The sequence below is a fragment of the Xyrauchen texanus genome, chromosome 22 (genome assembly GCF_025860055.1).
Source record: "Xyrauchen texanus isolate HMW12.3.18 chromosome 22, RBS_HiC_50CHRs, whole genome shotgun sequence".
Classification (NCBI taxonomy): domain Eukaryota; kingdom Metazoa; phylum Chordata; class Actinopteri; order Cypriniformes; family Catostomidae; genus Xyrauchen; species Xyrauchen texanus.
In genome coordinates, this window is record NC_068297.1 from 27758822 (window position 1) to 27816321 (window position 57500).

Here is a 57500-nt window from a genome sequence, read left to right on the forward strand (position 1 = left end):
CACAATTTTTTTATCGATTTTAAGGGTCACGTTTTTCAGTTCCATTGTTATTTGTACGTTTAATTTTCTTGTATCTTATATAGATATTTGACTTAAGCGCAGTCATCCAGTCATATTAATAAATTATAATAATAACATCAATCATTTTAAGTACACGTGTATTTTAAATTTGGGTGTAAGAATCAATTGCTCGACGGTTCTACACACTCAGAAAAAAGGTTCCAACTGAACCTTTTCTGTCGCTGGGGTGGTACCCTCAATAAGGGGACATTTTTGCCACTTGAGTACAAAGTTGTACCTATAAGGAACAGTTGTTCATCTTTACACAATATACAAATATACCTTAAAGATACACAATAGTACTTTTAAGTTGCACAATAGTTCCTTATAGGTACAATTACAGTATTTACCCAATACCAGTTAAAAACTAACTAAAGCAACAAATTGGTTCCCTATAGGGTACCACCCCAGCTACAAAAATGTACCGTTTGGAACCTTGTTTTCAGTAGCACTTGACCAATTTAACATTTCTTAAAGTGAAAGAGTTTAAAAGCCAACAAACTTAAAAAAAAAAAAAAAAAAATTCTAATAAATAAAATAAACTTTGTAAACATTCTCAATACGCACTGGATGTTTTTTTTTTTTTTTTTTATATGTAATTTCACAATGTTTGCATTCGACCATTTCTGGATATCACCTGACAGGTTTGTGGAGCAGGTTTTCAGAAGCACGGGCCTCACGTAAACATAAACACACAGTATAAATATCTAAAAGTATAAATAAAAGTATTTAGAAAAAACACAGCGTGTGAAAGGTGCAAATAGTTAGCCTATGTAGTTTTCAGTGCTCAACACCTGGAGTCACACTATAGAAAATAGTGGTTTGAAAGATATTTTTTCTTGCGTTTTAATGGCGTCTAAATGTTTTAATAATTGATACACACACAGACGGATCCCTTTCCGTCAAAGGATAGCACATGCTTTGTGCGGGTGCAATTATTTAAAATGTGATTATTGCTGTGCTCAATAATACTATTGACACATACAACAACTGATATTACAGATATTATTTTCCACCCTAGTCAATTGCAATTAGTCAATATTGTATGAGTAATCTTGTATGATTTTCTCCTAAACCAAGGCTTTGCAGAGATTTCTTTCAGGAGCGTGTTCTTTTGTAGGTGAGAGAATGAGTCAGTGTAGGTGAGGTCTCCTCTCCTTTAGAAAAACTCACATCAAACAAACGCTCCTAAAAGCTGGCCTATCAATCACATCGCTGTACAAACAACAGTATTCTCCGACATATCTTTGCAAGACGAAATAAACGCACTTATCAGAACGCCGTCCATCAATACCGTGTTTGTGAAGATCAGAGGTAAAATCGAATGTCACCCCGATGTTTACGTATTGATAAAGTTCGTAAACATCAGAGGGCGTGAGGTTAGACTGACTGCGTAGTCTGCTGGAATATTTGAAAGTGCGCGTTGCGAATGAGAGAGAAGAAACGTAGTCCAAAAAAAAGAGACAATTTTAACAAATGTTGACAAAGAAAAAAAAACATTTTGAGAGAAAATAAAGAGCATATTGAGCAAGTCCAAACAGCTGACTAACTTTCGCTTTTTCGTTCTTTCTTTCTTTCTTTCTTTCTTTTCTTTCTTTCTTTCTTTCTTTTTATCCTTATTTCTCACTTTATTGGTTTCTGAGCTGGGCTAGACATTTGTGAGGAATATACGTGATCGAATGGCTTGTCCCCCCAAACAAGCATTGTGCAAATGGTTATTGTTTATGTGAACCATATATTTGACTTTTAATTTCAATTATAAAATTCACTAGTTTCAACTATGTTGTTGTTGTTATATTTCGGATTTTACCCACCCCTTGATTAAAAAAATGTAAACTATTGTTAATGCTTTAATGAAATAATTAAATTCTCTTTTCCAATTCCATGATAACATTGTAACTGGAAAACCAGTTCCTAAATATATTCACAAAATTGAACTCATTAGAAGAGGAATGTCCTTTGGGCTTTGGCTGTTTAAGTTCAGTCATTTTGTTGCCTCACTGCTCTAAACCGTGCGACAGTTTGGGTTTTGGGTTGACACACCAGTGCTAGGGTGTATTAATAGGTCTTTCAGTGGTTATGACCCTTGGTTACTTTAAGCAACATTTTCAAATGGTGTACTTTTTAAAGGGACATTTTACACCCTCTCTACCATTGATGTAAAGCAAATCTTGGCTGTCTGCGCAATGTTCATGAGACCGAAAACTTGGACTACCTGGCCATAAGGCTGAATGCTGGGATGCCTCTGTTGCTATTCTCGCCCTAGTTCTTGTACTTCTTTAATCGGAAATAAAGCCCTTGGCATGTAGGAAACCCTCAACTGATGGTGGTATTTATGTGAAGTTTTGCGCCAGTAAGTGGGCAGTGCGGCACGCCTTTTGTGACTAACTGATTGTAATGGCGCTCTTCTTTTGACACACTCTCAAGGCGAAATCGTCAGGATTCATACGACTTTCCTAAATTTGCCTAATTCGTATGATATCGTGCGCCACTGTTTCAAAATTGTTCCAAAACAGTTTCGACGACACATTATTTTATTTTATTGTTATTTTATTGTTATTTATTTATTTAAAAAAAATAATAATTTCACCCAACCTAGTTAAAATGTATATTGCGTGTTATAAAAAGAAGAAAACAATTATTAAATTATTTTAATAGTTAAATATTTGTTTCTCAATGTGCCACCATTTTTCAGGATATGACATAATTATTCTAAAGTTTACTTGGCATTACTCGAAATTAAGCCCTAACGTAGGCTACACCCCTATTATTTGTGCATTATTTGTGCATGTCACCGCAATAATTCTCAACTATTTTTCGTGTATATGAGGCCATTAAATCGCAAAACCTGATCAATTGATTCAACCACATACAGAAAATAAAACATGTTCATTTTAAAAGACAAGTTGGATTTTCTCTTTTATCCGTTGTGCAAATTCAATCATCTTCCTCAGCAATCTACCGGCGCCGAAAGAGTCTATTAGATTTTACTGGGATTCGTTTTGTTAGAGCTCCTGTGAAAGACTCTAGATTACATTAACATGTCTGAGGCTCGGTGTGTGGTCTTTGTATGGAGCTTGTCGCTGTTGAAAATCACTTGTTGGAAGCGTGTATGCTCTCATCACTCTCACTCAACACACGTTGGACAACTGCGGACTGTCCTCGCGGCTTTTGGGAGCAAAGGTCCCAGTCGCCTCCCTGCAATTAGACCCTAATCTCAACGCTATCATATTAGAGTTAGGCTTTCTGGGGTTCGTTCCCTGTTACACTCCACGGTACAGATCTGGGGAGAGAAGACCACATGGTTGATTAACACTAACTCATTTTATTTTCTGTCTTATATCCTAACTATTGTTGAACTATTTAAAGGCTCTACCAACAAGTAGATAAACCAGATCAAGTTTTGACTCATCTTTAACCTCAAAATATTTGGCATAATTCAATCTATTCAATTTAAATTATTTAAACGAACAGCAGAAAGAAATGTCTTTGTTCCAGTATAGCCAAAGGTAAACGACTAATAAGTGCGTTTTTACCCTAACACCATATAAAGGCTGCTTGCTTCCGAAGACATGACCACGTCAATGTCAGTGAATTATACCCAAGAGAGGATCTTTCATTCACGAAGTGTAAATAAATGTATATTCATGTATAGTTATGCAATACCATCTGTTATTATGAGTGATTTACTTGTATGTGGTTTGAAAGACAGTATACCAATTGCTCTGCTTTGGCGCTGTCCTCGGTGCTGAATCTCTTCTACCATCATTGACTGAACTCAGAATATTTGAACTGTATTCATTACTAAACCCCTCTATTTTCAAGTGAAATTACTTGTTTATAGTTTTTAGATTATAACATCCAACTGACTTAATTTTAAAATCCACACTCAGAAACAATATCCGACGATATTCCAACACGTCAAATGAGCATAGAGGGGACTGCTTACTGGTGCACTGAATCACTTGAGTCTTTAAAACAGCATTATTTAATAACTATTACAATGAAAAAAGCCTCTGATATAATTATAAAGAATAGGACATTTATCCACGAATATAAAAATTATTTAGGTGTAAACTCCTGTACTGCGTTTCATTTAAATGCAGCTATTCCCACAGAGCCTCTTTTAGGGGTTGTAAAGGCAATAAAAAGGAAGGAAGATGAACGTCTCAGCTTCATCTGAGTAAGCATTCCACAATGAGCATAACAAATGGCACAATTACACGGTAACTGCAATCACCTCCTTTAGTAAATCTTATTGTCAACTATAGCAAAAGGATCTTTAATTGTCCAGCATTTATCTGCTTCTTGAGGCCATTGTACATGTGTACGCAAACGAGGGTCATTTGCAAGGAGAAATACTTAGCATGCAGCACGGAACACAAAATGCTGTAATACTTGACCTTTCAGTGTAATTGTGTCACCAGTGAAATGCAGAGCATTCAGCCCTATCTGAATGGAGCCTTTTCCCTCCATTGAACAAAAAACATTGCATTTTCATACCTTTCCATTTCTGATTTTGTTTCTCCTCTGAGAAAATTAGTTTTTGAATGTCCACGGCTTTACACACTAGACAACACACTCTCACAGCGAAACCGTCAAGATTCGTACGACTTTTCTAAATTTGGCTAATTCGTATGATATCCTGCACTACTACAACTGCACTCATTTGATATCCTACAGCTTTCACTTCAGCAAATGACGTTGCTGGACATCGTTTCCATCTAATATGTAAGGTCATAATATTAATAAGCAGGTAGGCCTACTTAACACCTATTGTGTCAAATTTGCATTTACCTCCACATTACACATACTGGAATTTGCACGTGATGTAGTCATACCAGTTTATGCCTACAAAGTCGTCCGAGATCATAAGAAATAGCCAACTCATACATTATGTAGGATTTTCATGAGATCCGGTTACACATTACACATCTGGGAATTTTGCACATGATGAAGTCTACAAGTTTATGCGAACAAAATCGTGCGAAATCACACGAAATAGCCAACTCAGTACATTATGTACGAATTTTCATGAGAAGGTTACTCCTGAAATTAAAATGGCCAAATTTACATGAGGCAAATTATCACTGCTCAGTTTCCAGTGTGCCCATATGAAACTGCATAGTTTCGTATTAAATATAGAAAGAAATTAAAGTGATTTGCACGCATATTGCAATGATAAATCACCCTGGTAGCTCAGATTCATGATGACAAGTTTGGGGAGTCTATATTGCAACTCTTTATTCGAATTACCTTTCTAATAAAACTCACGATTGTTTACAAAATCGCCTGAAACATTGTTAGAAATATTTATTTTTGCTGGTGGAATTTCTTTTGTATATGCTAGGTGATATGAGAACCAATCTTCCACTGTAATACACCTCATTGCTTATTCATAATGATCTGGCATCATATATCAGACCTGCACTGCTGTGTATTTGATGAAGAAAGAGAGAGCTGTCCTTAGTTTTCTGAAATTAAAAGCGTCTTCGAAGATTGTATGATTTCTAGTTCTGAAATGTCGGAGTGGCTCGTGCGACAGCGCGCGGGTCATGACTCAATAAGGAAATTCCGAGCAGGCAAGAGGCGCTCTAGCGCAGTCTTGTGCACCAGCGGGAGTCCTTTGGTGATCAGCGAACCATCACTAACCGTGTTAATACTACCTCTCCTGCTAAATAACATGCAATCACCTCACCCAGTGCTATTTTTATCAACTTTTTGTCACTTAAACACTATCTGATTACTTAACCTTGTTAAAAATAAAACACACTTTTTAATCAATACTTAACATAATGGACTTAAACTGGCCTCACCAGCCGTGCTCTTATGGCTGAACAACGGATTTACCGATCTATGCAGCAGTCGAAATGGTTAACTCGATATTTGTTTTCTTAATATCATCCTAATGAGCTTACGCATCTGGATAGCAAAACCCATATAAACGCATACGTATAAGTTCAGGAAACATGGTGTCTTTGGGTTGTGGAGTCTTAAGCATAAACATTATTCTTCAGACCTATATAAAAATAAATAATGCTTTTTATTTAAATTTTGTTCTGCTCTTTCGTCTAATCTACTGCACGAAACACCATTTTCTATGAATGCGAGACTGGACAGTACACAGAAGTGCACTTTAATGCCGTTTAGCTAATAAATGAGATCAATACATTTTCTATAAATTGTTTCCATTTGGTCCCACGTCATTGCTTGTATGTTCAATCATTGCATAGAACCAATCAACACATTTGTCTCGTTACAAAAACGCCAAAATGATGTCTACAAGCAAATGCATTAAAGCACCTTGTTCTGGGAAATCCAATAAGCCAATGATCAGACTTCTGAGTGATTACACTAAAAGGAAACATTGTAATGCACGCGCTTAGTGAAATCAGTAGGTCTAAATGCGGCCCACCTTAGAGTCTGAGACACATATAATGAGTAGGCCAAAACTGTAAAGAATTGGCCTATACAGGAGTGTGGGGCCTTAAACATTAAGACCTGTTGAGATGATGATGGCTTCTTTTTGTAGAACCGGAAGGAGGGATGCTATTTGCCCCTTTATAAAAATTTGTCATTAGTAAGAATTCATGTCACACAAAAGGACGGCAGTCAAAAATTGCCCCACCACTGTTCAGTAATTATATAGTTTGCCCAGGCTGCGGGCTGTCATGCGTCGAGGCAGGTGGCAAGTCCATCATGCAAATGGTTTGGCGGTGCCGCTATAATTAGCAGCTCGAGTCGCCCAAATTAACAATTAGCTAACATGCAATTCTCTGTGTGCGCGCAGAGCTCACCGTGTGTGACCATTATACTACGCAGCCAATTGCACGTATGGCGTATCATTTATCATTTGTATGCTCCTTTTACAATTCTGTGACCATGAAAATCAGGGTAAACGTTTGTAAAGATTTGAATTTATGTGACCGGTTGTACGGCTTCCTGGCTTAGTTATGCACATTTGAAATGACATCTGTTTTACCAGTCTAAAAGACGCACAAGTCAAGTCTGATGATCCACCTCCCAGTTTAGTAGCCTAATGTTGCGCATGAACTACTAAAATGGAGATCAGGGTAGGGTTGCACCAGCTGTGCACAAGGTCACACTTAAGTTGGACGTATAAGTTCACACTAAGAGCTTAGTAACTACTAGTTAGTTTGTAACTAAGTCAGTGCTTAATTTGGTTGCACCACCTGTTCTTCATGCAACACTTAACCTGCTCTCCGTAAAGTAATGTATAGTCACATAATATGACGTTTACATGTATTGACCCAATAAACAGCCTTGACATTTGTGCACAGAAGTGTTAAACAGTGAACTTCAATTTAATCTTTTTACGATTGATGTTCAAACCTTGTTTGCTCATGTATCTGTCAGGTGTAGTAAATTATATCCCAAATAAAATACGATACATAATGCAAGTAGATTTCATTAATAATATTTAGCCTATGTAAATAACAATATTTAATAACTGTATCTAAAACGAATAAGGGATAATAAATAATTACTTATACAACAGGCTGGAATATAGACATTTATTCATTTTAATATCATATACAAGGTTGGGAGGGTTACTTTTTATTCCACTACAGATTACAGAATACATGCTGTAAAATGTAATTTGTAACGTATTTTGTTAGATTACTCAAGGTCAGTAAAGTATTCTAAATACTTTGGATTACTTCTTCAGCACTGGTAGATTTTTTCACTTGTTTTGACTATAAAAACTCAGTAAGAGTACAGTAAGACAAAATGCACATGTTAAAAATACATACCTATAAAGATAACCTAAATATCCTATGCAATGTTGATTCTTAGAACTTGTTTTAAGGATTTTTAGATATTTTTACAGGAAAAAAAAAAAATTCTTTTTTTTTAATCAAGAATATGATTTTTGCCCAAATATCAAAGGTCTTACTAGAAAAAAATTATTATGATCACATAATGATTTTACATAATGTTTTCTCCAGTAAATTTAAAGGCATGTTATGCAAAATCATCATTTCTGTCCTGTCAACCAAAGCATGAGATCATTGATGTCATTAAATGAGTCTGCTTTTTTATTCCATCCATTACTCCTGGTTGGAGGCTTCCGTAAATATTTAGTTTATATGTAGGGTTACGTCCTACCAAATATTTAGTAGTGCATAAATTGTGACTTAGTGCCCAGTTATGCGTTATGCCACAACTAGGCTGAGTTGTAACTTATGTAGGCTATAGCTGGTGCAACTGGTCCCAGTTTACTTGTAGTCTGTCAATAAGCCTATATGGATCAAATTCATAGTGGATCAATAAAATATGTGTGTGTGTGTGTGGGGTAATTACAAGGGTATTATGCTATAAATGTGTTTTATGAGGACATTTATAGTGTTTCCATTATTCAAACTTAAAAAAAAACATACTAAATGAAGTTTTATTGAAAATGTAAAAATGCTGAATTTTTTTTTGTGAGGGTTAGGTTTAGGGATAGGTTTAGAATTAAGGGATACAATCTACAGTTAGAGTATAAAAATCATTATGTCTATGGAGAGTCCTGATAATGATAGCTGCACCAATGTGTATGTGTGTGTGTGTGTGTGTGTGTGTGCGCGCGCGCGTGCTATGGGATTCAACGCTGGTATTACATTGTTAAGTGGAATCTATCACTAAGATTAGTACATGCTGTGAACATATTGTTCATTGTTAGTTCTTGTTAATGTTTACACATAGAACCTTATAGCTACCAAATATAGCTTATTATGAATAAAATCAACAGTAAAGTTAATTTTCCTTGAAAAATATGTAACAGAATAATCATCATTCAGCTGGGCCTTTTATGACCCCACATATGCATTTTATGAGGGAGAAGAAGCATTCAAGTGTTGATCTCAATTTTAGTTTAGACTCTGTATTACCAGACTGAGTGCACCAAAAGATCGTGTCAGGTTGTTGGCTAAAATGGATGACGGGTGGGCCCATGATGTGCAGCATTTAAAAGTTGCCCAGTCCTAAGAGGTGCTGCTTTTTTAACCCCTCCAGTGATCTCCTTGAACCCAGCAGACTAAACGCCAACCCAGCAGATAGCCCAAACACAGCCCACCCACCTACTAATTATCCCGGGCTGCCCTCCGACATGACACGGGAACAAAGTAGGCGTTAAGCCACATTAGAGCCGGGATGGGAGTCACCAGTAACCCGTTATCAGTTAATGAAGGGAAACGCATGCGGGGCGATACACAGTAGCCGATCAATAGCGCGCTCGGACAATGAACGACTGCTCACAAAAAAGAGAAATGCAAAGCAATTAGAAACCTTGTTTGCTTCGGATCCGCTCAGTCTATTCCCAGCAATTAGATGTTCATTAAAGCTAATTTAACCGGGATGCTGTCGCAGGGACAACAACAGTTGTTTGTTGCTCCATCGTTTTCAAAGGCAGAGAATGACAGCGTAATGCATTATATAGCTTAATGGCGACCGTCCACATGGAGATTTCCACCATTGTGTGGCTTATTCATTTTTAGGCGATTTAAGCAACAAAGCAACCGAACTGTGGACGCGAATGCATAATTTTTGGAGGGAATAAACTGCATACCAAAGAGTAAGCTAAAATGTCAAGGATCGTCTTATGAGCCTATGTTATGAGTTTAATTTTTCTTGTCAATATCTCTGATCACAAGCCTGAAATAACCTGAAAGAACCCACATTTTAGGTTCAGCTTTTATTTATCTTTCTTAATCACACTGCTGGTATGGTATATCCAGGCATGGCACCAAACCTCAGCTTGAATATGTAACCAAAACAAGACATGGAAAGGCCTCCCTGATTAGCTAATGAAGTTCTTCTGCCACCCCCCCAAGACAACAAACACTTCAGACACCTTCAGATACCAGTTTGACAATGAACATGTGTAAGTATGAATCAGCTCTTTCATATTTTAAGATCTTTGCCAAATCGGCTGCCGATTGAGTCATTTTGAGTAAGCATACTTGACATGAGCTATGTACAGTGACACTTTGAAGTTTATCTGATGAATGCAAATGAAAGGGGTTAAAGCTCAAATCATCCACATGATTGTGCGGCTTTTCTTTCTAGGGAAAAAGTCTGCATGGGGTGGATTCATGGTGGCAACAAAATGCATTTATGAATTGGATTGACATCAATCAGTCTGATACAGAAAAGAGCATATCATAGATATGAATGCATTTCTTCAGATCTATGTTATATTTCAGACCATCCCAGTTTACTAATCGAATCAGCAAATCAGATGAGAGCTAAATTCCTTACACATTTTTTGGTGGTTACATTTCACAGCACCGATTTTGATTTATTGAGTGATAGCCTATCACTCAATAAAGCTTTTAGTAAATAATGTTGTAGCATTAATGTCACACCTTTGCAATTCACTTTCAAGGGGTTATTTTCTAGAAAAAAGAAAGATAGAAAGTCTAAATAGATACGTATAATAAATAATAAGTATGACCCAATGTCTACATTATGATAGAGTGAGTGTATAGCTTTGTGAGTATAGCTCTACAGGGTGTCAAATAAATTGCATAATGTCTTACATAACTCAATATCCTCTACTTGATGTTATTTGCTCATTTGTTTATATCATTTCAGTGTTCCTTGAGAATGAAGCACAGTAAAATCTTCTGGCTGGTAGTACTGGAAATGCTGACAATGCTCAATGAAGTACAATGAATGGTCAACTGGGGCATCATGTAACTTGTTATTAGCTTCTCGTTAATGATCTGATTCACAACCACACATTTGTCGTCACTTGTCATTCATGAAATTTCATATCTACCACATGTGGAGTTGAGCAAGGTGTTTTGCCATGTGACCATGTAGCCCCCTGCCCCCATTTCTGAGTTTTTGCCCCCCTCCCGATCTAAGTTTACTTCCTAGTGTAGGACCGTGGCATGCTGTGTTTTGGCAGAAAATCAATAAAGGGGAAAATCTGCTCTAATCATCCACACATTTACCATCACAATCAACAATCAAAGCCAAGACCTGAGTCTTTATTTGTAGGCCTGAGCTGCCCAATTTTCCCACTGTGAAAGGCAGGCTAAATTAGAACCCTTGGTTCCTGTTAGCAGCTCTTAATGGCTCTGATTTGTGAACTGCTAAATGAGGTTATGTAAATTGATCCTGAGTGCAGGCAGAGGCCCCCAGGTGACAGGTGCAGCTTCCTGCGAGCGCAGGCAAAAGGGGGAGTTATGCGACAAGGAGGAAGAAAACTTAGCAAGGCTGTAGAATCAAATCCCCCTCAAGAAAAGACAGAAGATTATTGTATACAGAAGAGTATACAGTTGACTTTCATTAGTGAAGCAATAACTGTAATGTTTGCAAATCTTCCATGTTGACTTGAAGACAGTGTAGCGAGGTTGTTTTCAATTGGCTCATTCCATTGCTAACACAGAAACAGGGAACAGCATTAGATAATTTGTTTGCCAGAATCGACCATCACTTTTTTGATGTTCCTAGCTCCTGATTTAAGCCCAAAGGTCTCCATTGGTGTTAATTTCATCTTCATAATTTTTTACAATTTCTTAAGACAGTCTTTTTTCAGTAAATTAGTCTGCAGATAAGAGGATCACTAAGATGGAACCGAGAAATAATGAAATAATGCAGCACACTGACAAGTCATAAGATGATATACTGTAGCTATGAAACCTCTTTTCATGGCAAATGTGAATGAATTAACCCCTAACATGATTACAAGTCATGCCATGAGAATAAGAACAAATGACTCCAGATTTACTCCAGAATCCATTATCAGAGCTTAATTAAATGGGTTGTTTGTGATCATAGTTTTGAACTATTCACTCTTTAAAGGTATACAATATTAAAGGACAAACAATTAGAGGTTGCTTACTAAGAAGTGACTATGTATATCCGACATATACAGTATATTGCAGGTGCATTCTTTCAGGTTTAGGACAGGGTGATGTACATATATACTTTAAGGTAAAAGAAATGAAAACATGGCAGCTTCCTTTCAACAAAATCTGAACACTATATGTCAAATATAGATGAAAGCACCTCAAAATTAGATATTAGGTACGTCTTAGATATTTCTAAATTGAACGGTCCTCTTCCTCTCTCTCCTCTCTCTGCAGACTTCCCATTGACCTCTGTTTGTCATGTTCTCCTTTACTCTGTTGAATAAAAATGAGAGAGAAAGGACAAGACACTTGAATGGATCATTGAAAGGACACATTTGAATTTTTCCAAATGCAAAATGATTTTTACCAAGAGGTAGTTAAACAAGAAATAGTAACATTAGATCTTCTCTTGTACATTTGAAAAGAATTGAGAAGTGACTCATATCGCCTAGATGCTAAAAATGCTGTCAGTCAAATATTATAACACTAATAGTAAAAAACCAACAATTGCAGATGATGATCTCTAAGCTAACATCATATGCTTGTAAATGACCGATAAGAGGAGGAAACTTTACACAACAGTTTAAATGGGACACAGTGAGATCTCTTATTTCATTGAATACACAAACACAATAATCCAGATATCTAGAATAAATAAGAATTGTTTGCAGTATGCTCGTAAAGTACCTGTTGATATTTGAATATGTCAACAATGGTCATTTGTGAGTGCAATGATAGCACTGCAAACAGTATTGTTCACAGTGTAAAGTATATTTAGCAATTGTAATGTCTTCTAGATCCATGGCAATAAAGAGGAAGGAAAAAAGAGGGGAAAACTAATAGAGAAAACAAGCATTCCTGCAGCTGTAAAAAAATGTTTTCCGCAATAAGAGTGTGTATCATACCATATATAATATATATAAAGGACTGGGCTTAGTTGTCATGAGAGCTACTGTATATCTCAGTAACTATAAAGGTTTATGTCAAAAGTCCAATCACACAAATGCATGTGTTTTCTCTAGCAGTGGTTGTATGTTGTTTACTGTTCAAACTATGAGATGTTCCATGGTGGTTGACTAATCGACTAGTCGTCTAACAAATGACTAGTCGATCACTGGGGTTAACTGCTAACATTCATATTTTAAGTGGTGGTGGGATTAATGGGAGAAGCAAACCTCTTATTTATTGAAATATGTAACTTCTTGGAGTGCATATTGTATTATATTTAAAATTATAAATATTAAAGTTTGCCGTGTTAAAGAGTGAATAATAGTCAGCACAGTAACCCCTCCCCCACCCCCACCCCCTTCATCAGAAATGCTCTGTTTTGAAGCTGCTTCTCCTTTAAGACTTGACAGTAAACGTCCACTGTTATGATTGGCTCTTGGCTCTTGACTGACCTGCTCTCTCCTCTTGCCATCTAATTGCTCATGGCTTCAAAGGAAAGTGATAAGGTAAAGTAGGCGTTGATATGTTGTTGTGGAATGTCAAATGTCTACCACCGTGTGACATCACAATGTGGAGGAAGTAGGGAACGAGTCGTTTTGGCAGCTTGGTTTATGCAAATGCTCTTTTTTGCAGTGAGGAGGAAGTTTTGAGTTCTGAAACTTACTGTGGGTTTTTGTAGTAAAATGCTCTCCTATATGTCAAAACATCTAGGAAGATTTTATTCATAATGTCATGACCCCTTTAAATTTAATCCAGGTTAAGTACTGCTGCTTTTTCAGCCATCAAAGCGGCACATCAACAATACATTTCTATACGATCACTGTTGGACGTTAAATCATCTGATGTGAGTAATGTTCCCGTATTTGTGCGGTGCTTTGGAGAGATTAAAGTCTTATGTTGACTCTTATATTACACTGTTTAGATAAATAGTTGTAGAAAAAATTTTTTCAAACTGCTTGATGTCATGAACTAGATGCGTGCCTGCATCATTATGTTGCAGTTCTGTGCTTTTGAATACGCAGCGAGAATCACCCTAAGACCCCCAAGTGCTCTCGTTACATTGAAGCATGTCATTCTGCGTTCAAGATGTGCAAAAGCAGATTTTTGCCACTCCATACTGAAGTCTTTCTTGTTTCTTCTCTCACTTCGATAGTTTTCTGCAAAAAGATGCTATGTTTTGCCTATATTTTTGTTAAATATCCATAATTTCCTATTTTGAAGGTCTGCTTATCTTCCTTCTGAAAAGAGTATGATCGGGTTCACATGAAGAAAACGGAGCCTAATTATCAGGGTTGGATTGGTAATCTGGTATACCGGGCATTTTCCCAGTGGGCCGACGCACTTTGGGGCCAATCGGGGGCAGACTGGCCATTGGGAGAACCAGGACTATGCTGAAATAAGCCGCTGCTTTATGCAGAATGTGCCACAAAACGGCCACGCGATATGCCGAAGAGGGCAGCGATATGCAGAAAAGTACACCCCCCCCCACCTCTTTTGGGCCAGTTTCTATGTAAAACATGGGCCGAATTCTCTTCCCTGTCCACCCCTGCTAATTATGCATTATTATCCTTAACACCAACTAGTCGTCAACTAGTCGATAAAAAAAATGGCCAATTAGTCGATTATAAAAATGGGTAGTTTTGCACATCCCCATTCAAAATCCTCTTAAATTAGAATATTTGTATACATTTTATCCTCCAAACTAAAATTCCAATATTATATTTTTTTGCTGTAGCTGTTGGGTAAACAAGTAATGCATACATTCTAGCACACATTCAGGGAAGATTAAACTATGTTCTCTGGATAAGGGGATCTTTGATAAATCTCAGGCCAGGGCAAGTTGTCAAATTTTTTATTGTGTTTTAAACTGTATACATTTATTCACAATTCATGAATTACAATGTTTGCTGGCCAAAACAATGGTTTAATATTTTTGTATGGTAGCTTTTAAATTTTTTTCTTTTTTTCTGAATTTTGTGTCTCATATTCTATACAATTTTCCTGAAAAGCCTTTAGAAGGCTGTTCTTTGTGACAGCTTAAGCCCCGCTACAGTATCATTAACACTTTCTTGCTCAGTCTGTTGATCTAAACGTATTATTAAATGTCATTAATTAATCATCAATTTCAGAATGTCACTGCTTGTTTAAACCGCCAATATTTACAGTATGAACATGAGCAACATGTTTCTAAAATGTACAAAAATAAATATCTGGCATATCTTGATAACCACCCAGTGCTGCCTCTCTTCGTCTGTCCTGCTGTGTGGGAATATGCTCAAACAGAACACAGTGTAAGAGGATGTCAAGTGTTACAGTTCTCTTTCCACTGGAGGAATTAAAGAGCGCCACAGAAAGGACTGGAGCTGAATGGTTTGTCGCCAAAACCCTTCCTAAAATGATTAACCCTTCCAGAATACATTACAGGGTTCAGCACAGAGTACTTGGGCTTTGTCATTGATGGTAATTGTTCTATTTTTCAGTTGTTGCGTTCATCAGTCTCCTCATTATATGGATAAAATAAGAAAAAATGGATGAATAGACGAGGGAGATTTTCCCACACTTTCTCGGGACAGAAAAGAGCACCATTGTGAGCAGCTTCCCATCCCTATTGCTCTTACACCATTGTTTGGCAGTCAGTATTACTCTAAACGGGCAGCCTGCCTTTCAAAACGCTCCCTGGAAGAAAAACTGTGAGTAGTGAGCAAAATCTGACAATGTCCCCTCAAGAGTGACACGTCTGACATTGAAAACTATAGATACTGAACCAATGTCAAAACCCTTCAACTTGTCTTGAAGGTCACATTTTTAGGCACAATTTAAAAGCTCAACCAAGTTGATGCTACTTTGATTGACAAGGGAAGTGATTAACAGGAGGGGCCTCATTTGTCCTCAAAACAGACCAGATTTGTTTGGTTGACATGGTTAAGGTAGGTACATTGAATGATATTAACTGGCTTTCCAGAATCCAGTTGGGAGACAGTAATTTTGCACCGATACCTGCATGCTACATCTGTCTTTTCAAATGAATAAATGTTGATGATTTTAGCCTATAAAATATCATAGCCTAAATTTTATGTGACATATTTTTGACACTGGAGGATATGAAAAATAAAATAGATAAAAGTACTGTAGCAGTACCAAAAGTGATGTGTCAGATGGTAATACCACAGTACTTTGATGGGCATACCATGGTATTGAATTTATACTATATTCGTCAGACTACTAATTTAATGCATTTAATTGGCGTGGAATGATGTAAATGTCAAGATCATAAGGCCCAATATAACTATATTTTACACTTATTCCCCATATTAAAAAAGGTATTTAAATAAATAAACTGATAAACAGTCTATATAATCAATAGATTGAAGTGGGGCCCTGACAACTTTACACTTTCAGAGTAATTAGAATTACACCCTTAAAGCAAATGACAAAGACATATTAGTGTCCCCACGAATGCAAGGATGGAGTGGAGAGAAATAATATCATGGGAGGAAAATAAGGATGGAGTGAAATGGCATATATTAAATGGAGAGATCAAGATTAAGAACATAAAATTTGACACAGATGGGAACTGCTTAAAGAAGTAGGCTAATCATATAATATTAAATGATGACAAATCTTTCTGTTTGAATTTTTCTGTTTGACAGACATGTAATGAGCAATGATCCTGCCCTACAAAGGCAACACGCAAAATAGAGTAATGAATGAAACAGGTCTCTTATGATCTGTCCGGTGTCAGATGAGTTTGTCTCATTTGCTGAAATTCAGAGTAAGCATTATGTAAAAATGAGGGCTGTCGATTTAATGTGTTAATTCAGTGCGATTAATTTTACAAAAAATAACGCGTTAAAAATATTAACGCAATAAATCGCATGCCCACGGACCATAATAAGGAAGATTCCCGAGAATTGCAAGCTTGCAGTACCACCTATTTACTCCAGATGACAGTAAGTGAAATTTCAGCTGTATGAGCAACACGCAGTTTATACAGTGAAGAAAACATTTATACATTTCATGTTTATGACGCAACACACCCTAACGTAGGTGTATAGGTGTAAATGGACAGGCCCTTAAACAAGCCCTCAAAATAAATCTCCAACTGATTGACAAATTCACTTGTGAAATGGATTGCTGTGAACTGTATGCCAATGATTGACTTATGATCAATAATATGGTAGTAAACCATACATTGTATTCTAAAGCCACTTTTTGAATGGTCTTATCAATGATCAACTCTTCTGCTACAGGAATGTAAAGCATTTTAATTATCTGAATATTTGTATATGCGATTAATCCCGATTAATTAATCGGGACACCATGTAATTAATTTGATTACAAATTGTAATCGATTGACAGCCCTGGTAAAAATGCAGTAACTACAAAATCCACATCAAAATAATGCAAACCATTTTTCCCAGTTTCAGTGTTAGTTAATGAGTATGGCCTTTATAGGGTAGTAAATGGTATTGATATTTTTACCAGTGAAACTATATGTGAAAAGTCATTTAGGGAATACAGGAATTTGGATGGATGGATGGATGGATGGATGGATGGATGGATGGATGGATGGATGGATGGATGGATGGATTGGTGGTGATGCACGCATGCAAGGATGGATGGATGGATGGACAGTGATGCATGCATGCAAGGATGGATGGATGGACAGTGATGCATGCATGCAAGGATGGATGGATGGATGCATGGATGGATGGATGGACAGTGATGCATGCATGCAAGGATGGATGGATGGACAGTGATGCATGAATGCATGGATGGATGGATGGATGGATGGATGGACAGTGATGCATGCATGCAAGGATGGATGGATGGATGGATGGATGGATGGACAGTGATGCATGCATGCATGGATGGATGGATGGATGGATGGATGGATGGATGGATGGATGGATGGACAGTGATGCATGCATGCAAGGATGGATGGATGGATGGACAGCGATACATCTGTGCAAGGATGGATGGATGGATGGATGGATAGATAAAAAGTAATGCCATGTAAGCACCAAAGGTTATTATCATGGCTAACAGAGTAGTTAAAGTGCAATGACAAACAATAAAAAACAAACTATCACAGCACTGTAAAAATGTGTGTAAGAGATGTAAGACACGAGAACACAGACAGCATATCTCATCGACACAGAATTAACAACGGGGGAAACAGAAGCACACGTCCCGCAAAACACATCCATCTATGAATCATGATCACTAATATTGGCCCCGGAATCAATGGGACAGAGGGCAACAGAGTGCGGCACAGGATGATGTGTGGGAAGCGGGAGAGAAAAAAAATTACTCGAGGGACTCCCGCAAAATATAAATATCTAAATAAAAAGGAGATGTTACTCAAAAATATTTAATATATTTAAGGTGCAGAGTGTTATTCGTGTTATTCGTCTATTGCGCAAGACCAACAAAAAATCAGTTTACAGGCGCAGTGTTGGTGGTTAATTCGTTCAAATTCATCCTTGTGGTCCATGCGGTGGAAACTAAAGTGCCATGGATGTTAACGCTTAATTAAAGAAATGTACAAACACGACTTTGAACCCAACCAAAGGTCAATCAGATATTTGGCAAAGCTAGAGTGATAACAAAACATGCTCTCTCTCTCTCTCTAAAAAAAAATAAAAAATAAATAAAAAAGTAAAAACTTGATACCGGAGCAGGACAGAATCTTATGGGACATGGACTGAAACATTTGCGCAGACCACTACCTGCGGGCTTGCAGGCGGGAACGGGACAAAACCTTACATATTTTTTGCGGGTGTGGGACTGAAAATCCATCCTGTGCAGACCTCTACTTTATAATTCAGGTCCGCTATTACAGCAGGCTTCTTTATTGGCATTAAAAACAAATGCATTGCACAAGAATATCTCCTATTATTGTTCTCGCTCACGTGATGTCTCGGACTCTCTGGTTTGCAGCAGCCGCTACTTGAGTGTGTTGCTTTCGGCCAATGACAAAAATAGATAAACTCTACACATTCCCTGTGCTGTTTTGTGATTGATTGGGCAGTCTACAGTCCACCCTTAATGTTTGTGCAACACAGCCCGCCCCCATATATTTATACACACTTTTATTAACTTACGTGTCATTCAACTGAGCACAATGTCAGGATATTAATAGTGTGAAAAAATACTATTACAATTTTTAATAAATGTTCATAACTTCTTAAACTACTTCAAAGAGTTCTCATCAAACAAATCCTCCATGTGCAGCAATGACAGCTTTGCAGATCCTTGGCGTTCCAGCTGTCAGTTTGTCCAGATACTCAGGTGACATTTCACCCCACACTTCCTGTAGCACTTGCCATAGATGTGACTGTCTTGTCGGGCACTTCTCACACACACCTTACTAGCTGATCCCACAAAAGCCCAATGGGGTTAAGATCCATAACACTCTTTTCCAATTATCTGTTGTCCAATGTCTGTGTTTGTTTGCCCACTCTAACTGTGAAATTCTCAGTTGACTTTTAGTTTGTGTACTTTTATTCCTGTGATATTCTCAGTTGACTTTTAGTTTGTGTACTTTAATTTTGACATTTCCTGTTTCCTAGTCTTGTCATTTCCTGTTTTCCATTCTTGTTCATGTGTCCGGTTTTCATTGGTTCTTTGTTTGATTTCTAGTTTGTTATTGTCTTAGTTACTTGTCTTGTTATTTTGTTTTAAAGTTCTGTCTGTTCATTGGCCTTTATCATCCTTGTCTTGTGTATTTAAACCCTCATGTTTGCCTTAGTCATTTGTCAGGTATTGTTTGTGTAACCTTGTTGTTCTGCTATAGTTTAGTCTTGCCTGTGTACATGTTACCTTGTTGTCAAGCCATAGATTAGTCCAGTTTGTATACATGTACCTTGTAGTTTTGTTCAGTCCTGTCCAGCCTTAGCCTTTGTTATTTCATGTTGTGTCTAGTTTTGTCATTATTAGTTTGGTCCTTGGTTTCTTGTTTTGTTTTCTTTCACACTTCTAGTTAGGGATACTAGTTTCATGTTTGGAAGAAATAAACTGCACTTCATCATCATCGTCTCTGCCTGTTTTGTCAACACCATTACACTAACCTTTTCTTTTTGATTTTCTGTTTCAAAAGTGGCTTTTTCTTTGCAATTCTTCCTATAAGGCCTGCACCCCTGAGTCTTCTCTTTACTGTTGTACATGAAACTGGTGTTGAGCAGGTAGAATTCAATGAAGCTGTCAGCTGAGGACATGTGAGGTATATATTTCTCAAACTAGAGAGTATGATGTACTTATCCTCTTGTTTAGTAGTACATCTGGTCTTCCACATCTCTTTCTGTCCTTTTTAGAACCAGTTGTCCTTTGTCTTTGAAGACTGTAGTGTACACCTTTGTACAGGGCCACGCTAGATATAAGCAGACTAGGCAATTGCCTAGGGCCTCCACATTGCAGGAGGGCCTCCAAATTATATTTGAATTTGTATTAGCCAGGGCTATGCATGATAAGTTTAATTTGTAGCACTTGGAAAATTCCCAAATGACACCTATTATCAGCATTGAAACAAATAATGTCAAACGAATCTGATGTCTACTTTGCTATTGTGAACTCTGGAGCACTCAAACATCAGCGCATGGTCATGGATGAGTTTTCAGGGTCAAGGTACTGCAATGTTCCCTCTAGACTGTGTATGTTGCCGTGCTCAAGAGCCGCAGTTAGGTAGGTCCTCGTGGTGGAGTGGTAACTCACCTCAGTCCGGGTGGCGGTGGACATGTCTCAGTCGCCTCCGCTTCTGAGACCATCAATACATGCATCTTATCACGTGGCTCGTTGTACATGACACCACGGAGACTCAAAGCACTGGAGGCTCATACTCTCCCCGATCCACGCACAACTTACCACACACCCCATTGGGAGTGAGAACCCCAAATAGCGACCACGAGGAGGTTACCCCATGTAACTCTAGCAACTGGGCCAATTTTGTTTCTTAGGAGACCTGGCTGGAGTCACTCAGCACACCCTGATTCGAACTCGCAACTCCTTTTTTTTTTTTTTTAATCAACCATTCAGAAAAAAAAGAGACAAAAAGAAAGACAAATTCTACTAAAATAAAATGTCTTACCAGTATGTATTACTTTTAGTCAGGTACCGATCAGTCTGCACAGAACTGCATAAAGTCGAACACACCTATTGTCACATCAGTTAACTTTGTGAACTACTCTGTAAAACAACAAGTGACTGATGAGTTTCTAGAAACCATTTTTGACCTAATATTGACCTTAAGACATGCCAGTCTATTGCATACTGAGGCAAATCAAAAACAAACACAAAGACAATGTTAAGCTTCATTTAACGAACAAAATAGCTGTCAGCTGTGTTTGATATAATAGCAAGTGATTTCCTAGTACCAAATTAGCAATTTATCATGATTACTCAAGGATAAGGTGTTGGAGTGATGGCTGCTGGAAATGGAGCCTGTCTAGATTTGATCAAAAATGACTTTTTCAAATAGTGATTTGAAAGTGCAGTTTTTTACATCAGTAATGTCCTGACTATACTTTGTGATCAGTTGACTGCTGCTTTGGTGAATTAAAGTACCAATTTTTTTCCGAAACACCAAAATCTGTAAATTACCCCCAGTGTGTGTGTGTGTGTGTGTGTGTGTGTATATATATATATATATATATATATATATATATATATTTATACCACGGGCTGTTTATATACTCGATTCTGATTGGCTGGAAGGTGCGCAGTAAAACCGTTTAATGCACAGGTAGTACCAGTCAGTTTGATTACAGTTCGAAATTAATCCGCTACTATAATCATTGGTAACCATAGTAACACAGTTACACTTGCAAACAATGTCAGTGACAGGCCACCGATGCGAGGAGAGTTTGCGGTCATATTGGGCCCCATCTTTGTCAGAGAGGAGGGAATGGAGTGACATACTGACATCTAGAACCTCAACAAGCAAAGCGAAACATAATTTCACCTCCAAGCCTAAAACTGAAATAACCCTACCCTTTTCCATGTCTAACTTCACGATAAATGGAAATGTGGAGTTTAACATCAATTAGTATAATGCTGAGTAAAACAATCCCCTATCGAAATTTCCAACTGTTTGATTTTTTTGTTTTCATTTAATTTAATGCATTTCAATAAATTTAATGTGTCTTTATATAGCCTAATCGTGGTTAGAGACACCGGTTTTATTTCACACTCTACATAATTCATTTAAAAAATGACATGATTATTTCAAATAAAGATTGCCTTGTCACTGTCAGTTGCCTGTCATTCATAAATAATTTTAATAAATCCATTAAATAATCATTAAGTTAGCTATATGCTTAAGCAACGAGGGGACTCTTTCAGTTCTTTGTCTCTCTCTTTTAATAATGAATTTAAATAAATGTGATAATTCATTCAAATAAAAGCAATCCGATGGCTCTACTTTATTTTAAGTGGACGGAGTGCTAGAACTAACGAGCCGTAACTTAAGAAAATAACCGTCATTTTTACACGTCTGTTAAAAAATTACATTATTTTTACAAAATTAACATCAGTTACAGCTTTAACTTATTTTTAACTTGGCAAATAGGCCTAACCGTGGTATAAGCGGTTAACCTCTTCGCGTCGGGTGGTTCTTCGCCTCTACGTCGTGCATTAAAATCCTTTAATGCATGGCTAGCCGTGGATTATCCCTTACATATATATATATATATATATATTAGGTCTGTCAATTGAAAAATTTACGCAATTAATCGCACCATAATAAGGAAGATTCCTGAGAAACGCACGCTTGTAGTACCACCTGTTTACTCCAGAGGACAGTAAGTGAAACTTCAGCTGTATGAGCAACACACCGTTTATACAGTGAAGAAATCAACCCATCAGCAGACAGAACCTACAAAATGCAATTATCATGTTATGTTTTATTGTTTTTAACAAATGTACCATATTCATATACCATGTAATTTACATTGTAGGCTACTCCAAATGTATTCAAAGCATCATGGGACTACAGTGGTACATGATTTGTATTGCCATGGCATATGCCCAAATAACATGGTTTTGCCATGGTAATATTGTAAGGGGAATCCATGGATGAATTGATGCTTGATCAAAATACCGTAGATTGAAAATAAAATTTCAGTATTCAACCCATTTCATAAACGCTAAATCCATGAAATGTGCATTTTCAAACTTATAAAATCCAGTAGTATTGCAACGAGTGAGCCTGATACAGGAAGTGACGTTTTGATATACAGGAGCGCTTCTCTCCAATCAGCAGAAGCCGCTGCCGCCTGAAGAGGAAGTACAATGGCGGCGAACGGAGAGAGACTCGATACGTGTGCTGGTAGTAAACAACAGCAAATCTGCAGCCAGATATCCCATTGTACAATGCACCGGGATGCGTTCAAAGACTCATTCTTCTCTATTATCGAGTCTCTCGCTGAGTTCGGCTCAAAGGTTTGTGTAAATAACATCCACTTGCTTTACAGCAGCGTTTATAAAACTCGTATTACCACAATGTGCCGATGAAATGTTATTGAAGTCTTTTAAAACGAGTATGGGTAACAAACCTAAATATGTCTTGTTCTTATTTATCTGCAGTAAAAATAATAATTAAAAAAAAGCCTTATTTTTTCCTTTGTGGACTTCCCTTCAAAATACTGTTTCTAGAGAGAGGAAAAACAAAGCCAAATGACTAGTGAATAAATTCAGGGACATGTCTGTCATTAGAAAACAGTAATCGATAACTTGTGTATTGTTTCCCAGCTTAAAGTGTGTGATAGGTTGCTGGGCATAAGTGCCAGTGCAAGCAATGTGAACATCTCTGAGCTTCAGCCATCAAATGTGTACTCCTGTTTACAACAGCACATTTCCAAGCTACAGGTAAATTAACTTCTTACTAGTTCATTGAGAATTATAATTTAGTCCATGTAAACCAAATAAGCTAATGGAGACTGCACTGACAACCCTAATAAGTTGACTCCACTCAACTGCAGTAATGGCATCTCTAAACTTGTGTAATTAAGTTCACTTAACTTGGTGTTTGTATAGAATGAAATATAAATATTTAAAGAGGAAGTATCTAATTTCTGTGCCAACAAACAGAATTTAAAAAGAAACTTTGTTTTCACAACTGCTTTCTGAATATGCCCCCTCCCTGTCAGCCATTGGTCAGACAAACACAGTCCCACCCCAACTCATGCCATTAATTGAGGAACGTTTTTAGGGCGGGACTAAGCGGGTCATACAAAACATTTTCAAAGAACATCTGAAGGACAGTGCTTACAGTTTTTGATAAAATTATCCAATTAATGGCTTACTAGTTGTCTCTGCATATTAAGCTGGGATGGAAAGTATTTTAAAACAGAAAAATTGACATACTTCATCTTTATGTTAAGGTAAATAGATGCAAGTTGACTTAACTCAGATTTGCTGTTTAAAGGGATAGTTCACCCAAATATGAAAATTCATCACATAGATAATTTCAAGGATGTAAACAATAACAAAGTAATTAGAATGAATTGGCCTGGGAGCATTTCCGGTATCATTACTGGATCCTTTAAATAAGACTATGAGATCACATATTTTCTCAAAGAACATCAAATATTTACCTGAAGTGACTTATCCAGATTTGTTGTTGATACTGAGCATCTACACGAGAGAGGCAAATACATTTTATCGTAGTTTAGATGCTCACAATAATTTCCTCAGAGGAAAGATCGGGAATATCTGATCGCTCCTATTAAAATCAAGCTGTCCAGTGAAGCTGTCCGTGTGACTCTGCGGACAAGGTAAGGACTTCTTTTTTTTTTTCTGCTACAATGCTTTTCGTAGATTTAAACATTTTAATTTCCTTTAGTTCCAGGCGTCCAGGGAGCGTCCAGTCACCAGACAACATGGCATTCATTTTAGTCAAATATATTTGATGACAATCGTGTTAACATTATTATTATTAACGTTAATCGTGTTAAAATCACAATGAATGAAGCGCAGAGTTTGCCAACTAGTAGGAAATGTTCAAGAAACAAAGACGTCACTTCCTTAAACCGACAAATAGTCCTTGAAATGCTCCATACTCACGTGTATGCCATCCCAGATGTGTATTACTTTCTTCTGTTGAACACAAAGATTTTAGAAGAATATCGCAGATACTATGAAATTGAATGGTGGCCAGAACTCAAAAGGTCCAAAAAACACAAAGGCAGCATAAAAGTAATCAATAAGACTCCAGTGGTTAAATCCATGTCTTCTGAAGTGATATAAGTGTGGGTGAGAAGAAGAAAAAAATGTAAGTAATTTTAACTATAATTTCTCCTCCTTGCCCAGTAGGTGTCTATATGCGTAGAAAATGTAATTCAACAAAAATGAATGAAAAATAATGTGAAATTGAATGTGGAGTAAAAAAAAAAAGGACTTACATATTGATCTGTTTCTCAACCACACCTATCATATCTCTTCAGAAGACATGGATTTAACCACTGGAGTCATTTGGATTACTTTAATGCTGTCTTCATGTGCTTTTTGGACCTTTTGAGTTCTGGCTACCATTCACTTACATTGCAAGGACCAAAAGAGCAAAGACATATTCTTTTAAAAATCTTCATTTGTGTTTTGCAGAAGAAAGTGAGAGAATTGTATTTTTGGGGGAACTATCCTTTTTAGATGTTTTTTTTTTTTTCAACAAAATTTTAAATGAATGTGTTGAATTTAGGTCATACAATAACACATCTTAAATACTGAAGATTATAACTGATTCTAGGTAAATCATCAACTAATCTTATTTCTCCACAGTAATGCCTATATGCCTGTACTTAAGTTGCACATGGACAAGGAGACCTGATATATTGTGAACAGGGTCCAACTTGACCTAAAGAGACACAGTTCACCCTAATGTTGTCATCACACAAAACAATATATTGCAACAAAACAACATAAATACTACTACAAAAGAGCTAAAACCTCTATGAATTCTTAACTATTAAATGGTTCCATTTGTTCCTTTTTGCCTAGGAAGCATTATATAATTCAAGCCCAAGGCATTGTGGGTATTCCCCATAGCCTAATTTTTGTACTCAGAAGTTTGTTAACACTGGAAATAGTAAGTCTATGGATTTTTATGAAAAACTTGATCTTTCCGGTAATGACAACATTTAGGGTTTATAGTGTGGTATCATATGCATTCTTATTGGTCAGCCGTGACATTGTGTGGGTTTGAGTGTACAACTTGAATCAATGTTTGTTTTCTGTTTTTTTTATAAAGATAAGTACAGTCAGGTAATAATTATCACAAAATAAGCACCAAATCCTCCACACAGGGTTTATTTTTTTATTAATAACTGGCTGACTGTACATTATTCCATATTATTCATTTAAAAGGTCCGTTGTCATTATAGTTACAAATACACTGAAACTTGAATGACAGACCATGGGACATAAGAACCATCTGTGGTCCCTTTTGATTTATTATTACCTTTCTATTTCTTTCAGTCAATCTCTGTAACCCTAAAGCACATAGTGGAGTCTGAAGTCCACCCTAGCCCAGGCAACAGTGAAAGCAGGCTGGCCTCCAGGAGAGAAACAGCAGAAACATCTGAGCAGATTTTGGTTGACTCGCAACAAGTTCCTCCTATATCTCAACACAATATTGTCCATGAGGATCAAAACAAGACTCAGACTGATGACAATGTTCAGATCAAGGCTGGTAAATCTGAGGTAAAACACAACAAATATGGCACTACAAAAAATAGTGTACAGTGGCACGAAAAAATTATTTTGACCCTCAAACCATACTTAAAGGAATATTCCGGGTTCAGTGTGAGTTCAGCTCAATCTACAGAATTTGTCTCAAAATGTTGATTTCCACAAAAAATTATAATTTCAATTTGCACCTTGTTTGTTTGAAAAAAGAAAAACTCAAAAGTAAGGCACTTACAATGGATGTGAATGAGACCAGTCCACAAACACTGAAGTAGACACCGTTTCAAAAGTATAGCCTAAAGATGTAAACAATATACGTGTTAACATGTTTTAGTCTGATCAAATCTCTTACTAACCTTACTGTGTAAAAATGCATTGGATTGAATTAGATGAGAAAATATCAAACCAAGTGTAATTTATTTAAAAGAAAGCACAAGCACCTTTTTAAGTAAAAACTTTCACAAAAAGTTTAACAATAATTGCGCTGTTCAATATCAGGACAAAGCATTTAGACACTTTCTGGTTGTCAAATGTGAGTGGAACATGTCTGTATCCTGTAAAAATTATATTCTGACAAGTTGGTTAAATGTACTTGCATAAATGGCTCAGAAAAGGAAAGTTAGTTCAGAGAAAATGTCCAGCATCATTTGTTTGAAGATCTTACTTGGTTTGATATTTTGTTATCTGTGCTGTGAAATATATAAACCAGAATATACAATTTATACTGTAAATATCTGCGTGTATAGATACAGTTGAAGTCAGAAGTTTACATGCACCTTATTCACATACGTTTTTCACAATTCCTGACATTTAAACATTCCCTGTCTTAGTTCAGTTAGGATCACTATTTTAAAATTGTGAAATGTCAGAATAATAGTAGAGAATTATTTATTTCAGCTTTCATTTCTTTCATCACATTCCCAGTGGGTCAGAAGTTTACATACAATTTGTTAGTATTTGGTATCATTGCCTTTAAATTGTTTAGTTTTAGTCAAACTTTTTTGGGTAGCTTTCCACAAGCTTCTCACAATAAATTGCTGGAATTTTGGCCCATTCCTCTAGACAGAACTGGTGTAACTATGAATGTTTTGTTGGCCTCCTTGCTCACAAACACTTTTTCAGTTCTGCTCACAAATGTTCTATTGGATTGAGGTCAGGGCTTTGTTATGGCCACTCCAATACCTTGACTTTGTTGTCCTTAAGCAATTTTGCCACAACTTGAGGTATGCTTGGGGTCATTGTCCAATTGGAAGACCAATTGACCAAAAGACAAGCTTTAACTTCCTGGCTGATGTCTTTTGATGTTGCTTTGATGTATACAAATAATATTCCTTCATGATGCCATCTATTTTGTGAAGTGCACCAGTCCCTCCTGCTGCAAAGCACCTCCACAATATGATGCTGCCACCCTCATGCTTCACGGTTGGAATGTGTTCTTTGGCTTGCAAGCCTCACCCTTTTCCTTCCAAACATAATGATGGTCGTTATGGCCAAACAGTTAAATTTTTGTTTCATCAGACCAGAGGGCATTTCTCCAAAAAAGTATGATCTTTGTGTCCATGTGCATTTGCGAACTGTAATATGGCTTTTTTTTTATGGTGGTTTTGGAGCAGTGGCTTCTTCCTTGCTGAGCAGCCTATCAGGTTATGTCGATATAGGACTTGTTTTAGTGTAGATATAGAGACTTGTCAACCTGTTTCCTCCAGAATCTTCACATGGTCCTTTGCTGTTGTTCTGGAATGGATTTGCACTTTTCACACCAAACTACGTTCATCTCTAAGAGACAGAATGCGTCTCTTTCCTGAGCGATATGATGTCTGCATGATCCCATGGTGTTTATACTTGCATACTATAGTTTGTACAGATTAACGTGGTACCTTCACACATTTGGGAATTGCTCCCAAGGATGAACCAGACTTGTTGAAGTCCACAATTTCTTTTCTGAGGTCTTGGCTGATTTCTTTTGATTTTCCCATGATGTCAAGCAAAGATGCAATGAGTTTGAAGGTAGGCCTTAAAATACATCCACAGGTACACCTCTAATCAGAAGCTAATTGTCTAAAGGCTTGACATCGTTTTCTGGAATTTTTCAAGCTGTTTAAAGGCACAGTTAACTTATACGTAAACTTCTGACCCACTGGAATTGTGATATAGTCAGTTAAAAGTGAAACAATTGGTCTGTTAACAATTGTTTGAAAAATTACTTGTATCATGCACAAACTAGATGTCCTATACGACTTGCCAAAAATATAGTTTGTTAATATTAAATCTGTGGAGTGGTTAAATTCGTTTGAATGACTTCAACCTAGTTGTATTTGAACTTCTGACTTCAACTGTATATTTGCCTCAAGCAGTTTAGTAATTTAATTTCGTTTTATTTTTTGCTGCCACGGATAAAGGCATTAAGCTGTATAATTTATTTCCATTCAGTTATTAGTATTATTTATATTCACCAATAGTTTTTTGCAACCATCCTTCAATTTGTGCATGTGTTCAAGTACCTCTTTTCCCAAACAGAGTTACATTTAATTGTCTGGTGGTTGCTGTTTATATTTGCATGTAATCTGTCCCTGTTGGTTAGTCATAATGTTTGTGAATTACTATCTATGGACACAGATGGTTCACACACTGAATGGAAAGATCCTTCAGTGCCTGCTTTCCTTCAGAGAGAAACAAATAGCCATCCACTTTGAGAGGTCCTGGTCCTTCCAGCATTATGAAGTGGATGTTCATTACACGCTGAAATTGCATGTGGGCAAAGGACAAGGAGGCCCTCATTTTTTATTGCTTCTTTATTTACAGTCACTATAATAAAAAAACAAAACAAAGCAAATCCAACTATCTGAATTGGTTGCATGTGGAAATATGTTTTGATTTTTGGAATAATTGTGTCCACTGCCCTCGCTTGTCAGTCATGCAGCCCGTATGGCCTAGTATTCATCATTATTTCTAAACAGCAAAAAGTGGATTGATTTTTTTTTTTCAATAGCTCATCAATCCAACCCTCATTGTCCCCTCTCTGTCTCACTCATTTTCTCAGATTGAACGTAGGATATCTGCATTTATAGAGCGCAAACAGCTGGAGATCAATGAAAACAATGTGAGGGAGTTTTGCAACGTGATCGACTGCAATCAGGGTGAGAATGGGAGGCCACTGGTGGTATTTGGGGATGGGTGGGGGTATACTGCACATCAGTTGCCAATGTTTATGAGAGTGCTGATTTACACTAGCTAGAGGTCAGAATGCACCCGTCATTCTGAGACTGAATCCTCCAAATACACCCAGCTCTGGCTCGAACCGTCTGGAGGGTGGGAGATGGGCTTGAGTTTTAAAGCTACATCCACCAAACTTGACACAGACCTTCAGACTGTTCTGGAATAGTGCAGCATGTCTTTTCTAACTGTCCAGACTTACTGTTTAGCACATCAGGCGATCAAAAATAATACAAATCGCATAGACTTGCATTGTCTGAGTTTTCAAATGGGCAAACGGAATTCTCGTTATTTCAAACTCTAACTGTCAAAAATTCAAATGTAATCAAACCCACACAAGAACTTTGATCTGCTTTATATCTCTCTCTCTGAGAGGGAGTTTTTCACTGTCTGTTTTTCTTATTCTTATTATTTTATCAATGTTTTGTCCATGGAATGATCAGAAAACACTTTAATCTGCAGTATAGTCCAACAAAAAGAGACAGTAGGTCTATTCCTCACAGCCTTGTTAACATTCCCGTCAAAGATGGTGCTGCTGTGAATAAGGTCTATTGCTATATTCCACATTTTAGAATAATATTTAAGTCATCAAAGTTATTTTATATTTATTTTAGGCTGTTTAGCCGTCCTTTGTCTAAATTATAGCTCTGCAATTTCTCACCCAACCTCATCCTGGGATGCTTTTAGACCATATTGGAGTTACATTGAATGTTGGCTGCTTTTTTGTACTACTTAAAGTACTTTTATGTTTAATATTTAAAATAAAGAATAAAAAATAGTAAAAAAATTATGTGTTTGTTTTGTAAAGAAATTCATACATGGGTACAATTTACAAATGTCTACAAAACTAATTCCAAACATTTCAACAGAAGACATTAGATTATTACAAACATGCATGAGAAATCATACATAAGTCAAGTGTGTCCAAACTTTTGTCAGGTAGCGTGTACGGGTATGATTAATTCTTCAATTCTTCTTCAGCTTAAAACAGACGTTATGCTAGTCAATGATTTAAAAAAAATATATGTATGATTTATTTATTTTTTTAGAGGACAGTTGTGCAAGAACTGATGCAGTCTTCACTCCATATCCTGGTTTCAAGAGTCATGTCAAAGGTTAGGCACACATTTATTGCATTTTATCCATCTTTCCATTGTACCCCCTATTCTATCTACACATACATTTCTATATACTCTATATGTTCTGGTTAGACTTATCCTTACTTTATTAAATTTATTGTGCCTATTACATGCTAGATTTAAAAAAAATAGGTGACTGGTTCAATTGTGGACTATTAATTGGTGTTTGTTTTCTATTATAGTGACACGTGTGGTAAATACATATGGACCCCAGACCAGAGGAGTGCATGCTGAGCTGGGTGACCAGCAGCAGGGCTCCATTAGCAGAGACTGTGGGAACTCTGTCATTGAGGAGAGGCTCCAAAACATGGAAGCTCACCTTAAACTTTCAGCAGGTTGGCAGGATCAACACACAAATTGATATCTTTCTTGGATTGTTTAGACAAAAATTGAATGGTCTTTTTTTTTTCATAATCAGGCCTAAGGATGTTTTGATTGTTGTGTAATTCTACTGTACTTGACACTTTGCAGGTCCAGTTCCTCAAAGCGTTTATCAGCGGCTCAAGAAACTTGAAGATCGAATTCTGGAGCTCGAGGGTCTTTCTCCAGAGTACTTCCACTCCACAGTAAGTGGTGGCAAAAGAGGAAGAGAGAATTTGTTGTGTTCTGGTTTGTTGGAGGAGTGAATGGCCAGGTATTGAATTTGTCTGAGGTTAGAGGTATCGTTGTGCAAGCTCCACGCTGCTTCAACATCCTCAGTATCTTATAAACACAGACAAAAAGGCATTGGATGATTTTGAATGGGATCTTGAGTTTTTCTCTTTAGCGAATCAAAAACATCAAACAATTTATCACACTGTCTAATGCACAATGTGTGTATTCTAGAAAGTTATTGCAAAAAATGGCAACACTGAAGGTGGTTATGTTGTTGGAGCTCCTGGAACTATATTTAATCTGCCTAAAATCTGAGGATTTAATCTAAAGAATTAAAATACCATTCTAAATTTTTGTCCCCTAAAATGCTTTCTTGAAAGAGAATGTCCCCAAATAGTGTCTTCCACCAACTAGCAATAGAAAGTGACATGAACTAACGTCTATTTGCAATTTAACATAAAGTCAAGCCCTTCAATATGTCATGCCCTAACTTCCTCAATAGCAAATGTAGTTTATAGGGGCGGATCAGGTGGTAGAGCGGGTTGGCGGTTCGATTCCCGGCCCACATGACTCCACATGCCGAAGTGTCCTTGGGCAAGACACTGAACCCCAAGTTTCTCCCAATGGTAGGCTAGTGCCTTGCATGGCAGCTCTGCCGCCATTGGTGTATGAGTGTGAATGGGTGATTAAGACACAATGTAAAGTTCTTTGGTAACATCTAAGGTTAAAAAAAAGTCGCTATATAAGTGCAGACCATTTACCATTTATACCATTTCATATTGTCTTATGAGGGTTTGTTCAACCAAAAATCTAAATCTTACCTTTAAGCCATCCCAGATGTGTGTGACTTTCCTTCTTCAGAAGAACTGAAGTGAAGATATTTTAAAGCAGATTTCAGCTGTTTGTCCATACAATGCATGTAAATCGTGCCATCAGGCTGCTGGCTGTTTGACAGTCCAAAAGGCATATTTAAGCAGCATAAAAGTAATCCATATTACTCCAGTCGATCAGTTAATGTCTTCTGTAGCAAACCGTTAGGTTTGATTAAGAAACAAATAGATAATTAAAACGTTTAACTTAAAATTCCTTCCTGCCAGCAGTCGATGCATCATTTATATAAGCGCTGTGGTGTGTTCACGCAAGAAGTTGGAAGCGAGTTAGTTCATTTCAAACATCAATTCAGTGCTGGGTGAAAGCAACAATTTAAGGTTAAAAACATTTTAATTATTGATTTGCTTCTTACACAAACCTATCAGTTTGCTACAGAAGACATTAATTGATCGACTGGAGTCATGTGGATTACTTTTATGCTGCCTTAAGATGCGGCCTTTTGGACCAGCAAGCAGCCTGATGGCACCATTTACATGCATTGTATGGACAAAATAAGCTGAAATATGCTTATAAAAATCTTCACTTTGTGGGCGAACTAACCCTTTAAAGGGGTCATCTCATGAGGATCTGTCTTTTGAGATAAGAGCTTGATTTACTATGCCAACACACTAATTTTCAGAACTTAAAACTCAGTCCATAAAGAGCATTTGTGACCTGCTCTATCATTTTGAGTAACTGAGTTAAGCACTAAATGAAAAAGGAAAACATTTTAGGGATTTATATCAGCCAACATTTAAATTATTATATCTCAGCAGCGATTTGGAGTAGAAACATATTATTACAAAGCTGAGACTTCACTTTTGACTTCTAGTTCACACAAAAATTCTCTCATTTATTCACATTCATGCCATCCCAGATGTAGATAACCTTTCTTCTGTTGAACTGAAATTAAGATTTTTAGAAGAGTATCTCAGCTGTGTAGGTTCACACAAAACAAGTGAACAGTGTTTAAAACTTTGAAGCTCCAAAAAGCATGTAAAGACAGCATACAATAATCCAAACGACTCCAGTGTTTGAAAACAGGATGGTGACTGATGAAGACTTTTGGCTGAAACCTTTGTTTTTAAACCCCCTGCTGCTTAATAATAGACTCCTCTCTAGAGACATTTTCAGAACGCAGACCTTCGCTTATTTTTAAATCATTATCGTGCCCAGAGACTGCAATTGCAAGATGTATATTGAAAACAGAGTTATATTTTGGTCTGTTCTCACCCAAAACCAATTAGATCGCTTCAGCAGACGTGGATTAAACCACTGGAGCCTTTTGGATTACTTTTATTCTGCCTTTATGTGCTTTTTGGAGCTCAATGGTCAAACACATCTGGCATGGCATGAGGGAGCAAATGATGAGAACATTTTCATTTTGGGTGAACTATCGCTTTAGACCCCGGTCTTTGTATCCTTCAGAAGGATCCCAACGTTGGGAATGAGTTTTAAACAACGTTCTTGATCTGATTTTTGTGACTTAAACTGTTAATGCGGCACATTTTGGCATACCATGTAATGCAGGCTTTGTAAAGAGGCTGGTAAATGAAAGGGAAGTTAACAAATGTTTGGGCTGGTTTTTTGAGGCACAAAAACACAATTTAAATTTAAAGGATTAGAGAGAAGGTGGAAAATGGGCATACAAAAATGTTTCTGTTTCTGACTCGAAGAAAAAAAACCTTTACAAACACTACAAGTGGACCTCAAGGAAAAAAAAATAACCCCCCCAAAAATGTATGACCCCTTTTAGCAAGTTTACCTTTAGCATTACGCTAAGCTGTTTCTCACTTTGGGTGCACACATATCAGTGCATATTAGCTAGCGAAATGAGCGACACAAGGAGATCTAGCACTTGGGTCATGCTCGAGTATATAAATAGTTTTGTATTGTGTAAGGCAGTAAGAGTATGTCCTTGTACCCATGCTTCTGTTTATTTTTGACACCATACTGCACGTCTTCGTTACTCTGTCCTTCTCACTTATGCGTTTCCTCCTGCGCTCCCGACAGCCGACCGAAGAGTTCTTCAAAACCATTAAAAGCTGTTATGAGTGATATTTTTTTTCCCTCACTTCAGATTTTGTTAACCCTGTCAGATTGTAGCCCATCAAAGTTAGCTGAGTAAGTGCTCTTGAACCATTTCTATGCCTTCTCACACCAGCTTCACTTAGTTCAGTGCTGGACTGAAAGCTAGCTGATTTCCATGTGGGGCCGGGAATGTCTGTGTATTGCCTATAAAGTGGGACATTGAGTGCCGTCAAATGTGCTGATCTTCTTAGTTTGCGGAGCGGCTTTCAGCAAGTCAAATTAATTAATTGAACTCTGATGACCAGGGCTGGGCAGATATCATCTATCCCTGCCAAATGGGTCCATATGCACACAGAGTGATTAAAATGAATATAAATTATGGGTAACCAGGGGTGGGGGGTGGTCAGAATAAATGAAAGGGCCATTGGGGAACTAAAAGAATCCTGATGGCTCCCACTTGATACTGTTAATCAGTGCATGTCTATGGTGGCTCTGGTCTGTTGGCAGTGATTGAGTGATGCTGAAGGACATCTCTGTTTCACCTCACTTACTGACATCCTTGGTTAAATGTATTGTTTTGGCTGCCATCACATTGTTCCCTTAAATAGTTTGAAAGGCCCTTTTTCCATTCTGTGAATAGAGAGCCATAACAGAGATTTTTGGTTAATCTGATATTGACATAAATGCTTTGGCATGTTGTTGAAAGGCGACTGATGTCCATTGTTTGTATTAATTGGCATTCATTTCATGCTTTGATTTCTTTTCTACCAGAATTACTCGCTTAAGCGACCTAAAACCTCCATGTCGCAGGTAAGTTCCATTACTGATGGATTTATGTATTCATTGAGAAATATCGGAAGGTCCTGGTGTTAAATGAGAATGTCTTGGCTGATGAAAATGATCTTTTCACAGAGCTACAGCCTCGCAGAGCTCAATGGGAAGATCAGTGCCGTCAAAGCTGCCTTGCTGAAAAAAACTAGCGAGTTCCAACCCACAGACGCAGGAGAGTTTCCATATTGACATAAACGAAAAACCTTGTACTTTTTTTTATTATTATTATTTTATTTTATTTTTTTCAAAATTTGATCCCTGTTGTTGTCAATTATGTTTTTCCATGTATGGAACTGCAGTGCTAATGTATCTTTGGTTTATAATACTCTGTCACTGAATATTTATATTTGAAAAATGTGTTAAAATGTATATTATTCATGATAAACTGTTTTTTTTATTTTTTGTTTATTTACTGTAAATATACTTTGTACACCAGTTATGCATTTATATAAATGTACATTGTAATTTAGGCATTAAATTCATGTGCATTTTCTGTTAACATTCCTCTTCCCCTCACCGCAGCCTGTACATACAGTTTAATAATTTGATGAAAATGAAATGTTTAGCCTTAGAATGCATGTTTCATTGTGCTCTTGCATTGTGAATTACCTGGGGTCCTAAAATAGTCTGATAAATACTACTCTTTGAAAAATAAAATGTTATTACACAGATAATGAATGCCTGACATGAGTGCATCACACGGTTATTTCGATATAATTGAATCTAAAGATTCAATTATATTATTTTACTTTATAATTATATGTATATTATTGTTTATTTTACTTGAAATACCAAAAATATGTTCAATAAGTTAAAATACTGAGGGTTATTAGCATACTGCAAAAGGCACTGAAGGTCAAATGCTAGCTTGTTTGACTGCTACAAGTGTAAAAGACATGGAATAATTTAAGGCCACCATGTCAGTGGGGGTATGAATATGTTAAGTAAAAACCTATAATAATCTATGATTATTATACGTGATTGTGGGGAGAGATGGTCGTCTAAAGAAAGTGTGAATGTGATTGCAAAGCGGCAGGCACTGAACGGACAGCCGTAGCTGCTGTGGGTCAGCTCACATGTTATTATTCATTCATTATTGACCTCTGTATTTCTGTTAAGGTTTAAATATGAAAATGATTTCAGAGATTTCTAACAATGTAGGATTTATCATAGTTACGGAATTACCATTGAATTTGAAACGGTATCAAAAGCCATTTCTAAATGCGAACACTTTGATTTGTTTTGCCTTGAAGCTTTTGCTATTGGAAAATTAAAGGAATATTCTGGGTTCACTTCAAGTTAAGCTCCGTCGACAGCATTTGTGGCATAATGATATTCGACTTGTCCCTTTTCTTTAAAAAGAAAAGTAAATCAAGGCAAAAATCTGGGTTATATTCAGGCATTTATAATGGAAGTAAAAGGGCCTGTTATGTAAACATTAAAATGCTCACTGTTTCAAAAGTGTAGCCAGAAGACAATATGCATGTTAACCTGATTTAAATAACAAAATTGTCTACAAACCTATTCTCTGTAAAATTATAGGTCTGTCTGATTTTACAACTTCATTGCCATGATGACACAACGCTGTATACCCTAAAATGGCAGTAAAAACTATTCTTTAAACAACTACACAGCTCAAATAATACACCAGGTTTAACAGAAAAAAAAGTGCTTATATAAACTTAAATACTTCATATTTCTGCTTTTAAACCCTCCAAGAATTGGCCCCATTCACTTCCAAAGTAAGTGCCTCACTGCATTCTCAATTTTTGCTTTTTTTAAACAAACAAAAAAAGTTATATTTTGTGGTAATCAACAATTAAGCCACAAATGCTGTTGATTGAGCTTAACTTATACTAAACCTGGAATATTCCATTAAGGCCCCTGCAATGCACACCTCATTTTGCATTCACAACACTGAATAGTTTCTGATTTGGAGGACTCCTAAAAGCATAGTTCAACTAAAATTGAAAATTCTGTCATTTCCTCGCCCTCATGTTGACCCAAACCTCTATGACTTTCTTCCTTATGTGGAACACAAAAGGAGATGTTAGACAAAATGTCAGCCTCAATCACCATTCACTTCCACTGCAGCTTTTTTCCATTCAAAGAAAACGAAAGCTGACTCGTTATAGGAAAATCAAGACCAAAATGAGGCCATTGTGCAAGAGACAAGTTTGGATCTTGTATTCATTGCAAAAGCTGTACCTTGTGGTTCTGTTCCTCTCAACCTAGACCCACTTTCACAATCCAACATCTCCATCATGACCGGTAATTAAAACTGCCTGAGTGAAGGCTTGTCAAAACACGGAACATGTTGGAATGCTCTGTGTGAGGGCTGCGATCTGTTCTAACCGTTAAGTGGGAAGCCAAGCTGACTCCTCCAGGTGTTCCACCAAACCTTTTTTAATTTTTGCTTTGGCTTTCTGAGGCCGAAAAAGGCCTGCAATGCACCATGGGAGGTGTGTAGCCTACTTGAACAGTAACAAAGCAAATGGGTAGTTGTCAATTGTTACCCCCAGCCTTTGTCTCAGGCCTGGACCCACATGTAGCTTAAGGAGAACAAATTGGCCTGACAATAACAAATGGATTATACAAGTGAATTAAGGCCTTTGTTCTGAAGTATGGCTCACCAGTGTCCGTTTGTCCCTCTGGTCATTAAGCTGAGAATGCAGGCTAATAGGCAGGTGAAGTAAACTAGTCTACATCAGTGACTGTCAGTCTGTCCTTTATTGACATTTTCCACAGCAATTGGCTCTACGTATTTACATACAGGAGACTTGAGTAGTCTTTCAAAATTTTACGGTATAGTGTTGATGTTTCTCCACCATTAAGGCAAAACTGTTTGTTATTTTTCCAAGAAATAGAAGCATATCAAATTAGAATGCCCAAGGAACTCTTTTGAGCAGTCAATGGCTATATTCTCATGCTTTTAGAAGCGTACAGGGGGATGTTTTTGAGGCCCCCAGGATTAACTCTGCTCCCTACCCCCATTCACTCCACTTCACCCAGCCATTCTGTCTGCAGCAAAAGGTACTTCCGTCCCGAATTTGTTGATTGGTTTCTCTCTGTCGCATACTTTCTCGCTCATTCTTTACCTTTTACTATCTCCTCTGTTCGGCCTGTGTGTGTGATTAAGACTTCTTGACAGTCTAAAAAAAGGCCAGGTTTTTCTCTATTCCTTTGGTTCTCCTACATTGTGTGAGAGAGAGACATAGACTCATAACCATTCATAACTCACAAACTCTTAATGGGCTTCAACCCTCCAAAATGAAGGAAAGAAAGCCTTTTTTATCCTCCCCTCTCTCTGACTAGTCAGCTTCAGTCTTTCTTCGCCCATGACTCAGTGTCAAAAAATACTGTTGCTCGTTTATGCGGGGAACAATGACTAACAAGGCTGAATCTCTTGCGCTGAACAAAAGGAAGAAAACAGGTTTTTCGTTCTGCGGAACATTAGATTCTGACACATTTTAGCATGGCAGTTTTTTGTTTTTTTTTTGTCCTGAGTGCAGTGGCTGGGCTCTTTAAAAAGGACCACCTGTTGTCTAGCAGGCTGCTCTTCATTACACAAGCAACTATTATCACAGAGAGAGGAGCTCCACAGGGGAGTTCTGAAGTTAATCCTGCCAGTCTGGGCCGGCTCACTTCCTCACATCCAGCAGGAAGTCACACACTCGTTCTGGTGTAATGCAACTTCTTGAAGAGAATGAACTTGCATGTACTTTTTTTATTCTCAGACTTTTAATGAATTGTAGGTAAATTGCCATGGTATTTAAAAAAAAAAATGAGATGGACCATTGTTTGTGCAATGGTCATTTAGCTTATATATCCAGAATTTACTAAAGGCATAGATGCTTTTTAGCAGTGGTGGCCCCAGCAAATTTTGATTGCTTAAATTTATCTTGGCTGTGTGTTTAGGGTTGTTGTCCTGTTGGAAGATGAACCTTCACCCCAGTCTGAGGTCCAGAGTGCTCTGGAGTAGGTTTTCATCAAGAATGTCTCTGTACATTGCTGCATTCATCTTTCCCTCGATCCTGACTTGTCTCCCAGTTCCTGCCGCTGAAAAACATCCCAACAGCATGATGCTGCCACCACCATGCTTCACTGTAGGGATGGTATTGGCCAGGTGATGAGTGGTGCCTGGTTTCCTCCAGACATGATGTTTGTCATTCAGGCCAAAGAGTTCAATCTTTGTTTCATCAGACCACAGAATTTAGTTTCTCATGGTCTGAGAGTCCTTCAGGTGCCTTTTGGCAAACTCCAGACAGGCTGTCATGTGCCTTTTACTGAGGAGTGGCTTCTGTCTGGCCACTCTACCATACAGGCCTGATTGGTGGAGTGCTGCAGAGATGGTTGTTCTTCTGGAAGTTTCACCTCTCTCCACAGAGAAATGCTGGAGCTCTGTCAGAGTGACCATCGGGTACTTGGTCACCTCCCTAACTAAGGCCCTCTCCCCCGATCGTTCAGTTTGGCCAGGTGGCCAGCTTTAGGAAGAGTCCTGGTGGTTCCAAACTTCTTTCATTTACGGATGATGGAGGCCACTGTGCACATTGCGACCTTCAATGCTGCAGAAATTTTTCTGAAACCTTCCCCAGATCTGTGCCTTGATACAATCCTGTCTCGGAGGTCAACAGACAATTCCTTGGACTTCATGGCTTGTTTGTGCTCTGACATGCACTGTTAACGGTGGGACCTTATATAGACAAGTGTGTGTGCCTTCCAAATCATGTCCAATCAACTGAATTTACCACAGGTGGACTCCAGTCAAGTTGTAGAAACATCTCAAGGATGATCAGTGGAAACAGAATGCACCTGAGATCATTTTAGAGTGTCATGGCAAAGGCTGTGAATACTGTACTATGTACATGTGATTATTTATTTTTAATACATTTAGAAATTTTGAGGAAAATAATGAATTTAATCAATTTTGGAATAAGGTTGTAACACAACAAAATGTGGAAATAGTGAAGTGCTGTGAATACTTTCCTGATGCACTGTATGTGCAACCCGGCATGGCCATGTGAGTTTATTAATATCAGTTTGCACGTGGTGACATCAGAAGTGAAATCTCTATGCTGAAGCCTCAATAAAACAGGCAACACACTTTTAGGGGTGTTTTCAGCATTTTACAGTACTGTCTGAAGCACGGGTCCAGCAAACAGTGTACCCTTATTGGGGGTCTGGGGACATGCTCCCCCAGGATAAACCTTTTGTAAAAACGGCACTGAAGCATTTAATTCTGGTGACTTTAGGAGCAGCAATTTACCTTTTAACAAGTATATATCTTGTGGAGCAATTCATGTATACACGGACAACAAAGTATTGATAAAACACTTATTCACACAGCACATCCAGCACTACTTAAAGTTTCTCAAAATCAACTACCTTTCAAACAAAACAATAAAATTGCCTGCTGTGGCAGAACATGGTATTGTGATGGTATCAGATGGTAATATTGCATTGCATTGATGTGCACCATGATATTTACGTACATAGTACTCCAATGTACATGTAAACAAAACATGCAATAATACTTTTTGATAATTGTTTGGTTGGAAAAATGGCTTTAACTTGAGTTGTTCAAAAGCTGCACATGCAGGTGTTGAACTTAATAAAGACATTATTCATCACTGTCAAAGGAAGGATGCACTGTATGAACAGAGAGTGCCATAATTGACACCTACATGTTGCAAAATCATCTGTTACTTCTCTTGAAAAACAGCCATTTTTATCATAGTACTCTCCACACATTGTTCATTCCAATAGGATCGTTGAATGTGAAACATGTTGAATATTAGTGGACAGGTGGCCAATTCATTAAGTTATGTGCTGTTTCTTCACAAAAGCAGTTTTTTATTCTTGTTGCCTCGCCAGTGAACCTCCATAAAAATGTCTATGCAAGGGCCTAGATTTGGCTTGAACATTGGGTGGTTGAAACATTTACATGTTTCCGTTTATCATGGTATAAATATTGGGTGGGTGTTTCCAACCGGAATCTACACCCCTGTGATTATAGGACCACTGGGGACCACTGTGTTAAGCTTTTTTTGCTAACATTGCTTATATTGTTAGAAGAGCTCTGGTTGTTACAAAGCAGGGTCCGGGGTTTGTGAGGTTCTGCTTTGTAGATAAAATAATTACCTTTGTCCAATACAAGTTGAGCTCAGTCAATAGTATTTATGGTATAATATTTATCCCAAAAAAAATCTTTAGACTCGTCATTTGTTACAGTTTTTCCCAATCGATTTGACACATTTATCCAAGCTCCGGTAACTGCTCTAAACACACTCGCATGTTGGCAAAATAGTTCAATATGGAGCACTGCATTCCCCTTCTGTCGCTCTCTCCACGAAGTGTCGGAGAAGCGACACTAGGGGTCTCTCTTGAGCGCCGATATCCACCTCTGATCTATGAAAAAAGGCCAATGAGAGTTGGCAGCCGGTATTTGCATGTCCCGCCCCCGGACATACGGGTATTTAAGCGGCGCAAATACAGGAGTTCATTCAGAAAATTTCTTCGGAGCCGATGGTCTGTTTGCAGTCTGCTGCGAGAATACACACCCTGAACTCCTGTATCTCTGACGATCTGCTTGCTGTTGGATTTGACGGCGCACAACAGCGGCTTTCTCCTACTTTGCACGGCATGCATTGTTGCCCCTGAGCGCTTCAACAGCGCAGACACACACACACTGTGTATTAAAAGAGCAATTTCCTTTAAAAGAGTAAATTCCTCTAAAAGAGCAAACACAGCGGCGTTGCACATCCTTTTAAGGACGCGTCTTTTTCAAGATGCCCTTCCACCCCTGTGTCGTTCCTGGATGCGGTAGAAGCCTCTCCGCTTCAGTCGGCCACAGGCACTGTCTCGTGTGTTTGGGCCGCGATCACACCGAGGCGGCATTTGTGGATGGTTCATGTTCTCACTGCGAAAACATGACCATGACCACGTTGCGGTCGCGGCTTGCTTTCAACAGAAAGCAAGCCACCCCGCATTGCTCCTTCTTCCCACGGGATTGAGGACGATGCGGTTGGCGCTGGGGGCGATTTGGGGGCGGCAGCGGATGCAGTTTCGCCGGGTAGCCCCCACGAACCTCCCGTTCCCCGACACGCTCGCTGGTCCCCGTCCACGCTCGCGGCGATAGTGGCTCGCCTCACGGCCTGGCTGTCTATCCTCCTGAGCCCGAAGCAGATGAGCTCGCCGCTGCGTCGGAGAGTGTGATGTCTGATGCCGAGGACTCCCCTGGACTGCCGCCTTCGGGCCAGCAGGCCCAGGCTGAGGCCGACGCTCAGATGTCTGACATGCTTTCCCGGGCCGCCGTGAGCGTGGGGTTGGATTGGAACCCTCCATCCTCCCCACAGCCTTCACGGTTGGATGACTGGTTCCTGGGGGCAGCACGCCGTTCGCGGCCTCGCATCCCCCCGGTCCCGTTTTTTCCAGAGGTGCATGACGAGCTGACGCGTCCAAAATACTCATCCCTTTGGTGCCCCTAGCGCAGAGCTGGGAAGCGTGGCTTTCGCTTCCCAACGCATCACGCTGGCTGCACCAGACCATTCGACTCGGTTACGCAATTCAGTTTGCCCGGCTCCTGCCCCCCTTCAGGGGCGTCCGCTTTTCCGCAGTACACGGCGAGCATGCCAGTTCCCTGCGCACGGAAATCGCGACCCTCTTACCCAAGGGCGCGGTAGAGCCCGTCCCTCCAACCGAAATGAGGAAGGGTTTCTACAGCCCTTACTTCATTGTACCCAAGAAAGGCGGCGGCTTACGACCAATCCTGGACATGCGAGTTTTCAATCGGGCCTTGTTAAAACTCCCGTTCAAAATGCTCACGTAGAGAAATATTCTGGCTGGCGTTCAGCATCTAGATTGGTTCGCAGCGGTAGACCTGAAGGACGCGTACTTCCACGTCTCAATTCTGCCACGACACCGACCCTTCTTACGGTTCGCGTTCGACGGCCAGGCGTTTCAGTACAAAGTCCTCCCCTTCGGCCTGTCTCTGTCCCTCGCGTCTTCAGGAAGGTCGCAGAGGCGGCCCTTGCCCCGCTACGAGTAGCCGGCATCCACAGAGACCAGGTGCTCCGGCACCTCAGCTGCTTGGGGCTTCAGGTCAACTGGGAAAAGAGCAAGCTCACTCCGGTTCAGAGCATCTCTTTTCTCGGGTTGGAGTTAGACTCAGTCTCAATGACAGCACGTCTCACGAGCGAGCGTGCTCAGTCGGTGCTGGACTGCCACGCTTCCTTCAAGCCAGGCACTGTGGTCCCTCTAAAACTTTTCCAGAGGCTCCTGGGGCATATGGCGTCCTCCGCGGTGGTCGCGCCGCTGGGGTTGATGCATATGAGACCACTCCAGCACTGGCTCCAGACTCGAGTCCCGAGACAAACATGGCAACACGGCATGCATCGGGTAAGGATCACCCCCGCCTGCCTCAAAACACCCCGACCCTGGACAGACCTCTGCTTTTTACGGGCAGGAGTGCCCCTGCAGCAGGTGTCCCGACGTGTTCTGGTCACAACCGACGCCTCCCGGTCCGGGTTGGGTGCCGTGTGCAGCGGGCACGCAGCAGCGGGCCGTTGGAAAAGGGCCCCGCTGCGTTGGCACATCAATTGCCTGGAGTTGCTGACCGTCCTTCTTACTCTCAGGAAGTTCCTCCCATTAGTTCGGGACAAACATGTCCTCGTGAGATCGGACAGCACCATGGTGGTGGCGTACATAAATCGCCAAGGCGGCGTACGCTCCCGCCACATGTCACAACTCGCCCGCCATCTCCTCCTATGGAGCCAGCCGTGACTCAAGTCGCTGCGTGCCACTCACATCCCCGGCAAGCTCAACGTCGTAGCGGACACGCTATCACGACAACGCCTGCCCGGTGGGGAGTGGAGGCTTCACCCCCAGTCGGTCCAGCTGATTTGGGATTGGTTTGGCAAGGCCCAGGTAGACCTGTTTGCCTCCCAGGAAACCTCCCACTGCCCGCTCTGGTACGCCCTAACAGAGGCTCCCCTCGGGACAGACGCGCGGGCACACAGCTGGCCCTCGGGGCTGCGCAAGTACGCATTTCCCCCAGTGAGCCTTCTTGCACCGGTGCTGTGCAAGGTCAGGGAGGACGAGGAGCAAGTCACGTTAGTGGCCCCCTACTGGCCCACTCGGACTTGGTTCTCAGAACTCAGACTTCTCACGACAGCTCCTCCCTGGCGAATTCCCCTGAGAAAGGACCTCCTCTCTCAGGGACGGGTCACGCTCTGGCAACCGCGCCCAGACCTCTGGAACCTCCACGTCTGGTCCCTGGACGGGATGCAGAAGAGCTAGCCGGCTTACCGGCGACCATTGTGAATACAATCAACCAAGCCAGAGCCCCCTCTACCAGGCACCTTTACGTTCTCTGTCAGCGAGACTTGCCTGGAGTTCGGTCCGGCAGATACGTCTGTGATCCTAAGACCGCGACCGGGCTATGTGCCCAAGGTTCCTACCACACCCTTCTGAGATCAGGTAGTGAACCTGCAAGCGCTGCCCCTGGAGGAGGCAGACCCAGCCCTTTCGTTGCTATGTCCAGTGTGCGCCCTGCGCATTTAAGGGGAAAAGGACTCTTCCCTTTCCCCTTATCTTTCTTCTTCCTCTTCTTTGATGTAATTAAGACTGCTGTGTAAACAATTAGGAAATTTACATTTCTTGTGTTGTGTGTATTACTAACTCATCAGATATCAATTTGGGGCTAATTGAAAACATACCATGTGCAAATGAGAATTTAACGAATAACAGAGTTTTGTTTGTTGTGTTTGGAAAATGGTACACAAATGGTACACAATATGTAAAGGCCAATAAAAAGAGCTGTAATATTTTTTCCCTGATATTTGAAAGTTTTTGTTGGCTTTATGAACTACTGTGAAAACATTTGAGAATTTTGTGCACAGTGTTTGTGATTTGTAATTTGTATGAAATGAAGGAAAATTGACAATCTGTTTAGGACAATTATAAATTGTTCAGAACACCGTGTTAACTGTTTTGAGAGCAGTTACCTGAGTTTGGAGAAATTTGTCAAATCTATTGGTAAAAACTGTAGCTTTTGTGGGATCCACATTGTGCCACAATTTCTGTTTATTGATATTAAACATCTTCACTTGTGATCAGCAAATTAAAGAAAGTCATACACATCTGAGATGGCAGGAGGGTGAGTAAATAATAAGAGAATTTTCATTTTTGTGTGAACGATTCCTTTAATCATTCCTATAAATCTGCTGTATGTACATTTTACCCAGAGAAGCACACCTTCAAAATCACAACAGTAAATTGTTCACTTCACAACTATTTTTATAATTTTTACTGCTCCACACCAGAGTCAGAAATGTATCAGTTCTCTATAGGAGAAAAATGTCTTCGAAAGTGACAAAAATGCCCCAGTTATATAAAATGTGGTGCCAAGAACAAATATAAAATAAAATGCCATTATTTCTTTGATTATTTGTATTTGTTATCAAACATTTCATATTGTTCCATAATCTTCTAATTATGGGTTTAGAGACAGTAGAGACAATTTCAATTAATATTTTCAATTTAGGTATTTTGTGTAAATGGACAAAATACTTTTTATGTGACATGCTAGAAAAACAATGCCTTTTTAAAGGTAAGTAATGCCTCTGAAAATCAATATCACTTTTTAATATTTCTTCTAATAAATAAATACATAATAGCACAATTCGGAAACTTTATTTTAGAACTGAGAATCGATTCAAATTTTTAAACGAATTAATTACATGGTGTCCCGATTAATTAATCGCGATAAATCGCATATACAAATATTTGTTGAGAAAGCCCCTCATATAGCCTAACAATAATTCAATATATAATGATGAAATAATTATACATAGTTATCTTTAAATATAAAAATTATATATATATATATATATATATATATATATATATATATATATATATATATATATATATATATATATATATATATATAATTTATAATTATATAAATATATATATATATAAAATAAAAAATATTCAGATAATTAAAATGCATTACATTCTAGTGTCAGAAGAGTAAATCATTGATAAGACAATACAAAAAGCTGCTTTAGAATACAATGTATTGTTTACTACCATATTATTGATCATAAGTCAATCATTGGCACACAGTTCACAGCAATCCATTTCAATCGGTCAATCAGTTGTAGATTTATTATGAGGGCTTGTTTAAGGACCCGTCAATGAACATCTGCATCAGATTATTTTTTTTTTTTAGTACACAATAATACAGATATATTTTACAATAATGTCAAGACATTATATTCATTACATAGTGCAATGCTTTTCAATGCTTTTGAATTGTTGGAGGTACAAAGAGTATTTAAATAATATATAAAAAAGATGAGGGGCAGATTTATCCACAGCATTACAGAAGGAGCAAAGTGGATCTATTTCAGGGAGCATGTTTCTTAAATAAAGATTGACTGGGTAAAAACCGTGTAACAGTTTAAAGGACACCTCCTTAACCGGTAATTCAATATTTGTGAGGTAAAGACCATACGATAGGGCAGGGGTTCTCAACCTTTTGCAAGCTGGGCCCCCCCAAAGCTGGTTCATTGCAGTTGGGGCCCCAGTGCCCCCCGCCCCGCCCCATGCTTTATTGTTGTTGTTATTATTATTATTATTATTATTATTATTATTGGCAGTAGCACCAGACTTGTAATGTGAGCTTGCAGGCATTATTATTATTATTATGAGTAGTAGTAGGCCTATCATCATTACTAGGCTATTGCTATATAATTATATGAGGTTACATGCTTTATTGTTGTTATTATTATTATTATTATTATTATTATTATTATTATCATCATCAGTAGGCCTATTATCATTACTAGGCTATTGCTATAATTGGGAATTGGCACCAGACCTCTTATATTAATTTATGCTTTATTATTGTTATTATTACTAGGCCTAATAGTAGGCATCATCTGCATTTTTACAGAAGCTTGCTGGTAGGTGATGTTAATGTGAGACCTGAGCCTGCTTTGCCTTGCAAAGATCCTCAATTCTTGGCTCAATGTTTGATAAACATAGCCTCAAATCATCCTCGATTTGTGCACGATTGCGGTATTTCGTTTTGAGTGCAGTCATTTTTGAGAATCCTTCCTCACACAAATATGTCGACGCAAAAGGAAGGAGAATCTTCAAGGCGACGTCACAGAGTTCAGGGTATTCCTGCATCAATGCTGCCCAGAATGACGAAAGAGGGCAGGAGCTAAAGAGTTCCTTCAGTCTACTGTCACTCTTCAGCTCAATAAGCTGTTCCTGCATATCAATTGATAGCTCGTTTGCTGTGCACACAAGCGGATCTCGAACCCACGTAAAAGAGCGATAATCCTCTTTAAAGTACGTCGCAAATTGTTTTCTCATTGCTGACAGGTGCTCAGACGCTGATTGAAATGGGGAGGAGAAATCGTGTGATGTGCCTGCATCAGTGATAAAGTCTGCAAGGCTGGGGAACATGTCGCAGTTCCCTCGACTGATGCGGCGGCCATGCCAGAGGTCTAGTTTTTGTGTGAAGGCGTGCACTTTGTCTGCAAGGAGTAAAACATGAGTTTCGCGGCCTTGCAAAGACAGGTTGAGGCCATTCAAGCGGTCAAATATATCGACCAAATAGGACAGAGACGCAAGCCACATAGTGTCATCCAGATGCTTCGCCAGATCTGATTTGATTTCTGTCAAAAACCACTTCACCTCCTCTCGCAGCTCATACAACCGCTGTAACACCCGCCCCCTGGAGAGCCAGCGAACTTCAGTGTGCAGAAGCAGCTGTTCGTGCCCTGACCCCATCTCCTGGCAGAGGACCCCAAACAAGCGAGAGTTTAGCGGCCGTGATTTGATGAGATTTATTATTTTCACGGATTGGTTCAGCACGGAGTCAAAGAGAACCGGCATTTTTTTAGCAGCTAGTGCTTCGCGATGGACCATGCAATGTGTCCATTTCACAAGTGGAGCTACTTGCTGAACGTGAGCAGCTAGGCCACGCTCACGCCCCGTCAATTCCTGCGCACCATCCGTGCATAGGCCAACGCATCGGTCCCAAGCCAAACCATTTTCACGGATAAAAATATCAAGGACATTGAAAATGGCTTCTCCTGTAGTGTGCGACTGAAGAGGCTGGCAAAACAGGACATCCTCCTCAATCGCCTTGTCCCGCAGATACCTGTCATAGGTGAGGAGCTGCGCCTGCCCAGCAATATCAGTGGATTCGTCCAGCTGCAGCGCGTAGTAAGGACTCTTTTTTACGAACTCTATCAGTTGCTCTCTGATATCATTGGACATGTCTACAATTCTCCTAGCGACTGTGTCATTGGAGAGTGGTACTGCACCGAGTTTGGCTGCTGCACTATCACCTATCATTATTCTGCACGTCTTGCCCTGCCGGCAAAATGAGAGTCTCGGCGATTGTATGCGGTTTACCCAGTTAACCGATCCTTTTGGCCACTACATACGATGCCTCCAAACACTGTTTAGACAGAGTGCTGTGCACTGAAATGGTTGCCTGTTGCTGATGGAGGCCATCAAGCTTTCTTTTAAAATATTCAGCTGGTTTATTTTTAATGCCAGCATGCTTTGTTTCGAGGTGCCTTTTTAATTTGCAGAGCTTCATACTGTCGTTTGCCAGCACCTCGGCACACACGACACACTGAGGTCTCAGATCAGCCGTGACTGTAAACCCAAATTGCAGGTATGCTTTTTGCAGCTGGTGGTGCGTCGGTTGGCTTGTTGGTTCTCACAAGAAATTTCTCCATTTTGATGTGTTTTCAATAAAGTTTAGGCAATATGTAACTGTGTGTGTGGTGTATGTTGAGAGACGTATCAGGGGCTAATCAGTCGGGACTTAGGCACAATCTTTAATTAAACGAACAAAATAATTATTTTGCAGACAATTCAGATTTTATTTTAATACTTAACGATTGTAGTCCTCGTCAGTGTGTGTGTGTGTGTGTGTGTGTGTGTGTGTGTGTGTGTCTTAGTCGTGTGGGTAGTTTTAGCTAAGTATAGCTACTGCCTAGCAGTTAAAAAAAAATACTGGCTAGGGCTGAGATTTGATCTAATCTTAAAAAAGAATGTTTGTGGGTTTAGTCTTTAAAAAGACTGTTGGGGTTTTGTAGTAAAGGCCTATGTAAATTGAGATTGATAAGACTAGCGAGAGCTGGCACAAGCGAACTTGGCAAGAGACTCGACTAGAGTGAATGGAAAGCTATGTCATTTACATTTAGAACATTTACATTTATACCCCGCTCTGTAAGCCAGGGCGGGAACGGCGGCGGCCAAGCGCATGCGCGATTCATTTGCAGCCTGGATGCGGAGGGGTGTGTGTCTCCTCCCTGCTCTGACTGCTGCGCGAGGCTACTGAGAGACTGACCTCTTGTGAGTGCTTTTGGACGGGAGAGGGGCTCACGGCAGCACCTGCTGTTCGTTGAGCACAGTAGGCCTAACTGCAGAGTGATTCGTGCTTTCGAGTCTCCATACACCACAAAAGTCGCTGGATTTGTCGCTTTTGACAAAAAAAAAAAAAAGCCGCCAGGAGGATGATTTGTTTGTGTTATAATCAGTGCTTGAAGTGGGGGGAAAAGGTGGCGGCACTCTCTTTGCATTGGCAAATCATGACATTTTTACAGTGAAAAACAAAACTTGGAGATATTGCTGTTACAACAATGTATTGTTATTTATTTAGCATAGCGCATCTCCCAGCAATACTCAATCGTGTTTTGAATGATTCGGTGTTGTGAACGAATCGGTTGAGTCAAAGATTCAATGACCCATTCACAAACATCTGTCTCATTCTTGATGAATCGGCCGTTTGAACGAATCGTTTGAATGAACGACTCAATGACTCGCTTAATGAAACCGCTTATGCTTATCACCTGCATTTGCGCTCACTATCGACAAACCAATCAAATTTGTTCAAAACTTTTTTTTTTAAATCAGTCCAAACACATTTAAATTTTTATTCAGGAGTTATATATATACAAAACTATAACTTTTTATGACAGTAGTTTAGTGATAAAAAAAAATGTGCCAACATTTCTTTTTTTTTTCAGTTTCTTTTTCCCTTCCATCGTAGCCTACTCGCGCCCCCCCGGGAGCCCCACCGGTTGAGAACCACTGCGATAGGGTGACCACCTGGCTATTGCTCTGTTGCAGGTCAGCAGACCTGATTTTGCGGGACAATGCGGGACACGAGGGAGAGATAACTTACTATTATTTTAATAGGTGAATAAATATTGATTTTATATTAGATGTATTTTTGCAGTGATGTTAAATGTTAATGACGGCGCTGTGAACGTCACTCAGTTTGGCATAAGGTCTATGATACAAACTAATTTTAACAGCTCAGACCTACTCAATGTAAATATAATGAAGTGAAAATAATAATCTAATCATTAAAAAGCACATTTCCAAATAAGCACATCAATTCCATTAATTAAATGCGTTCTTACCGGATTTAGTGCATCTTGAATTTAATTTTTTTGTCTGATCTGGCTGTTTCGAGTAGGGCCTTCTCATTCATTATGACTGTAGAACTCCTGGCAGGCGTAGGTGTTCACTTTCACCAGGAGTTCACTTTTGATGAGGTGCACAGGTGCTCAGTTCATTGTCTCGGTCCACGCAGAGGTCATCAGTGAAAACACCCTCTCCACGAACGCGTTGATGACAGGAATGCTCAAAGCCAAAGATATCAGAGCTGTCATGTTTGGGGCACTGAACTGCTTCAGCAGAGCTGTCCGTGAAACTTCTGTGGCATACCCTGCACTCTCCTTTTTCGGGTCACCTGTAACTGGTTTTAACCATGTATATATTTTCTCAAATTCTTTATTATACGAACAAAGACACTTTTTCTTCTCGGGAGCTCTGGATAGACCCATTTTTCTGTTGCAGTTTTTCCCAGTGTTTTCCCGCTCTGGCAAGAAAAAAAGGCTGCGGTGCACATGTTCAGTGTTTTCTTATTAACTTTTTTTTTATAGTGATTTCAAAATTAAATAAAATGATGCCGAAATAATAATAAAGATAAAAAATTAAAATTGAAATGCGGGACACTGCTTATGACTTGCGGGACGCGGGACAAAGCTTCCAATTTCGGGCCATACGACCTGCGTCAGACATGCTTATGTCGCGTCTCAAAAATAAAATGTGTAGGTCACTGTGTCAAGTTAAATATAGTTTAATACTCAATCTTTAAACACATATTGAGATCCCTTAGTTCGCATTAGAACCCTTAGTAACGCATATCTGTGTTGTTTTCTTCACTGTATAAACGGTGTGTTGCTCACACAGCTGAAATTTCACTTACTGCCCTCTGGAGTATACAGGTGGTACTACAAGCATGCGATTAAATGCGTAAATTTTTTTAACGCGTTATTTTTTGTATAATTAATCGCGCATTATTAACGCGTTTACTCGACAGCCCTACTTTATTTCTGACATTGCTCAGCAAAATATACATTTATATGTCGTAGACGCTTTTCTCCAAAACAATTTTCATACATTTTATCAGTAGCCTATGTGTTCCCTTGCATTTGAACCCATTGCCATTGTTGGCAAAATAAGCTAAAGGAACCAAATTAAATCCTTAAAGGAATCTCAACGATTTCCCCCCCTTCATGACTACAATTCAAATTTAAATAAAAGCCAATATATTTGGAAACCTTTGACCACTGAAGCACAGATATAACATCCTGCCAAACAGCCAAAGGGCTCTGTGGCAGTGTCTAGGCTCGCTGGGGTTAAAATGTGGTAGTTATATTGCCAGGATGGAGCAGCGGGAGCCGAATTCAGGCAATTACAATCAAGTCAGGGCGCAGTTAGAGCGTTGGCCTGGAACATGAGTAGGATGTTGATGAGACACTTAGCCACACAGCCTCAGCCATTGGCCCTCTCCACTGACTGCGAACCCCCCCCCCTCCACTGGATGCTGGATGGCCACATATCCCTACATCCCATACTCATATTCAGCTTGGAGTATATCTGTGTCACAATCACATATATAGGAACAAGGACGGTAGGTATTGGAAGGTGGACATTTATATTTGTATTCTTCTAAACTGTTGCATTGTGTTTTATGCCCTTGAACAGGACTGTATGCAGTTTCATTAGTCAAATATTAAACACTTGATGGCTTGATTTGAACGAAATGATAAACCAATTATTTATACCGTTTTTCCAGAAAGCATATTGAGAATGAAGTCTTACTCACACAGGAAATGTTATAATTGCCACTCTCATTATCCGCAAGAGTCTGATTTAAACTCATATTGTGGCCTTGCAAAAACATGCTATAAAGAGTCTCTCTTCCACCCTAAAGGAAGCAATGCCATCTACTCCATGGCTTTTCAAAGCACATGTACACCTACACTCACGCTCAAACACAAATACAAATACACTCTTGAACATTGATGCATTAGGTTGCACACCTGAGGCCTGTGCCTGCCCTGTGAGAGCTCTAATCTAGGGTCCATTCATCAGAGTGGGCCTGTCTGACACACAGAGCTGAGAGGTGGGGGTGCATTCCCCACCCTGATTGCTCCAACCCATCCCAGCCTTCACTGCGGCCTCCTGCAACGCCAGCATCTACACAAATCACTTCTGCCCTCTTTCTGGTGGCAGAGTTACTGTGTATTGAGAGGAACACACCTGAAAGCAATTAGGGATTCAACCGTTGCTGGGAGATGGTGACTTTTTGAGAGCTTTTCAAACTTTTCTCCCCTCACTGTTGATGTTTTTGTCATGCAAAGACACACACCTGATTCTGAAGCACTTGTGCATTTGAAATGCATCTGATGCCCAGCTGCTTTGAAATTAAATGTGATATTTTTAGTAAATGCACAAGGAAAATCAGAACTTCAGCATTTTATATGAGATTCCTGAAGCTTGTTGCTGCTCGAATGCAAATGAGCATCAGGAACTTTCTCCTGTAGAGTAAAAACCTCATCTCTTTGCATCTAAGATGTAATCCACATAAAATATGTTGCCGCATGTTTCAGCAGAGCTCTGTTTTGGGCTAGATTGCTAGTTATACACCTCAATTTACCTGCGGCTTGCTCTCCCTTGATGTTTTGGAAGCCACTTCCCATCTGTATTGTCGACTTGGGGGTTCTGTTGTCCTGAAACACTTCTTGCCCAATTCTTCTTGTAATGGCTGTTTTTTAACACCGCTTTATCTTCCCCCTTGGATCCCAGGCACTAGGCTAGGCAACCCCATTCTTCCAAATTATTCCATCTTTGCACAGAGAGAGAGAAAAATTGGATTGTGTTGATCCCGATTTTGCTGCGAGGAAGGTGGCCATAGCATTATCCTCGGTTTACACTGGTGACAGAGAGGCAATCACACCAAGGTCTTCCTCTAACAAAAACACTCCATTCTCTGGACGAGGAAATTACACCACAATAAGCTCTGACTTGAGGTCAGTCAGTGCCTCATACACATGCAATTTACAGTGTGATCACCTGCTGAAAGGAATTATCACTGAATGCGAATTAGTTTTCTCATTATGTTCAATCAAATTAAAGTGCATACTCCAAAGAGAGCACATAATGTGAATTTGTGAAATTGAGTGAACTCGTGTTGAGTGAAATTAATATATAATAAAGTCAATTTCATCTTCATTAAATTCTTCCAGAGTGCAAAACTCGATTTTTAAATGTTCAAATGTTATTTGATGTATTTCTTGCCCGTCCAAAACTCTCTCCTACGGTGCTAGGGTGTTAGTGCGTTGCTATTCGCTTGCTAGTGTTTACTGATTGGTAGCTAGGGCTGCAAATGTGTTCTTTGTAGTTTCTAGCTGATTGCTTACTGGCCCAAAAGGTATTTTTGTAACACTTTCTATGAAGCCCATATTTATAATGCATTGTAAAGACATTATATATAATTATACAGCATTTATTCTATTTTATACTCATAAAACACCTTATAATAAGTTATAACTTCTCATAAATATTTATTAACTACAGTTATAGTACATTATATGACTTCCCCTATTCATTTTTATACTTAAGAGTATAATGCATTATAAGACAAGCATCTCAAAATGGGTGTTATTTTGTATTTTGTGCATGTTTAATGTATATAATTTCTTATAACCACTTAAAAATATCTTATGTATGTTTATAAGATGACATTGCTTTTTTTCAATTTACTTAAATCATGCCTATTATATAGTATATTACAAATATAAATAATACATTATATCTTCTGCAGATAAAATTGTGTGTTGCTGGTGTTATAATGCATTATACTCTAATGTATATCTATGAAAAGGTAAGTATTATAATGTATTATAATTGTGGTTACAATTATTAATGAGAAGTTATAACATATTGAAAGGTGTAGTATGAGACATCACTAATGCATTATAATGACTTTACAATGCATTATAAATATGGGCTTCATAGAAATTGTTACCGAGATTTTTACATTTTCTGAAGAAAATGTGCCTGTGCAAAACTCGCTGCCATGATGCTCGGGTGTTGTGGATGTTTGCTATGCGGTTGCTATGGTGTCTGAGTGGTTTCATCATATGCCATTTGGTAGCTAGGGTTTTCTGATGGGAACAAAAGTCATATCCCTGCATTTCTGCCACTCATTTAGAGCATTATCTATTCACTGCAACACAATGCATGCTGAAAACTGTAACAGGAAAAACTGGGATAGCTATTATACAAACGAAGACAAGCAGATGAACATGTTCCACCACATAAAAAACTATCTATTAACATTAATTGTTTCAACCATGGAGTTGAATCTGGCAATCAGGCCTGACCCACTACTATTTACCCACAGAGATAGGGCACAGCTGATATCACCACAACAGCACTACCTTACACATACAGACCTGTCATTACCACCCACCTTATTTCTCAACACAGCACAGCCACCCATTTCCACAAGATACCTTAATCTCTCCTCCAATAGGCATCTCCTGTTAAACTCCTTGACATGCCGAGCCACGCAGGAGACACACATCATCCATGAATAATCAATAACACGCTATTTACGCCTAGGCCGAGATGAACATGTACCACAAAAGGTAATTTTTGCTCACGATTGGTTGCAGATTAGAGTTTGAGATTAGAATTTCAGCGTTGGATGTGGTGATGGGGGGTTTAACCATAGTTTGGAAGAAAGAAGAAAGGAAAAACCTGAGCATCCATGGCCTGTGGAAGAGACAAATTAGAATAGAGATACAGAGACACATGTGGGATTGCAGATAGCTAATTAACTGCCTTTCATTTTCTTTGATAAAGAAACGCACGTCCTGAGCAGGGGGGGAAATATCATTCTCTCTTTTGTACGCCGAGCGCTCACAGTCACGTACACACATACGGTACACGCGCGAACACACACCTACACAAGGACAGAACCCAATTTCATCTGCAAGGGGCAGAAATCAATCTCATATCTCTCTAGTTAATCTGCAATGGCTCTCCACAGATCCTGACACTAATAAGGTATTGAGCAGGTGAGGCCAAGGGATGCAAGGGAAAGAGCCTGCCTGGAGGAGGAGGGGGGTGGCGCACTGGCTCTATTCCAGTTCAATTATGTGACTTGTGTACAGGAGAGTGGAGTGCACAGAGACAGAAGAGAATGAGAGAGAAAGAGGGAGATGGGAACACAGGGAAGAAGAGGCCCAAGATGAGAGGCGGAGGAGGAGTGCTAGGTGAAAGACTTTAGACAAGGGGGTTGAGAAAGGCATGTAAGGTTGGTTGTGAAGGAGAGAAAGAATGAGAGCGGCCGAGAGAACGAGGGGGGTTAAAATCGATCCCATCTGTGGTATGATGGATAATTAAAGCAGCTCTCGAGTAGACTAAGGATAAGAGGTTTGGCAGGGATCCTGCAGGCAGGGCTCTGATTGCTCCGAGAATGGCTACTTTCTCAGCTTAGAGAGCGGGAGGGCTGCCTCTGACATCCACAGGCTCGGAAACATACAAATGCATGTTTGAACAAACACACGCATACAGACAGGCAGGAATTGAAGTTCACGTACTGTATGATGTTTTGAAAGATTTCAATATGAGATGCATGAGATTTGCATTCTAGCACATAACTCTGACCTTGGCCATGGCTATGATGATATGTTTTGTTGGATTCTACATAAAAAGGTGTCCTTTGAGACCTCTTCTGGGCATTACCATTTGTATGGTTATACATAAATACAAATCCTTTGTATTTATGAAATACGCTAACAGAAAGCAAGGAGAGAGCACACTCTACCCTACAGGCCTCAAGGATTGCAAGTAACAGAGTTGTTTGGTGTCTAATATCTATAGACGTACACAGTATCAGGCCAGAGTGGATTTGCAGTTTAAACTGGGCATTACCTCCACAACAATGCATTGAGGTGTGCACACCCCTGCCAATATAAAAAATATGAATCGATCAATATAGGTATTTCAATTAAAAATGATTCTATGTTTACAGTAGATCCCCCAAACCTTGAACATTTGGTTACATCCTTGATTCAAATACAAATATTTATGATAGTCATGTTTGATTCAAGACAGTCCTTGAGTACTTCCTTTTCCATTTCCTTTACAAATCAATAAGCTTTGGAAGCTGACCAATCAGCATTTTTAACATTATTTGCATGCACAAAAGTCTGACTGTCCATAAGGTGGCTACTAGTATGACAAAAGACTTGATTAGCATTAGCATGTTGAGATTAGCCAGCCAATATACATCCAATCCACACCAGCAAAGACAAGAGAAAGATTTAGAGGTTTAAGTTAGAGCATGTCTACTACTTATTCTGCTGACTCATTAAGCTTCTACTCTTGATAGTGATAGGTGATCTGGTGACCACCTGCTTCTGTATTGTAGCTTGTGTGCTAGTGACAGTTTTTAGCAACCTTAATTGTTGCATTCTAGCTTGATGCCTGGGGTCTTTTGACCCGAGTGATACATATTACTGTTTTTCTTCTCTAAAACTGATAAGGCCAACAGATGGTCTATTTCTATTCAACCAAAATGAAAACTCAGAAAAAGCCAAGAATATTAGGCTAATAATAGTTTCATTTGTAAGGACATCTACATGGATCCTCAAGATCAAAAGTTTTCCTTGAGGTGCCTATGCTCAATGCCAGTGGTTCTTGGCTGGTGGGTGACTGGTCTGTTCTGACAGACTCATGGAGAGCAGGGATTAAAAAAAAAAATATATATATATATATATAAACACAATTAATAAAACTACAAACTTAGGGAGCTCTGATTTCTGCCATTCGTAAAATGCAGACAGAATCGCAAAATTTA

At 39.0% G+C, this 57500-nt stretch overlaps 1 protein-coding gene across 1 annotated transcript; it reads left to right on the forward strand.

Moving 5' to 3' along the window:
- Positions 1 to 23152: 23152 nt before the first annotated feature.
- On the forward strand, positions 23153 to 35894 carry LOC127662589 (MAP3K12-binding inhibitory protein 1-like). Its single transcript, XM_052153846.1, has 9 exons — positions 23153 to 23312; positions 23622 to 23738; positions 26343 to 26567; positions 29593 to 29689; positions 30815 to 30880; positions 31087 to 31239; positions 31376 to 31470; positions 35171 to 35209; positions 35312 to 35894. The coding sequence occupies exons 1-9, from the start codon at positions 23163 to 23165 to the stop codon at positions 35417 to 35419; spliced, it is 1050 nt and encodes a 349-aa protein (XP_052009806.1). The 5' UTR covers positions 23153 to 23162; the 3' UTR covers positions 35420 to 35894.
- The last annotated feature ends 21606 nt before the right edge of the window (positions 35895 to 57500 follow it).

Excerpts from the sequence above, each read along its gene's own strand:
- LOC127662589 (XM_052153846.1), top strand. The coding sequence starts at position 23,163 with ATGGCGGCGAACGGAGAGAGACTCGATACGTGTGCTGGTAGTAAACAA. Across the intron at positions 30,881-31,086 it reads TTTCAAGAGTCATGTCAAAG|TGACACGTGTGGTAAATACA; the intron begins GTTAGGCACACA and ends TTTCTATTATAG. Across the intron at positions 35,210-35,311 it reads CTAAAACCTCCATGTCGCAG|AGCTACAGCCTCGCAGAGCT; the intron begins GTAAGTTCCATT and ends ATCTTTTCACAG.